At 46.6% G+C, this 70,391-nt stretch overlaps 4 protein-coding genes across 5 annotated transcripts in view; 1 reads left to right on the forward strand and 3 right to left on the reverse strand.

Moving 5' to 3' along the window:
* The window catches only part of mylk5 (myosin, light chain kinase 5), a 9,257-nt gene extending 1,277 nt beyond the window's left edge, over nt 1-7,980 (reverse strand). The window contains exons 1-13 of the mRNA XM_084678068.1: nt 7,552-7,980; nt 5,410-5,559; nt 5,155-5,307; nt 4,487-4,660; nt 4,239-4,274; nt 2,753-2,880; nt 2,196-2,349; nt 1,784-2,095; nt 1,559-1,658; nt 880-1,083; nt 510-727; nt 286-409; nt 1-147 (exon numbers count right to left, since the gene is read on the reverse strand). The exon at nt 1-147 is cut by the window's left edge and continues 6 nt beyond it. Of these exons, the coding sequence (XP_084534194.1) occupies nt 1-147; nt 286-409; nt 510-727; nt 880-1,083; nt 1,559-1,658; nt 1,784-2,095; nt 2,196-2,349; nt 2,753-2,880; nt 4,239-4,274; nt 4,487-4,660; nt 5,155-5,307; nt 5,410-5,559; nt 7,552-7,696 (2,045 nt within the window). The 5' untranslated portion in view covers nt 7,697-7,980. The remainder of the gene's footprint in view (nt 148-285; nt 410-509; nt 728-879; nt 1,084-1,558; nt 1,659-1,783; nt 2,096-2,195; nt 2,350-2,752; nt 2,881-4,238; nt 4,275-4,486; nt 4,661-5,154; nt 5,308-5,409; nt 5,560-7,551) is intronic.
* Nucleotides 7,981-19,121: 11,141 nt separating this feature from the next.
* fzd2 (frizzled class receptor 2) lies at nt 19,122-21,985 on the reverse strand. The gene has a single exon (XM_084678168.1). It carries the CDS (start codon nt 21,811-21,813, stop codon nt 20,170-20,172), a length of 1,644 nt encoding a protein of 547 aa, XP_084534294.1. The 5' UTR covers nt 21,814-21,985; the 3' UTR covers nt 19,122-20,169.
* Nucleotides 21,986-22,795: 810 nt separating this feature from the next.
* meioc (meiosis specific with coiled-coil domain) lies at nt 22,796-28,065 on the forward strand. 2 transcript variants are annotated; one of them, XM_084678584.1, is made up of 8 exons: nt 22,796-22,945; nt 23,417-23,536; nt 23,945-24,099; nt 24,364-24,468; nt 24,671-26,441; nt 26,539-26,673; nt 26,846-27,026; nt 27,167-28,064. In XM_084678584.1, exons 1-8 carry the CDS (start codon nt 22,940-22,942, stop codon nt 27,343-27,345), a joined length of 2,652 nt encoding a protein of 883 aa, XP_084534710.1. In that variant the 5' UTR covers nt 22,796-22,939; the 3' UTR covers nt 27,346-28,064. The 2 variants fall into 2 exon arrangements, with proteins under 2 accessions (XP_084534710.1, XP_084534711.1); XM_084678585.1 differs by lacking the exon at nt 23,417-23,536 and having other exon boundaries at nt 27,167-28,065.
* A 657-nt stretch (nt 28,066-28,722) lies between these two features.
* ccdc43 (coiled-coil domain containing 43) lies at nt 28,723-30,604 on the reverse strand. The gene is made up of 5 exons (XM_084678586.1): nt 30,398-30,604; nt 29,906-29,996; nt 29,595-29,730; nt 29,372-29,427; nt 28,723-29,172 (listed from the first exon to the last, which is right to left on the reverse strand). The coding sequence occupies exons 1-5, from the start codon at nt 30,569-30,571 to the stop codon at nt 28,985-28,987; spliced, it is 645 nt and encodes a 214-aa protein (XP_084534712.1). The 5' UTR covers nt 30,572-30,604; the 3' UTR covers nt 28,723-28,984.
* Nucleotides 30,605-70,391: the final 39,787 nt, after the last annotated feature.

Consider the following 70,391-nt stretch of genomic DNA (forward strand, 5'->3'; position numbering starts at 1 on the left):
TCTTTATTCAGCAGGGAACTGATGAAGTTTTTGGCCTGGTCGGTGATCTCCTCAAAGCTCTCCTCGTCAAACTCCCACTGTGCAGCTGTCACCAGGGCTAGAGTCTCTGCGTCACTGTTGCCTTGGAACGGAGACTCACCACTCAGTCTGAAAAAACATGACCACACACCATCAGCCATGCGCATTCATTAGCAGCAATAGCAATGTATAACCACTAGGTGGTGTGAGAGTTCTCTCCTGTACAGAGCACTGTTTCACACTGTGAGAGTGAGCTTCAGTCCTCACAATATGTAGCAGATGACGCCGATGCTCCACATGTCCGTGGCCAAGCCCACTGTCTCATAGCTGATCACCTCCGGAGCCACAAACTCTGGAGTCCCATGCATCACCTTCAGAGGAGTGGTGGGATCTGCCACACACACACACACACACACACACACACACAATAACATGCTCAAACGTTCATCCAGGGAGGACTTCCTGCATTTACAATCCTTTCTGACACGCACCCAGTTTGCTGGCCAGACCAAAGTCTATGATCTTGATGAGTGTGCAGTTGTGGTTCACACACACGATGTTCTCAGGTTTGAGGTCCAGGTGGACGATGTCCTGTTTGTGCATGTAGCCGATCCCCTCGCAGATCTGCTGCATGTAGAGAACACTGGCCGCCTCCGTGTGCTCAAAGTTGTCATCCACGATTCGCTCAAACAGCTCACCGCCCGCAATACTGCAGACACACATCCACCACGACATCTTTGAAGCCTTTTAACTTCTCTAAAGCCTCATGTTAGATTGCATCACGACACAAGGTTCTCTTCCCTAAGCTCATGCAGTAATAAATAAATGTCACGGTGTCTGTATGATGGAGCCAATACCCACAATTCCATGACCATGACCATCTCTGGCTTGTTGTCGTAGGCTCCCAGGCACTGGACCAGTTTGGGGTGATGCAGGTAGTTCATCAGCTCGATCTCTTTACGTGCTGCCTCCCTTTCCTTGGCCCTCCGGCCCTTGTAGAACTTCCCGGCGTACACTCGACCCGTCTCCTTGTGGCTCAGCTTGAACACCTGGCCAAACTTTCCCCTGAAGGAGGAAGGACAAGGTCAGCAAGAGAGGATAAGCACTTAAAATGTCCATAACAGCATGCAACCCTCACAAAACACAGATGATAAAGATGTTGTCCTTTAGCAGTTAGAGAGTGGATGCATATTTTGTTGGACATAGTGTGCATCTGGACTGTTCGACATTCAAGAGAGGAATGGTTAAACAGGAGTGTAATCCTGGTCTCTGGTCTGAACCAAAGGAAGGACTGAGGCTCTTTATAATTTGAATCTGAACATTGCAGCCCCTGGCCTCTCAGCAGAGAAACAGGCAACTGCTGAGCAGATATTAGGTGGTTTCTATCCCCACATGTTTTACAAGCTTGGACAACTCTCCTTACTTAGTCTCACTAAGCAAACAAAAGGGCTTGGTTTTAGTCTTATTCCAAGATCTACAGTAACATATAAACAAGGGGGTACGTATACATTTGTGTCAGCACATGTCCTTCTGTACTCACACGCCCAGTTTCTCCATTACAGTGTAGTGTTCGCTGACTTTGTGGGTGGAGTCAATGGTGACGTCTTGATAGGTCACAGTAGGCTCCTCCTCCTGTTCAGCTGAAAACAGCACACACAAGCTGTACACGTCTGACTACAAACATTTTCTGTAATATACCACACAAGTGCGTGTTGGCTGACTAATCATCATCACATCAGAGATCATAATGAATCTTTGAGGTCACCTTTCAGCTCCATGTCGACCTCTTTAGACTCCGGGCTGGGCTCGCTCACTCCTACCCTGTTATAGGCTCTCACACGGAAGCAGTACTGCTTCTGGGGCTGCAGGCCGGAGCGTACCCTGTACGAGGTGCTCTTGCACTGGGCTGTAAGTTCACTCCAATCCCCAGGCTCTGTCGGGCCTTTGGTCCTCACTTCCACCACGTAGCCCAGGACAGCGCTGCCTCCGTCGTAGCAGGGCCCAGACCAGGACAGAACCAGGCTGCTGGAAGAGAGGAGGGAGACCACTGGGCTGGAGGATGGGGGCTGCGGCCGATCTGGAGGGCAGAGCAACAAACACACACTTTCATAGTTTTATACGTTTGTAAGACAGCAGTTCACAGAGAGCAGTGAGGAGAGAAAGGATGAGGTTCTCACCAACAACAGAGATAGTGACGGTGTGCTGTGCAGAGCTTCTGCGGTCCTTGACCACAACAGTATAACGTCCTGCGTAATCTGGCTGAGCCTGGGCAATCACTAGCGTGGTGCTATGATCACTGCTCTCCACCCACAACTCAGTTCCATCCACCACCTGGCGTGAGAAAGAGAGAGGAGCCCTCATAAGAATACTAAAGGTGTATGACATCAGTAAGTAAGTAAAGTTTATTTGTATAGCACCTCTTGCAGATAAAATCACAAAGTGCTTCACAACTAAATGCAATATAATACTACAAATAAAGAACACAGGAACGATTTAAATAGAAAAACATGACAGACAACCATAAAAACCCCTCAACTAACTAAAAGCCTGCTTGTATAGCAAAGTCTTGAGTTGCTTTTGAAAAGCTTCGACAGAAGTCGCACACCGTAGAAAGGGGGACAAGGCATTCCACAACCTAGGGGCCACTGCTCGGAATGATCGATCCCCTGTAGTTTTAAAAGAGGTAAAGGTTCTCTTACAGACCTGTGATTGGGGGCGGGGCCTGTGTGTTTACCTGGTCTTTGTTTCTGATCCAGCAGGACACTACAGGAGAGCTGCCGCTGAACGCACACGTCACACGGACGGATTCTCCAACCAGCGCCTCCACCTGGTTTGGAGGGTCTTCGAACTGCACTGCAGGAACTGTGGGGGGGAATGCAGGGCACACCTCAGGGATCTGATGGGGTTTAACGTTGTGTAGGTACCTGCGTTTGCAAGGAAAGATATGCGCGTGTATATTTTCTCCTCTCTCCTGTTGGACAACCCTCATTCATGGGGCTAGTGTATTAACTGTAAATACAAGCAGGATTTCTTTACAGAACACACATGAACTACAGTACAGCAAGAGGATTCAGCTGTTTGAACTTTCCACTGCAAATGCCTACACAACACGGGGAGTCAGTGGGAGTCAGGTGGCTGAGCGGTGAGGGAGTCGGGCTAGTAATCAGAAGGTTGCCGGAGTGATTCTCGCCGTGCTAAATGACGTTGTGACTTACTTACTGTAAGTCGCTCTGGAGAAGAGCGTCTAGTAAATGACTAAATGTAAATGTAACACGATGCAGCTCACTTCCTGCTCCAGCTGCACACCAGCTGATAGACTGTAAGTTACCAAACGCATATGGACTACTGCGAATATAAAGAGATCCTTTGACATGCAGTTTCAAAGATGGTCAACAAATATCAGCTTACCCAACATGTCCCTTTCAACACAAAGAAACATGCAAACACACGCACACACAAACCAGACAAGCCACATCCTCTTAACTATGAAATTCAATTACAGAATTAGATAACCCGGTTTATGAGCACAAGTCAGAGGCACAGGTCCATATTCAAATGGCTACAGAAGGGTGCATTTGACTTTGGCAAGATAAGAGTGCACTTTAAATTGGTCTCACAAAGGACTCCTCTTTGGAGAAGGAGAGCTGTCATCATAATCTTTGATCTGATGCTGCATGCCATCAATTTATTTTAATGCACATTACATTCCAACCAATTCAATTTCATTTGCCACTTCACGCAAACAACTATAGCTTGACTATAGTCTTTCTCTTTAGCAACCATGATATTTCCATTCAACCAACTCAAGCAAAACAAGTAGCTGAAGAGAAATAACAGATATTTTAAAACGTACCTGTTTACTTTGAAATAACCATTAAGTGAACTATTCAACTTGTAACCTGTTTAGCTGGTAACACCCACTTCAGTGCACAATTGGTCCTGGCCTTGGACAAAGTCAGTTAGCGAGCTGCCACACAATGCTAAGGTACAAAGGCAACAATTATATCAATAGTACAAAGGCAAGGCAATGGCATATAGCTGCAGGGCACCTATAGACAGTATTGTGGTTAGACAGATACAAGAAGACAATGCAGAACTGGAAAACAGCACTTTGACTTCTAACAGGGATGAAAACAGAAAATCTGTGAGACTGTGGTTGTGGAAGGTGCAGGGCGAGAGGAGAGGGGAGAGGAGAGAAGAGAGGTGAATCTGAGTCTTACCTGTCGCTGAGTTGGCTCTTTTCTTTGGAATGACTTCTGTGGAATGTTTGGACACAGGTTAGCAAGCTGGCAGGTTAATTGCATGGGTGTCTCCTTTTGGTGTGAGAGGGAGGGGCTAAGCTTTGACTGTGACTATCAGAGATCAGTGGGCAGAGCTGAGGCAGAGTACCATAGCTTACCTTACAAGGTGACAAAGCAGCCTGTTCAAAGAGCTCTTTCACCGTTTGAATATAATAGAAGTATATTACCTCTGTGAGGTACCCCTGGGCTCTGGGTGGGAGAGCTTGTGGAGGGGCTGAACACCCGGGTGGCATCATCAGGTGACATAGGTGGTTTTGAGTCCCCGTTCTTAGTAATAATCCTGGAGGGCGGAGGGGGGAGCTGAGGAGAGCCGTTCCACACTTCACAGATAGTCTCGAGGTCTGGTTCGTATTAGGAGACAGCATGCAAAAGAGGGGGCAGGCCATTGAAAAAAACGAAACCGAACTTTCTGTGGTAAAAACTAGACGTGAAAACAACAACTTCCTGTTAAGTTCATGTCAGCTTTCGGTGGGGAGGACAGAGAGGACGTTTTCATCTCACTGTATATGCTATGCTATCCATCTTTTGAAACTCCTTTTTACAATACTATGAAGTGCAGCATTCAGTGTGAACAGTTGAGGTCTTCTCTGGGACCAGTACACTCAGACAAAATCTGCGGTTACATTTAGTCATTTAGCAAACACTCTTATCCAGAGCGACTTGCAGTAAGTACAGGGACATTTCCACTGAGGCAAATAGGGTGAAGTGCCTTGCCCAAGGAAACAACGTCATTTGGCACAGCCGAGAATCGAACCGGCAACCTTCCGATTGCTGGCCCGATTCCTTAACCACCCAGCCACATGACTCCCCAGGTTGCATGTGAGTGTCAGCTCACCTTTTACACACACAGCTGCACTGCTGGACGTCTTGCCTGCGGGGTTCTCTGCTAGGCAGGTATAGGCACCAGCGTCCTCTGGGAGGCAATCCCTCACCACCAGTTTGGCCAAACGGCCATCAAAAACGGCCTCCCCAAAACATACCACCTCACCTGCCCACAAGAGCACACACATCAAACACACACACACACACATCAAACACACTCTCTCGCCCAGAAATGTATTGTACGACAAAGCAACCGGCTCCAGCTCACCATTGTGTAGCCAGGACACATTTATGGGCGGACTTCCTGTAACATGACCACGCAGAATGATGTCATCCCCTTCGTCCACTGAGCAGTCTTCTAATGGCTCTGTGAAGACAGGTGGATCCACAGTTCTGAGGCGGGAGGAGCAGCCAGACCCTGGAGGAGGGGAAAGGTCAGGGGTCACGGGTCAGGTAAAGAGACATTAAAGGAAAAGAGTTTGAAGAAGTGGGCATGACAGAATTCATCAAGCTCCAAGTGTCCTTTCAGACAAACTACTGGCAGCTACGGGAAAGGTTGAAGTTAGCCCCTGAGACACAATGATAGACAGATGGTTCATCCAATCAATACTGCCGAGTATTATTTTTTCATGTATGCAATTTTCCAATCAGTTTCAAGAAGGACAACTTCCCAGATGTGTCACAAACCAACTGACGAGTCAGGTTAGACAAACAGCACAGTGAAACACGTCCCTCGAGGGGCTTTTAGAAGAACCTGTTCTTCCATATACTGTATTCTACATTATAACCACCCACGCTGTAGACTTGGTGAACTTCAACAACCCAGATCAACAGTAGCCTCAGAGCCTCAGGGTTTTCATTAACCGCTAAGAGAAGAAAACAACACACTCTGTTGGGCCCTATTTCCTTAATGACTCCACGACTCGATCCTCCATTTCTGTCTCGACTCTGAGCTCAAGTGGCACAGCAGTTGGTGTGTGTAGAGGGCTGTGTCTGACAGGTCCTCCACGCTCTCTGCCGCACACACACACTGCAGCAGCACGTGCAGAGCTCTCAGGTAAACGTGGACACAACAACCAACAACTAGACCTGTTCAGTTGAATAATATCGAGATCACAAACTCCCATTCTGGCATTCCTCCACTGGGCTCCACAGTATAATCCTGACTGCTCCTTCACTGTTGGAATTTAAGGCATGGCATGGTTCCATGACCCACAACAACCAGCATCGCCCACGCAAGCCTCCCATTTCTGGTAATAGAAGGACAACTTCAAGGAAATACAGTATGTTCATACCAGAAAGATGAAACAGTTCAGTAAGTTACACACAGAGCCGGGCTGTGTTCAGGACCACAGCAGAAGCACTGGCCCTGTTAGGAAGGGTCCGGACGAGGGGGGCCGGAGCAGGGGGCCCTGTTCCCAGAGCTATCTCAGGTCTATCTGCTCCACATGTCTGACCTCAGGTAGAATCCCCTTGTACTGTAAAAACGTTAACCTTTTCTTGGCAGATGATGAAACAGGGGCAGAAGACATGGTGAGTGTAAGGCAACAACTCACTGGATCCCAACTGTTTTTGAGCACAACAATTTTCCCCTGAGGCATTTTCTGCTAGCCTGTAATTCCCTCTATGCTTGCAACCATAGTTTCTACAAGAAAAACAGCAATGGGTAGTGAAATGTTTATTTTACTTAACAACACGTGGTAAACAAGCTTGGATGATAGATCCAAAGCTAACTGTAGGTTCAAACTAATGTTGATTTTCATTGACATTCTAAACAGTATTTAATCATTTGGTGTTTTCACATGTTTGGTGCTGGGCTGTTGTTGTGTGGTTTCTCACTAATCTTAAAAACATGCTACAACAGAGGAAAGACTTGTTTTTTCTTATTTGGTCTCCCCCAAACTACTCTGCTCGTCTGCACACAAACAAACAGGAGTGGATTCTCATACCACCCTCCTTGTTTTTCTCATCTTTTACACCTTTACAGAACAAGGAACCAGGAATCAAATCTTAAGAAACATGCATTGAGAAAACTAAGATAATTTATATCTGAACATTCAAGAATTGCCTGTCATGATTAATACGTAAAAAAAAAAAAAAAACATCGGTTGAATTTCCCTGTTCCTTGTTGCAATACCAAAGATAGAAACAATCAGACCTGGAAATCAGCAGCTCCAATTCATTATTAAGTCCCCTTCAGTTAACAAGCTAATTAACACTAGCATTCATACACCGTTTAGTATTGAAAGCAAATACGCTGTCATGGTGCACTTGGTTTGTCAATAACACTGTTGAGCTGAACAAGCATCATCACCTAAAACATATTTTTCCACTCACACACACATAGTCACCACAAATAAACACACACACATTCACACACACACACACACACACACACACTCAGCCTTACCTGAGCCTGAGAGTTTCCCTGTCCCATTCTTAGAAACAGTGTTTCTGGTAGCCAGGACATTCCCTTGTGCTGTGGAAGCAGTGGGGGGTTTGAGGTATATCCTGAAGGTCGATACATAGCGTGTCTTTTCGCTGTCATTGCTCATGGCGAAGGATATTCAAGACTGCAAAAACAATAAAATAACTTAAACAGTCATTTCCTCGGTTGCTTATCAAACTTCCTCTCCTCTCTTGTCTCTGTCACTGCATGAGCCTTTCACGCTTCGCTTTCTTTCTCTCGCACGCTTACACGCTGTCTTACTCCCCCTTCTCTGGAACTCACTGCCAAGTCATATTCTCTGTCCCCTAAGCAGCTCCTAGCAGCCTACACAGGCTTTTCTGTCTGCATGCCCACCTGTCAGTCTATCTGTCTCCCTCTCTCTTTCTTGCTCAAACACATTCTGTCCCTTATCTAACTCCACCTCCAGAGATCTTTCCCTTTCACTTAGCTCCTATCCCCTAACAGCACACACACACACACACACAGACACACACACACACACACACACACTTATCAATCAGCCAGCCCTGCCCTGAGAGAGACAGAGAAACACGCAGAAAGGGACAGAGAGAAACTGAGACCTTTCTATCTACACAGCCAAAGGTCACATTTTACCCTGTTTGTTTTACCTGCTCTCACTGAACAGCTGTACTGTTAGACAGTCCTGTTGTCAATATATTGACTGAGCCTTGGATATGTGTGAAATAACTTGAGGCACAGGTCATTTCCCAACTGTGATTGAAAACGACATACAGGTGAAACCCACTGTGAAGTGAGGACACGAGAAAGCTATGGTAAATCCCTGCACACCGGTGTCCAAGGCAACGAGGGCACGCCAACAAATTCAACTGCTGCTACGGTAACTCCCTTGAAATGCTTCTCTCAGATGGCTGGTGCAGCCCTGTGCTCACACTAGGAGTGTGTAGCGCTCACTGCTAACAGCTATCACCTGTGAATGAATTAGCTTGTGCTAACTACTACAGTGATGTCATGGATGGTGCTAGATGTCAGAGTGGTTTCATTTAGTCTCATAGTCTCACGGCTGGCTGGTTAAGTTTGAGTAATGCACTTGGTTTGAATGTTGTGCCTTTGATGTACTAATTGCTTTGTAATTAATGTCATTTTTATAACATTTTCTTAACGTTCAAATATGGAACTATTTGTGAAAACCTTGGGATCCTCAGTGTCTTGTGGACCTCAGTCTTGGTTTTTCCTAAGCTTGTGTTCCTTGAACAATCTTCCCTAATCAAGGTCTCATTCATTTGGGACATGTCATTCATGTACAGTAACCAATCATCTTGCATCTTCTTCACACATGAATACCCTATCATGTAGCATCCCTTCCACACACAATTGTTCCGAATTCCACTGTCACTAACATTGAATACTGTTCCACTCAGAAACTGTAAATCATTAAATCAATCTCACTCCACTTCCCTTCCACAACCCCCCTTTTCCCTGCCTTCCTAAATTCCACATCACTGATCACACAGAATACAATGTTCAAGGTCTCCAAACACTTGTTTTGGTATCTGTTGGACAAGGGATAAGAGTTCCAAAAGCAAACAGATTTAATTCCACGCTGCACCGACAGAGAGACAGTTTTTTCGCGATCTATTGTGTTGTCATGAATGTTGTGTTGTAAACACATTCCTGACAAATTACACTCTGACCCAGCACAATAAAACTTGCACAAGAGTTTGGGTTGTTACCACACATTGTAGAGCAGTTCAGTTGGTGGACTAAAGTCTGTTAACTGCCACATTATCCTGATCCTTGTTTCTCTGATCTATCTTGATTCTTGTTTCTCACTGGCCTAGCTCGTGAAGCACTTTGAATTGCCTTGTTGTTGAAATGTGCTATACAAATAAACTTGCCTTGCCTTGCCTTGCATCCCTGGGAATTAGCAGCCCTGGAGATTGGCACAGGCAGGATAGAATCCTGATGGACTGACAGGATTTTCACTTAAAAGGCACGACAGAGAGAAAAACAAACAAGGGCTATTACTTACCACTCATACGAGCCAGAGGTAAGGAGAGAAAATCCTTTTTTTCACAGGGAAATAGCATGAGAGGATGTAGAGAAGAGAGAGGCCAGCCCCTCATGCCTCCTCTTCACCGGCAGAGCGGGGGATGACCTGGAGCCGTCTGAACAAGTACACACCCGGGGTAGACAAGAAAAAGATTGTGATCTAACATGCTTTACCGGGCAATACACTTGTACAATTCCGAATGTGGAATTTCAAATGGCGAAGGTCCAAGAAAGAGAAGGAAAGAGAGTATAAAGATATGACGCCATGGCTGTGATTTTGTGACCGACAAAGGCCTACGCAGACAGCCTATGTCAGGGCATGCGTCATGAGTATAAGAGGCTAGGGACTATGGGACAGCCAGTACTGTCCCATCTGAACATGGGGAGGGAGTCGGGGGGGGGGGGGAGCTGTCTGACCTGTCTGTCTGAGAGGGAGGCAGGATGATAATGCTCCATTCACCCTGGGAGCCTCTGCGTAATCGAGGGGTGGAGCCCAGGCGAGCCATGCAGAGCCCGGCCACTTTCAGCAGACAAAGGGGAGAAATAAGCAGACACACTGACCTGCACCCTGTGCTGCACACGGTCTCCATGGCTTGAATCACAGCCAACCGGCTAGGCAGTGGTCTGTCTGTCCATGGTCACGCTGATAAACTGTCTGGTTTAAAGAATGTTATCTTTGATGTTGTTTCTTCGTGTCTTCTCAGTCTCGACATGACCTAGATGGAGATCAACATACACACAGCTGGGAAAGAACTGCCGCATTAGTCACTCATTAGTTTGAAATGCTGGTAAAGGAGCACGTCTCACGTCTCATTTGGAAAGTGTGACTGAATGGTATATTGAGAACTGAGAAAGCGAAATGAAACTAACACAAGAGGTGATTGCCGGACATCATGCCTTGGGCTTGACAAGGGCCACCACTTGAAACTAGAACATCAAATGGGAAAAAATATCGGTCAGGAAATGGACAAACAGAAGCTAAACATAGGAAGCCAAAAACAATGGTTTGGCTTCTTCTCAGATCACTGCCTGATTGGTGAGAAACAAATCAACACAAGCTTCTTCCTCTTGGGGAATACCCCACTAGACTGCTTCAGATTCCAGATACTAGGCTGTATAGTGCATGCATAACCACGACTACCGAATTATCAGATATATTAAATAGGCCGCTATGACAGGAACTGTTTGAAGAAGGGCTCAAGACTGCTTATTGTTACCAACTTACAAGGAAATTAACACCCAAGACAACGCTAGAACAAATTGGATTTTGTATTAATAGTCAGACTTCTTAATGAAAACGACTTTACTTTAGAGGACGTTAATGTGTTGAACGTGAAGCATAATATGCTTAATATATTATATTGCAAATAGAAAACACACTGGCTCCACCTAGAGGAAAAGCCTTGGGACAGCATGGGCATTCATGGCTCCTGCAGACCTACACTAGGGGGCACACTTGACACAGTGTGAAAGCACCCTTCCAGTATTAAAAAAAGAGTAAAAGAAAGAAAAAAATAAGAGCTCTATTCTGAACATCTGGTTTTGAAGAAGAACAGGCCCCTCGGGCCAATCATGTAGTTTGAGTAATGCAGATTTCTAATAGTAACGAGTAGACATAGGTGTACATGCACGCACTCAGAACCATTTTCCAAAGAGTTCACTGATACATCTACTGATCTTCTAAATGAAAGCCAGACCAGAGAAAGCTAACGCCCCCTCAGTCAGTGTTTGTGTGTGTTTGTGTGTGTGTGTGTGTGTTTGTATGTGTGTTTGTGCATGCTCGCGGGTAAACATGACTCAGAGGCTGTTTCAAACAGGAGTCGGTGGACCAGGACTGATCCTTATCTGTCTAGCTTGGTACTGTCCCCCAAACTTTTGAACCCTACTCCAGAAACCGGTGTTGTCCGTGAGCGAATCCCTGAAGTGTGAGCAAGCCCAGCTGGAGAGGGCCATTCGGAGGAGCGGCTTGGCTCTGAGGCCAGAGTCCTCAGAGACTCAGACCAAGCCTGACCAAGACGTGGGGGGTCTTGATATGTCTTGTCATGAGACACTGGAAATAAAGCCTTGCATGCAAACATAAGAAGACATCTGGACATCATCACACTCAGGACATGAGGGGAAACTAAGGGGAATACAACTTTTCCCTGACCCCGCAATACATTCGTCATTGTCTTACTATTCTGTCCAGAGTCAAGCCTTCTGGCTGAACAATAGTTGGAAGATTAGACCATTATACTGTAGTATATCTTGTCCATACTTCACAAATACTCATAAAACGGAAGTGTCTCTACAGTTGTCTTGCCTATAGGGCCCTTTTAAACTAGAGTTTAGGAAAAATACCTACTGAATTTACTAGACAAAGGTTAAAGTTCAACAAGTGTTTGATTTACTGCAGAACTACACTCCCCTGATGTTTATCAGCTGGTTCCAGGGCTGACCGCAGACTCTGTGGCCCATGAAAGGCAGACATTAGCAGTTCATGAGACACAGGGCATAGACAGGAGACAGATGCCTCTGTGAAGTGTTGGTGCCACTGTGCTGGAGCTCATGTTGTCCCTGTCCCCTAGGGATGTGTGCTGGTCATCAAAGAGTACCTGATAAGGAAAGCGGTGGCCCTGGGGGCCGCCTGCATGGTGGCTGCAGTTCTCCGCACTGTCGAGGCCACTTGCTATGTCTTATTTCACACGCAACTGAACATGTGACTAAAAAGAAAAATGCACTTAGTACAGATGCGTTGTAGTGGTAACAGGAGGAAACGTGACTGTCATTGGGATGGTTTCTTGGTTAGTGTTAGGATCATTTATGAGCAACTTCTTTAAAACATTTAGAGAAGAAGTGCTTCTGAGAAAAAGCAGTTCTTTTTTAAAGTTATTAAAATCCTGAAATGTCATACTTCTGTAATTTAGCAGGGAAGGCAACGGAATTCAAGCATTATAGCATTTCAAACTCACACAGTGTACTGTTTTTATTAGTCATGTTTAAAACAACTGCATTGTTTTAGTCGGCTATTTTCCCAGAAAGGAGGGCTTGGCACCTACCACACAGTCCTTCATGTTCTGCAGGAAAGATTTGAAGTGGATGCGCCTGTTGCTTCTGGGTGGCTTCATCAGTTAGTGTGAACATTTGCTTCACTGACCACCAGGGAACTCAGAGGAAGGGTTTAAGTCAGAGGATATTCAGACAGCTGGGATACGCTAGGCAGACCTCTGCTATCCCCCCTCCATCTCCTCCACTTCCTACAGAGCTATGGTCTAAGGACAGCCTGACAGTTTATTCTACATGTACATGGTTTCTCATACAGCACCTCGCTCTCTCGGTTAGTACATCCTGCTGTATTGAAGATAAGCCCCCCCAAAATATTATGTTGCTATAATAACGACCTCTGACCTCTCCTCTCTCTGGGTTGCAGGGGAAGCTGGCCCGTACACAACTTCTGCATGTAGTGGAGACATGGACACATGCAGGAGAGGGGCCCTATGTGCTCTTACGCCTGGTCAGGAAATTGGAAAGTGTCCCAGAATGTCCTTGTTTATGAAGTATGCTACCTGTTTGTGAATTACACTGCCTGTTTATGAAATATTCTGCCTGGGTATGATGGTTATCAGCTAAAATTGGCCTCACACATGCAACTACGGCGGAAACCCATTAAAATAAACAAATTGGCTCTAACTTAATGTCTCTGGACTGCTGGTTACTCTGTGATTCTGAATCCTGCAGCGCATGGTACATTCTGTATGTTTATATAGTTAGTGTCAAGCTAGGCAGAGAACAGTGGGGGGGGGGGGGCAGGCTCACTCACCACACGAACGGCTAAGTAAACTCAGTAACATTGTAATGTTGGTCAAGGGGCAGGGGGTCCCTTAAGATACTTGCTGCTATTCGCTAATCGCTATCATCGTGAAATATTCAGGGAAAATGTTTATTCCAAATGTTAGATATTTAACAATGTTGTTGGATAGAATCTCCAACTTTTTTTTTCCTTTAGTCTTCTCTTTTGGCCCCACAGACCCTGCTTTCACAAAGGGATGTGACCTCACGACATGAGGAGGATGCGTGCGTTACAGCTTGGACTGATCCTCTTAGCTGATGGGTGGGGGAGTATGTTGCTTTTGTGGTCTATTAGTTCCACACGTTGACCATGACCGTCTGGAGTGTTTGTCCCCAAGGACTTCCTAGACACAACTAAACATGTGCAGCTCAAGCAGCCACCCGGGGAAAAACACAGCATCAGGACTGGAGGAAGGAAATAAGAAAATGTGGTTGTATGCCATTGCCATAACCACACAGCTAAGATTTGTTCAGTTAATTTAACAGTTGTTACTCAGATTCAGAAAAGTGATTTTTTTCCTTTATGATCTCTCGGAGAACAGTATAAGAGAGAAATGAAGAAAGATTGGGAGAGAGGGAGATGTCGGCCAGTACTGTTTTCTAGGTATTTCAAAGAAATGCAATCACAAGCATGAGCATGATAAAGTGAGTGGGATATTTGTGGTGTATTCACTTGTATTCACTTGTAACTGTGCTGTTGTCTCGGTTACTGTCATCATATTATTTGTGTTACCGTGTAACACAGATATTTGTGCCTGTTTAACTCTCCCCTCCAATGTCTCTGTCTGGGCAGGGCCCACATGGAAGTGATTATCCTGTGCGGGGAGGGAGAAATTACAGAGCAAACCTACAGGCTCCAGCCCTTTTATGATCACTCACTCATTCACTCACACACACACACCACACACACACGCACACACACACGCGCAGCAAACTCACAGGAGCACTGCCGTCACCTTGCCTTCAGTGGTACATTTCCACTCCTGGCTGTGTCAGGACAATCCGCCAGTGTGCCTTCCTCCTGGTGGAGTGAGTGGTGCAGGACCAGGGTTGTAAATTCCTCTGAAAGAGTTGTTAAGAGTTAAGAAGGCCCCCATTAAAACACGGGTCTTGGTGCTCGCCAGAGAGGAGCCAGCGTGATAAGTCATCACCTGGAGCCTGAAGGGGAGTGGAGGCTCATGGGAGGGGAAAGGTAGAATATAATGGATGGAACCTCTATCAGAGACATCTGAAATGTACACCATATGTGCCTCAAAATCCCATTATAACAACCAGCCTCGAGGGGGGGAAACAAGGTTGAGACTAAAACATTTACTATAGAGCTAATTCGAGTATTTAGGTACGTCTAATAAAGTGCGACTCCTAAATGGACGTCCCAGGTCAGTCTCTCACCCAGCTCTCGCCCTGTTAAGCCGAGCCCCAGTGGATGTATTTTCCTCAGTAGCCACAGAGACGAACAGCTACTAACCACAGGCACATCAGCCAGGAGTTTCTAGGTACTGAGGTGGAACAGTAAGTGCTTTCACCCCACTCTTTAACTTCCTAAGTGGCCGCTGCTGTTTGTGTTTGTCTTAGGCTTCTGAATGTCCTCTGTGCTAGACACCAACCATTCAACTTGGCTTCCACAACCGCGGACACAGACAGGCGGTTCTGACAGTGTGCAGGAGGCGGGCTCAGCCGGAGAGATACTTTGATTGTCCAATAATTCCTATAAAATGTGAAGACGTTGAAATGCCGTCAAAGTTGCCCTTTTGCACTGTTTGCATTGTCATCACCACTTATGCCATCATCATCCCAATAGTTTATAAGAGTGGCATAGCTGTGTACACAATGTGGCGCCCCCCCCCCCTCGCTCCTCCAAATGAAGACCATCATTATCCCCAGCTTGCTTCAGGCTCCCGAAATATCCTTAAAGCAGCTGTCGGCACCTTTCTGTGTAGCAGCTGGAGCAGATCTGGGCACACCCACTCTCTGTCTCCGTCTCTCTCTCTCTCTGTCTTTCTCTCTTTCTCTCTCTCTCTCTCTCTCTCTCTCTCTCTCTCTGTCTCTCTCTCTCTCTCTCTCTCTCTCTCTCTCTCTCTCTCTCTCTTTCTCTCTTTCTCTCTCTCTCTCTTTCTCTCTCTCTCTCTCTCTCTCTCTCTCTCTCTCTCTCTCTCTCTCTCTCTGTCTCTCTCTCTCTGTCTCTCTCTCTTTGTTTCACCATACACATCCAAGGGGTTAGAACCAGGCTGGCATACTCCAACTGCATTACGGCAGAGGAAGATTCCAATTTTGAATTATTATTATTATTACGAACGTGTGTCTGTGTGTGTTTGCTTTCTCCGAGCCTCATCCACCCATCTTGCCGAAACCAGCCTTGAGTGGCCTGTGTGCGCAGCAGGCAATAAAAGCCAAGACAAATGGTGTCTGTGAGGCGTGAGACTGAACCATGGAGGGGGAAGAGGAGTAGGTGGACTCAGGCCACTCCACAGCTGTTTGCTTCTGTTCTCCTCCTGTTGCTGTTACCAAACCCCCCTCTGATCGATGCAAATGGTTCAAAAGGGGGACAGCGGTGGAAGGATAGCTCGGCAGAAATGTGAATGGAAAAATGTGTCAATGGAGAACGGTCCATTTGTACATTTGATACATGCTTGTCCCACCCGAATGTCTCAAACAAACCGTTTCAGTGAAGTCAGCTTTAGAGAGTGGATAAAAAAAAAAAAATGTTTTGTCTCATGTCCTTCACTGGTGTCCATCCAATGAATCCGTAATCTTTGATCTTGATTTGTTATGGCAATCTGGCCGGGGGGTGGGCCTCTGTATCAAAGGATATGGACATGTGGATGTTAGCCTCCTCTCTCCTGCCAACTCTTCCTATTCATGAGGCAGGTATGAGGAAAGGGAACACATGGGATGTCTGTTGCTGTAAGATTTCAAGGATGGTGAGATTCAGAGGTGGTGTGTGCTCTGGACAAACTCAACTGCCTTTCATTTCGTAAAACGAATATGTGTACTTGAGCAGAAGCGCTCAAAGCATGATCTGATCTTGTCTTTGAGACTCTCCCGGGGCATGATCACTAACAGATTCAGGTAGATTTTTCTTTCTTCCACCATCTGTTCCTTTGATCCAGTACTTTTCTTATCCGCAAAACATTTTTGCAGCCCTTGTTTTCCATAGAGACATTGGGCAACAATGTTTTCAACTAAAATCCACATTTTGTTTGAAACTTTGGACCTCACAGCCTCTCCATAGGTATGAACAATAGGTCCTCACAAACAGCCTGGAACAGTAACACCTCCAGAAAAAAAAACACCAGCCATCTTCCTGACACTCTCCGAGGGCCTGTTACCATCAAGGTGAGATTACATTGTCAACATGCTGAAGAGCATTCTTCCTGCCCCCTTCTCTGCCTGTCCCTTCATGCCCTCGAGGAGAAAACGAGGGTGCATGTTACACTTAAACCTGAGATCAGCATAGAGAAGGGAATCAAACCTGCTTTCGTTCTGTGTTTCGGCTGTGTTGGAAAACTCAGTCAGTGGTGTTGACAAGCCGTAAGTGTCTGACCCACATAGATAGTCCTCCTGTTGGTCATGTAATCTGCTCAGTGTGATACCTTTGTTGTCTCGGGTTGATAGGTTGTAAAAGAGTGTGGCATGGTGAATTGAAGGCTTTTGACATTCCTCTACATATTAAGCCTGTCAGGGGTAAATCCATTGTAAAGCTTATGCAGTTTTCCTGCTGGGTCACACAAGTCAGACTTCAACTTCCTGACCAGAGGATATCAAGTGAAAACGGCTTTGCTGGTTACATTTAAAACACTGAAAAGTGAATCTGAGCATCTGGGACAATTTAGTTTTCAGGGTCTGAAAGCCAAGGGTTTTGTCTCAGGATTCAAAGTATGGCAGCAACATCTTTCCTCATCCTGATTCTCCTTTTCTTTTCTTCTTTTTGTTTTTCTTGGAGAAAGAACGAAGCACACCAATTAAACAGAATTTTCCAAAATACCTCCCAAACCCCTTCCTACCTCTATAACAATCTCCCTACCATGAGCACCCCACCCACATCCCCCTTCCTTTCCCTCTCCTTGCTCATTCGTCTCCCCGTGCTTCGGTGAAAAACCAAACAAGTCAGCCATTAAGTTGAGTGAAGCGCAGGAAGCGGGCCTTCAGGGCAGGCGGCCCTGTTTATAAGGAGCTAGTCAGGTTTCAGCGGCCCTTTGAAGGGAGCAGCACATAGGAGACTGTCTGTCACTGGGCCAAAGCCGGGCGCTGCTCCACTGACTCACTGCATTCCCCCCATTCATTTGAGCGGAGAGGGGAAGAGAGGTGGATCAGGGTGGAGAAAGAGAGATGGGGGTGTGTGGGGGGTAAAGACACAGGAGGTACAGAGGGGCAGACTAGAAGAAGGGCAGGTTAATGTATGCCCTTTTACTCCAACGAGGCAAAGTTTCTTTATGAAATCCTAAATCTGAATTGTCTCTTGTTGCAACCTATCTCCTTAGCTAGCCCCCCCATCAACACACAAATAAAAACGTAACTATCTTTTCTCTTCGGGCAATAGATTTGTGGTTCACCTTCTGCACCAAGGTAAAGTCAAGCCTCTCCTAAGAATATGTTCTATGAGCAATTTCTTGCACAGTTTAAACCAGTTGTAGTGGAGCACCAGTGCATTACTGTGTGTTTGTGAAGTATGACCTGCAGAGCTGGAGGTGTTAAAGACCTGGGGAGTATCACATTCTCCAACACCACATTTATTTCATTACATCATCTTAGAGGTGGTTCACTTTCAGTCATTCTGTCACTGGGGGGCATCCAGTGTCATACAGTGCAGTCTTTACTTTGGAAAGATAAAATACTAACTTTGTGTGTTTTACCTCACTGTTTATGTAGGGATGAATAACCTCCCATAAGAACTCGGAGACACAAAAAACCAAGTCTCATCATTTCTTTCATCGTGGCTTGAAAGTTAATATGCCTTCTAAGGGTCTATCATTCCTGCTATCCATGTTAGCTCATGCCCAGAGCTATGGGTAACACATTTCCATGGCAGTCGCCTCCCAGTCTGAAAGCTAACAGATGTTAAGGTATGACTCAAATGTCAACACATTGGCATGGTTAACAGGACTGTGAACCGGACCATCAGACAGGAAAGATACAGGCTGATAGGGCCAGATTGAGAAAGTGCATGGGCAGAACCAAGTTAGACATAGATAACCAGCCAGGGCAAACGACAAAACATTTCGGGTACAGCCTAAGCATTGTGAAACAAGGCCCTTTTGCAGCACCGGATCATAACTGAATTACTTGAGACTAAAGAGGATATTATATTGTAGCAAGACCGAGAATCAACATGCCTTTAGGATGTATTTTGGGGAAATATGATACCTCCCTTAGCAGAGCCAGCATTATGCTTATAAGGCAGACTATTTGGTTTATGTTTCTAAAGGAGCCATTGTTAGTCTCAACCACAAAAAGCACATTTTATCAGCCTTCCATTTAAGCACATGAGATTTTACATCCTACAGCCATTAACAGTACAATGTACTACAGAAAAGCATTCCTACATGCCTTTAGAACTCCAAAGGTGTGTTTTTGAAGAACTTGAGGGTTCAACTTGATTACAAAACTATGAAAAAATGACTGCTAAAGCAAGACAGCAAAGAAATGAGTCAAAGGAAACACGGTAAAAAAAATTAAATCATAAGGAGTTTATTGTTTCATCGCCCATCTGTCCTCTCTTTCCATAATGTGAAATGTGTTTGATCATTAAATGACTGCAAGACTCAACATTTGCATGCAGTATTCAACCAATTCAGTTCTTGAATACATTTGGCTTTCTAATGTTCCAGTCATGGGGTGCCTTCTCTAGTAAAATTAAGAAAACATACGTTTCCCACTACCTAGAAAGGACATATAGTACAAATGTTGAAGCCCCTCATCCAAGAACCGGCACTTTCCATGTCTCTTTAAGGCACTTTGTGTGGGGTGACAGAGAAAGAGAGAGAGTAGGATAGAGGCAGAGTAGAGAAAGTGTACATCCTACGAGTCTCCGATTTGATACATCAGAGGGTAAATGAGTACAGCTCTGTTACAGGAACAACTTCAAAAGCTTTAGGCTATGCCACAGTGTCAGACGGGACAATGTGTGCAATGCTCCATTCATTAGGTAACAGAATGACAAACAGAGCACAGCTGACAGTAAACCAAAAGCATTTCATTCATTAAATACAAATATATACTTTCATATATTTACAAATACTATATACACAGTTGCATTTAATTACGTCTGACATGTTCACAGAGAAAAAGATTATGTCCTAGAATGGCTGTTTTTTCAGGCTCCTTCCCCCTCTCCCTGTATTCCCAGCTGGTTGCTCACTCTCACGGGAGAGTTTTATGACTGGTAACTTTAAAAAAAGACTGGTTGACACATACAGTGGGGGAGGAGAGCCTGTCAGCACATGGCACTCGGTAACCATGCTTGTTGTTTGCTCAGGAACTCATGTTCAGTCATTTAAAGATCAACAGTACGTTCTTGTGTCAAGCTCACCACACTTTTCAATGATTTGGTGATTTTATTCATAACTGTACAAAATCTGTGGAAATGTCTTAGAAAAATACTGGTGGCATCTGATTACTGTATAAAAGTAGCACTCTGACAGAAAGTAGAAAAGTGGAAGAAAAAAAAAAGTATTATTGAATGCATTAGAACTAATAAAAAAATAGTCCTACATGCTTCTTCTACACAGTGGTCTCTCCGTGCTTACTGTTAGTGAGCCTGGTGTAGAACTTGCGCCATGACTGGAGGGTCTTGCCTGACCAGATCCAGAAGCCAGACGTGATTCCCACAATGAGGGTCATCAGGTACTTGATCATGTAGACGGTAAAGTCTGGAGTCATGCGGGGGCGGTTCTGCATGGGGCAAGGGATGGCCAGGCCCTTGCAATTATGGCTGACCCAGCTCAGCTCCCAGTGGTGACGGAAGGCCTGCTCGTAGAAGAAGCAGGCGATGACGATGGTGGCAGGCACCGTGTAGAGCACGCTGAACACGCCGATCCTCACCATGAGGCGCTCCAGCTTCTCCGTCTTGGTGCCGTCGTGTTTCATGATGGTGCGGATGCGGAACAGGGACACAAAGCCGGCCAGCAGGAAAGAGGTTCCGATGAAAAGGTAGATGAATAGGGGGGCCAGGACAAACCCTCTCAGTGGGTCTAGACTGTTGAGGCCCACAAAGCAGACCCCGCTGAGAACATCCCCCTCGATCTGCCCCATGGCCAGGATGCTAATGGTCTTCACTGCAGGGACTGCCCATGCTGCCAGGTGGAAGTACTGGGAGTTGGCCTCAATGGCCTCATGGCCCCATTTCATACCAGCTGCTAGGAACCAGGTGAGCGACAGGATGACCCACCAGATGGAGCTGGCCATACTGAAGAAATACAACATCATAAAGAGAATGGTACAGCCCTCTTTTTTGGTGCCTTGTACAATGGTCTTATAACCCTCAGGGCTGAAACTGTCATTGCACACCACCTTGTCTCCCAGGAAGTAGCCCGCTATGTATGCTATAGAGACCATGGTATAGCAGCCAGACAGGAAAATGATAGGCCTCTCTGGGTATTTGAAACGCTGCATGTCCACCAAGTATGTGGTCACCGTGAATAGGGTGGATGCGCAGCAGAGGGAAGACCAGATGAGGATCCAAATACGAGCAAACTGTATTTCTTTATCATTGAAAAACATGTAGCCCCCACTGCTTCTAGAATGTTCACATGGTGCAGCACAATCCAGCTCATCCATAAATTTATAATTAAGATAGGATGGAACTTTGAGCACGGCTGGACAGCGGAAAGGCCTATCAGGTGTGGAGTAGACATGGACGCCTGGAGTTCCAGGGACTGGCATGAGAACGGGTGGAACAGTGGCAGTTGATTCATTCTGACCAACACAAATGTGACCGTCACCAAGCACGGGGAAATTCTCGCACCGTAGACGCTCAGGCCACTGGAAACCGAACTTGTTCATGAGCGCCTCACAGCCATGCTTGGCTCTCTCGCAGATAGAGCGGCATGGTGGAATGGCTTTCTCCAGTACTGTACATACGGGAGCATACATTGAGCAAAGAAAAAATTTGAGCTCCGGTGAACACTGTACCTTAACTAAGGGATAAAACTGATGCACTTCCAGACCAGCGTCCTCTTGATTGTAATGTCCAAGAAGGTTTGGCATAATGGTTTGATTGTAGGCTATGTCCGTACATAGTGGTATGGAAATAGGCTGACAAAATCCGTGGTCAGGAACTGCTATTCCATTATCTCCTTGATACTGTCCTGAGATCAAAGAGGGCAGTAGAAATGCGAGAGTAACGAAACTCCTATGGATAATCATTTTTGTTTTAACTCAACTCCTGTTTGGGTTATTGGTTCCAGATAAGCTCATGCAATGTAAATCTATTTGTATTCCGCAGCATTAGGAAGTTTGTGATACTTTTAGGTAGCTAAATATCGCAGTTACAAAAGAGAAAAGTGAGCTCGCTTTTTATCCCTTCGCCTCGCTTGCAGTCAGTGGGCTGCCTGCAGCTGCTTGACTTTTCCTTTGTGCGACTCGCATGGTCCAATCAGACCGTTTCAAGTTTCCCCTGCAACTTTGTGTAATTGGGAGTAGGGGAGGAGGGATCTGGGGGCCTTGAAACCGATTTTCACCCGGGTTATGTTCGCCCCATGTATGCTTTATAGGCCTATTTGTTTATTTGTACGTTTGGTCTATCCAGTAAAAATATTTATCATGATTTTTTGTGTCCATGTAAGTCGCATAGTGATTTCTTGTGAAGCTGTGATCAAATCAACAAACAACATGATGTTTCTGAAGTTATTTGTTAGTAGTGAGGGGCAAAGCTAACGATGAGCATTCTATTGAGATTGAGGTGTTTATAAAATCCATTCTCTTAAAACTATTGTTGCTATGCCTTTTGGATGTTCCCATCCCCCATTGATCATTTATTGGCTGAATGATCTAACGGGCCAATAACATGGTAGACAGCAGTAACATTGTCACTGGAGGACGTTGATTTGATGATAGTGACCATACAGTGATAGTGATGAGTGAACACGGTAGCAACCAACAAGTAGGCCACTAGACGTCATTTATAAAAAGCTAGCTGGCAGCGACAAAAAATCGTATCTAGTGACCAGCAACACATCCAGTGACTTTCCGCTACTTTTTCCGTTTTTGTTGTTGACCCATAGAATTGTATTCAGTTGAGCAGCATGAAAAACTGCTAATTGTGCTTCCGTGTTGTCATAGCCGCCAGTCATGTTAACTACACCCCCCCCCCCCCCCCCAACACTGCTTGCTCGAGCTGAACGCTCGAGATCGCATACCCTAGTCTTACCTCACGTCATCTCAATAAATCGGTTTTAGTCAGCTCCTCTAGTGAGAAGTCAATAATGAAATGGTGAATATTTACCTGTACAAATCAATTATTTAATAGTTCATTAACCTGGACCGGTCAATTATGGAGGTAAGCAGGCATAAGTGTTAATATATAACCTTAATCTTAATCTAACTATTAGGGAGTGAAGCATTCCGTAACATTATATGGTCGTGCTAGCCAATTACTATAGTAGCTAGCACTAGCTAACGCTAGCTGGAAAAGTTTGTTAAACTTTTGGTTTCCCACTACAAATTGTGAATGGTTCTATGGATATACATGTTACTAGCTACATATTTGTGTTATAGAGAAATGAGGCAGGAGATGGGGAGTACGGCTTTACTTTGAGTGAAAACACGCTTTTCTTTTACAACATCTCTTCTCTTACGCACCTGCACGTCCTATTGGATGGCACAACTGCCATAGTATATTACTGCTTAGTAACAGCATATTAACTATTATCTAGTTAAATACTAAGTAAATTATCAATGCTTGATTCGGTAATCTTAATGATCATTTTCCTATTCAACCCGATTAATTCTGATTAAATGGTCTCCTTAGGCCAGTGATAGTGTGAAAGGTAGAATCGTTGGAAGTACAAGAGGAGTCAGACTGGCATTTGATCGATTTCAAGGCACTTCTTTCGGATCAGACTCTCTCTTTTCAACCAACAAACAACAGGTCGGCCATCTTAATACTCCCTCTTTGATTTGTCCCCAGGTATACATCTCTATGCATGAGCTGAATTAAGAATAAATTACAGGACCCCCAGTTCTGTCTTTGCTGTAGCCATAAGTACACATTTCAGTGGCCATCAGGTCCACTCTAGTCTTTGCAGTCTTTGCAAATGCAGCCTTTCTACACTGTGAAGAGGGGAAGCAAAGATTGTGTTGAATGACAGGTTGTTTCATTCTAAATAGATTTGGGGTTTAAAATGAGATCAAGCTTTTATTTGAGGGTTTAGTGAAGTTGGGTCCTTTTTGACTCTTATGAAAAGAGGAAGATACAGGATGTTAAGACTGCATAAGGGTTAACTGGTCTATAGTTGAGCTTTATATTTATATTAAGTATAATTGTTTTGTATTACAGGCTTGTGGAACTGGAGACAATGGGAGTCTGTTTCCACCATTCCTACCTTTATCCAATTTCTCTCTGCCAGAGGAACCTGGGATGTCCTATACTCCATGGTCTGTTCATGATGATCCATACCAACTCATTGAATGTGCGCAGAACAATAAAAGCAGGTAAAATCATGGACTAAAAGTTTCACACAATATAAATCCTATTTTTTAATTAATCATTAGTTAATGAGAGGGCTATAGTTATGAAAATCAAATAATTTAACACAATACATTTAATGTAGTCATTATTATAGATTTAAATTATTAAATGAATACCCAGAATCTAGAATAGGCTAAAACAAACAAAGGTATTTCATTGAGTGATATTTTAATATCAGGCAGTTTGAACTGAGATGTATCGAGTAATCTTACGTTTCTTCCTTCAAGAAATCTTACTGATGGAAATGACCGTGGAAGTGAAGCTGATCTGTATGGGTTGGTGTCAGATATATTGGGAGAAGCTGATAAAATGGACAGTTATTACAGTGAAGAGTAAGTATCTTGTGTCCAGTGGAGGGGTGGGGTTGGGAATAGGATTTTATTGCTGTTGTCAAGGTAGCCCTGGAAATGTATCTTAATAAAAGCATTGTCTGAAGGTAACTGTGTTTGCATAAAGTAAACATTTATCACAGTGTACAATTAATTAGCTACGCTATCTCAAATCTAACTTTTAAGAACTTAACTTTTCTTTCAGGACATTACCCAATCCCAACTCTGTCTGGTCTCCAAAGTGCATGAGGGAGGATTACCAGCAATATCTCCAGCCAGAGTCAAAAATCCATCTCACACCACCCTTTCTGCCAAGCCATGCCTACCATGAGCCTTTGAATAAAACACTAGATCAGTCAATAAACAGGGATTCAGAGGAGATGTACCAGCGATTCACCACCTTAGATTCCAGTGAACAGTGGCTTTTCTCTTCCTGCCTCGAAGACATGAACAGCTACGTTCCCCAGAATCAAGAGTTTCATAAACCACCAGGGCTACAGTTGCCTACTGTGGGGAACTCCTGCCTGTCTAAGATGAGACAGAGTAAGCATGAGTACAGTACGTCTGATGTTGAAGGAACATGTGGGTCAGTGCATTCTCTCTCTGATCACATGGAAGCATTTCAACCCCAAAACAAGATAAATAGCCATGGCTTTGATCACTATTATGAAGATTACGCTGGTCTAAACAGCGTCATGCCCAGAAGATTCAAACAGTATGCAATGCAAGATGTCAACAAACTGGCCTGGAATATGCAATCCGTAATGGTTGGCGAGCAAGACAACTCATGTGCCAGGGAAACACAGAGCCGCCAGACAGCACAGATGCAATACGAAGCCAGCATGGCTGAACAGAGGAAATTCACCAGCCCCAGAATGCAGGCACACAATACTCCAACCATGCAGTTTCATAAAGAACTGGGAGGGGACTTTGGGGCAGTGCAGCAGGAGACTGATGGAGGAGGAAGAAAGCTGCCATTGCAGAGTGACTTTATGTCCAAGGATGTATCTGAATTTGGTCCCCAACTTGTTGAGTACTTTCAGAAACCAAAAGCACTGTCCGCAGCTTCCAACCCTGCAAACATGTATCAGAGTAAGATGAACGGCCACAAAGGAAACAGCTCACTCTCCATGAACCCGAATCTTAACCAGTTCTTCTCACATCCCAGCCAGCAGAACCAGCTACAGAATAAGCCCAAGCTAATCAGGAGCAACTGTGTGCCGTCTGGGTCCAACAATATGCTCTCTCACTCTGTGTCCGAGTTTGTGCCTCAACACCTGCAACAAACACAGAGAGGTTCACTTTGCATTCAAGATTTCAGTCAGGGAGATGGGCCAGTGCTCCACAACCGGGAAGCACAGAGCCAACTAGGACTGGCCATGGATGGGCTGAGAAGGGGAGGAGATGCAGACTTTCAGCCGAATAAGAAGAGAATGCCCATGCCTGGCTTGGTGGGTGAGGCCTACCCTGGACAGTGCATGGACGGAAAGACAACCAAGGTTCATACAGGCAGTCACATGGGAGAGGGAGAAAAGAAGGGGCTTCTGCATAACCCCTACCTGGACAACCAGGGAAGCATTTACGGCTCTCAGAGATTTTCAGGGGGACTGAGCAACATCAGTATGGGAAAGACTTCACCCTTTCCGTCTTACATGTACCCTGTGAGCAACCCCAGACAGAGCACCTGCCACATGCCCACCATGACCTCATCCGGTTTCAACTCCAGGTCCTCTCTCCCTTATGGAAGCTGTGTCCCGCTCACTGACTTGTGTGATTTGCTGCCAGACGGTGAGTTTGCAGCTTTCAGCCCCTTTGACCTACTGGGGTCCAGTGTGGAGGGCCTGTATCCTGGGATGTCATTTGACCTGAGGTCCCCAAGGATGATGAGGAACCGTGGTGGACCAATGAGCCAGCTGCACTGCCACCTGGAAGAGAGCTATGAGCAATGGAGGTTCTTGGAGAAGGAAAGAAAAAAGGTGAACATAGACGTGTTATAGACGTGGTGTAGAATAAAATATTAATCTTTCAATTTAGATGTGTTTATTAAAAGCCATGTTCTGTTTTGTGTTTCAGACTGAGGTGATTCTTACCAAGACTTATCCTGGGAGGCAGATTTCAACTGTTAGCAGCAATGCCCTCCCAAAAGTCCCTCCTAATCCCTCCAAAGTCGACCGTCTCATCGTGGATCAGATTCGAGAACTGTCCAGGGTGAGACATCAAAAATAACCCAACAAAAACAAGTCTCACCCATAGCCTGTTTTTAACCATACTCAATAATAGTCTTATTGCTACAGAATTGTTTTGGGACACAATACAGTACGTATATGTGGCTTTTGGAAAGACACATCAAATGTTGTGGTCATCCATTTGAACATTTCAGGTGGTGAGTCTTCTTGGTAAGATGGAACGCCTACGCAGCATCCCACTCCATGCCAATATCAGTTCAACGCTGGACAGACATCAAGAAGCTATTTACATCACCCAGGCCAGACGCAAGGAGGAATTCATCAACACGTCCTGCCGGCAAAGGCAAGGAGGGGGTCATATCAGAGAGGACAGAGGTAATTCCTCCAATAAGCTTTATACAGAATTCATGGCCCCTATCTGCGTTGTCCTTTCTAAACAAGGAGCCTCAAAATGGGAAATCTTCCCTCTTGAATAAGCTGCTTGATTACATCTGAGGTCCTCTCATTCATCCCAGACATCCTGCTGCTGGCCACAGCACTGAGGGACCTCTGCGTCACCACCAGAAAGGCCCGCACTGCCCTGTGGTGTGCTCTCCAGATGACCCTGCCCAAGACCTCCACTGACAAGCTGGAGGAGGAGGGCGACGGCCAGGAGAGCAGCCCAGGGACGAGGCTGAGACCTGGGCTGTTCTGAAGCCTCCACCACAATGTGGCCTCCACACATCACATCACACAATGTCACAGACCTCTGAGGATGACATTGGTGTGCATGGATGAAATGTTTATAGCACCACTATATATTACGAGTTCACTTGTCGTACATAAAGCTCAGTTTGGGCAAATTTAAGTTATAAATATTCAGTTGGATATTTTCAGTCTTGAAATCAAAATCGAATTTGTGATCTGTGTAAGAACAATGTAAGGCAAGGGTTTGTTTAAATTACTTTGAAATGGGAGTTCAACTCTATTATAACTCTAGGGGTCCATATTCTTATCAGTGGTGTTTTATCAGCCATGTGGTGATCTCTGTAAAATGATATACAGTACCATATTCACTAATGTTATAATGAAGGAAATTATCCTTGTACTTGTTACAAAGATAATGGGTTTCATATAGCTTTGTTAGGGATCACTAGTTTTGATAAAACATAATTAATAGTTGTTCTTGCAGATAGGAGTCAGTAGTATGAAATGTAATTAATCCTGTATAATGTAATTGGAGACATGAATTAGTGTCATAGCTGAGATTAATGGATATAATCTTGAAAATCTAAATTTTTGTTATTTATTCAAATGTCATTTGGCACCCAGTTCATAGGATGCTTTTACATATTTTAAAAACATTTGTCAATCACTAGTGAAAATTAAACTTGTTAAGTGAGCTTGGTAATGGAATACACTTTTCCATATATGTTCCATGTTCACATACTAATCAGTAGACAACTTTTGAAACTTTGTGTTTCCTGATAACCTGAAATAGTTGGTGCATTTTTTAATTTACCCTCAAACAATAAAGTATGAGAACAAGCTAAATGTTTACATCCCTTAAATTGCTGTTCAAGTTCAAAATGAATGTTTCACAAAGATTTTCTGTATGAAGTTATTTCATCACAAACTAATAAAAAACAGACAAAAACATATCTTTCAATAAATTTGAACTTTTGTTAAAAGGTTGTTTGCAGATCTTTGCTTGTTCAGTGAATATAATATAAGTATTGAGGTAAAGAAGAAACGATTTGTTAAAACCTCCCTAAATGAGTGTAACTAAATTGAATAAATCCCTTGGTGTTACACCAAAATAATAGTTATGTGTTAGCCTCTTTACTTAAAAGTAGAGACATAAGGCATTTTCAATAGTGGCACATTGCACACAACAGCATCTTAGGCATGAGCAAGAAACAAACAAGTGGTGTATTCACTCAACGTAAAAAGTTGCTAGATATTTCTTATAGAAGGTGTACTCATTCTTCATAAGCAGGAACTTAAACCTTTAAAAGAAAAATCTGCATCAAGTTAGCTCATTTTAAGAGAGACAGGTAACATGTTTGTGCAGTCCATGATTAAACATCAGTTGTTTCTTCAACTAAAGAGTTGAGTTCTTTTATTGACCCAGTTCATGTGGAAAACGAGCTGCAAATTATCTGCATTCTAAACACTTTAAATATCTCTAAATACTTTAGAGAATATTTGGTAGAATCTTAGACGTATAGCAGTGTATGAAAATGTTAAAGAACAAAAAGTTAAATCACCGAAGCTCAACAGGAAGTCACGTTCAGATGCGTTAACGATGGGCTAGACACAGTCCGCTCACTGTCCACTGTCACCCTCAAGATTTATCTTTTTCGTTCCCCTTTCTGCGTTCGTTTCTTTTCCTTGTCTTTCCTTTCCTGCTTGGACAGCTTTTCCTTCTCTCGCTGCATCTTGTCCTGTTCCTTCTTCTTCTGGGAGTCGTCTCTTGCCTGGTCGCGCTGCTGCTTCTTTCGGTTCAGGACCTCCTCCACGTTGGTGTTCTTGAACAGGGCTGAGGTTCTCGGTCAAGGAGACTTGCGCCTAAACCCCGCCACACGTCTGACAACGAACGGGAACCATGACACACTTTTTCTATCCAGCTACGTTCAGCCATATTCTAGTTTCCAAGTAGGATACGCAATTACGAAGGACATGAGTCGGATCTCACATTCTGATGAGTCCGAGTACAAAGAAGGAATGGGAAAGGATACATTTTTCACCACTTGGTACACAAGCTCTACCGGCTGTTTCCTCTTCTTCAGCTTCAGTGATCTTGTTAAGAAAATTGACGCTGGTTCTCAGGAAGATTACACAACAAGATGTTGAGTTAACTGTTTAAAACAAAAGCCTTTGATTGATAGGCTGGCACAGCATTGTCTGTGTGACACAAATGTAATGTTATCAATTAAAACAGATTAACCTAACAAAGGATATTCTTCGTTGTCTGTAATATTGGCATATTGAGCCAACAGGGCCTCCTTCCTCTTCTTGGACTCCTCAGACACCTCCTTCTGTTTCACAACAATCTGGGCCTGTTTCTCTATCATGCTGGCGATGGCCTGTACCTCAACTACAAATTCAGATACAGCGTTAGTGGTGGGGAAGGGCAGATTAAGAGCTGAAATGTATGTATGTACTTTGTGTATTTATCTTCTTGATTACATTTAATATAGCTAATAAGTGTTGCATTCCAAAAAGGTGTTCGTTACAAACAATGAAACAGTTTCTTTTATACAGCATCATACCATCTACATTGCTTTTGGAGGTAGATCGGGCACAGCTCTCGGTCCACTGTCTAATGATCTCTCCACAGACGTTATCAAGTGAGTCCTCGTCCTGTGGATGAGAGACAACCAACCTTATTTGAACCTTTTTTCAGACAACAGGAATTATATTCACAAGAGACAACAGATACTAGTTTGCGTGTCTGTAATGACTGAGCAGAAACATCAGTCTAGTACTGACAACTGTCTAAAATTAGATAGCGTACTAGTAGCTCGCAGACTATAGACTAGGGAAGCTAGCCGTCAGCTTCCCAGAGGAGCGCTAAGTTTGGTTTTATACGGTTTCAAAAACATGAACAGATTGTAGTAGCTACAAAGATGCTGTATAACAAAGTTATTTAGATAACTTTACACGTGTTCGTAACAGTAAGTTACTGGCTAACTCAATTTAGCAAACATGTTATGGTGGTGAGAGATCGAGTGAGCATGCTGCCATGCCGATAGCGTATTCACCAAAAACGCAGATAGGATTCCTTGTAATGCATCTCCCTTCTCCTCATCAGTTTCATCTTCTTGCAAGACCCCTAAAATATACGCTCCATACACCTCGCGATCCACCTCCAACGAATCTAGTCGATCATTTAGCCAGCTTTCAAACTCCCCGGCGTCTGTCACGGGCGCAGCCATGATGGCCCTATTGGGTCCTAAACACCATGAGACTGTCCAGAACATTGCCTGCTACACTTCCTAGTTATCGTCACTTTTTTTGTGCCAGCTGGTTGCAAATTTTCTTTATGTACCCGAATGCTCTTTAAGACTTCTCAATTAACGCAAAAATAATGTTAGTAGTAAGAAATAAAACAAACTTTGTATGTGTTGCATGATTTACGTGGCGGGCCGTTGCATGTCCACATTATCGACAATTCAATGACAGTTGCTTGCCGCACGAGGGAGCCAGACTTCCAGGACTCAGACATTTATGAAAACATTGGTCTTTTACTGGAATTGTTCTGTAAGTTGTGTCTTTGCATCAGAATATATGCAGTATATATTTATACTATGAATTGTAAACAAAAATAAAGCCCACGTGAAGTCTTTTGATAGTGGTAAAGCTCGGATTTCTTTATGAAGAAATTAGCAACAGTAAAAGTGTTGTAATTTATGTTCTGTATATTCCAGCATATAGGATACAAAAATCATATTTCAAATTTTAAAAGGTAAATTCAAAACCATCAAATTCGGTGGTGTTTAAATGTCAATTTTAAGTTTTTATCATATTTTAAAATCATGCCACAAAACATTATGTCACTGATTTGCTTCCATACCAGAGTAGGTTTCATGCAAGTATTGATTCTTGCATGATTCTTACTTGAGGGGACTAGTATGAGTAACCAGAGTAAGTTTCATGCATATGGCACTTTCCTAGTCAAAGTTAGCAAGGGGTGCATTTCCTGGGGTCAAAGTTCTTCGGGTCGAATTTTTGGGGATCTGAATTCATGCGGAATACAAACCTCCACTTAATGATCATCTTTCAGGGCAGACGTCGTATCCTATATTAAATCCCACTCTGTATCACTGTGTGGGGTCAAAAGACACAACTTTAACTTTAATAAGCACACTGAGTTTATAACTGGAACCACAGTCTTACTAACTTTGTTCTCGTAACAAATACTTTGATTTGTTTATTTCACGAGTCTGAATGCTGAAATAAGCCTTTAAATGTGGTAGATATGCTCCTTTTCTCAGCTGGTTGAATAATAAAGGAGCTGGATTTCCGATTGACTGACCTCCTGCAACGAGAGAGCACTCAGTATGTTTGGGGTATCACTTCTCCTCTCTCTACCTGCTCCTGTGTAATGGCTTCACACATCGCTGGCACCGCAGTAATGAAGTGTGAAGCCCCTCTGATGCCACAGGGAAGTTGCCGTGTGTAACTGGTAAGCTATATTTTGGTGTACTGCTCCGTCTCCGACAAGTCCAGAGCCCATATGTTATTACACTGAGATAAATCATATTGTATTATTTGAAATATTTGAAAAGCCAATAAAATACTAAGTCATATTGAGATCCTAAGTCATTATTTTGAGGTACGCCATGATACTGAGTCATAATATTGAGGTCCTAAGTCTGAATATTGAGTTATCTGTTGCTATAGATAGAGATACATTTATTATCTCAAAATGTATTTAATAAATTATATGATAATGACCGAATTAATATATATGTAATTCATAGATATGATTAATTTTATTGTGATAATAAGTCATTAAATTGAGATAACAAGTCATTAATTTGAGATAAGTCTTTGGATTTATATTATTCAATATATTGAGATAAGTAATTAGATTGACATAAGATGTTATTTTGAAATAAACCCTGACACATAGAGCTAGCTGAGGTACAACATGCAAGAACCGTGTATCATGTTTAACAACAAATTGCAGTGTTTTTACAGGTAGGTAAAAACACAGTTGTAACACCAAAAAACTCAGTTTTTAACTGTGTACACTGTGTTTCCTTATGTGGCTTTACCGTTGTTGTACAGTTGCGTGTGTCCCTGGCCTCTGAAGAGCAGGAGGACAGGGAAGGTTTAGTAGGACAGGACAGAGACACAGAGGGGGGAAGAGCACTGGGTGTCAGTGTCAGGCTAGCATGACGATAGACTGCCACAGCTTCAGTCATGTCTCAAGTAAAGAAGTCCAGACCCAGGGGAGCCCCAGAACGCTGCCTCCTCTCTCAGTGCTGCGTATTGCTGTAGGACGGCTGTCCTATTTTTATCGCCGAGGCTGCGGATTGATGCAAAGTGACGAGAGGGCCGCGAGGCCACTGAGGGGGTGGGTGCCCACATGCTCTGCTCCACAGGCATCCCTCCACACACACACACGCATGTGAGCACACACACACACACACACACATGTAATCACACACACACACTCCTGTTTTCGGCTTAAAAAGAGGCCCTACGGTCACAATGTGCAATGTCCTCTCTGTCAACATCTCCAGTGCTCCAGCGTCAATGTGACAGCACACACCAACCCCTAGAAGAACAAACAGTCAATTTACAATATTTAAAACAACCCAAAAAATAGGCAAGCCCCCCCGCACACACACACACACACGCGCACACTCTTGCACTGCTTAATGTGACATGCAAAAAACACAAGACATTGGAATAGGCGTTGGACAGGACAAAGCAAGGAGCCATCTGTGACGGTCCTCAGACCCCGGGGTGTTGGGAGCTGGGTGTCGTCCCTCCTGTGGCTCTGTGGCGTTCAGGTTGCTCCGGTGACTGTTAGACGGAGAACAGTTCACCGGAACTGAGCTGAGGGTGGATTGGTGACGAGGGCCGGTCTTGGATGTTGGCACGGAGGATGTGAGGTTCAAACTGGTGGCGGAGTCCCCCCCCCCAGAGAGACATGGCTGTGGCTCCCTCCTGCCAGCTCTTTAGACAGAACCACAAAAACACCACCACATGAGCATGGAAAGAGGTAATGAATATGCAGTGAAACCTAGCGTCGTCCGGGGAGACCACTCTCAGAGTTCTGAGGTTTCCTTTCTCGAAATCACCGGGAAGCACAAAGACCAGTTGACAGCGTTTTTTTTTTTCTTTCTCCCGTTTGGTGCTTTTGACTCCCCTAACTGTGGCCCAGAGGTTTTCAAAATGCAAAAGCTATTCTTTCCAGGTTAGTGAACTTTCATGACCTCCCACTGTGAGGAGAAACTTTTTGGGCATTGGTCTGGCAGCCTGCCTGGCTCTCTGTGCCAGCTCCTGCCCATCTTGGTGGACGAGGTGGCTGAACACGTCTAGACAGCCAAGTGGAGGAGGGCAAATATTTAGCTCTACCACTTTAGGAGGGAATCCAGAACTGGTCCCAGTGCCAGGCCGTGCTTCCAGGCCAGGGATCAGGCCAGGTCCCTGTGCCTCTCTTCCGGCTGTTTCCTCACTCTGTATTCAGGGTCACGGATCTCATTTCTGGGATAATATTTCAAGCGGGCCACAGATGGGGAATTAAATTGAAGACCTGGCTTGGTGTGGGGCATCGGAGAAGGGGGGGAAGGTGTTGGCTTTGAAAGAAAGAGGGGAAGAAAAGCTAAAAAGGTCGTTGTGATTCTCTGAGGTTTAAGGGGTTGTTTTGTCGGGATTTGTGAAAATGTCTCTGTCTCCAGTGCTCAGCAAAGTGTTTTCCTCATGAAAAGACCCTATCTGATTGACAGGGTCCTGCTGACTCCTCACAGCCAACGTGGATGTTTACATGCAAGCTCAAATATTTACCCAAATGGGTTGCAAATGAGTGCTCGCCTCAGGGACTGCCTTTGCCAAAAGGTCTTATGCCTCATGTCATTTAAGAAAGAGAGATTGCGAACAAGATAACCTATCCGAAAAAGGGTTAGACAAATCAGTAGTCAACATTATTTGACTTCAAACCCAGCTCTCAGCAGATGACCACGGTGGTTCTGCATTTAAATTCAGCACAAGTCCGTAACTTCTGGTCCATACCCCCTACCTTCCTTCGGTCTGACAGCATCGGAGGAACAAGGTCGGAGAGGGAGGCGCGTCTGGGATTTTCCCATGGTTCCTCAGTGTGAGAGTTGGCGCGGGCGCAGGTTTTGGGGTCTGCGTTGTCACGTCTGCTCCTGGGCTCAGCCAGCCCCGCTCGACTGGTGGCCGTCACTCACGCGCTCACTGACAGCGCAGCGCGGTCTCATGCCACCTGTGCTCTCCTCGTGTTTGATTGGAGCTGATTTATGTGGACGGCGTCCACCACTGTGCCTGACCTCTCTTTAGAGAGCCAAATAGTTTTACCCGCCAGGCTGTGGAGGTACCACTGTTTTGAACTTCAGTGGCTGCATTATCTCCAGGTGGAATTTTCCTAGCAGTAACAAATCGGCCTTTTGTCCTTTTTTTGGGGGGGTTGGATTTGTTTGGTCGGAGAGGGAATGTGTGTGTATGAGTGTGTGTTTTCACCTTAATGAAGAGGGACATTGATGTCTCTCTTATTCAATCTGTGAGGGGTTCGAATTCTGTTTAGCAGTAGCTAGTTTGAGAGTGCCATTATTGACTGGGATGACACAGTCTTCTCAATTACAGCTTATTAGTTCCAAAAGCAGCCATGACAACATTTATCAGGGGAAGCATCTTACATTTACTCTCCCACCTCATCCTAATTGTCCCCCTCAGGACATGCGTAGCGGGTGTCAGTGGGACCGCTATCGACAGCTCAGCAGTCATTAGAACTTCACACTCGAGCCGAGAAGCGGAGAGTTCAGGTCACATGTCCACACGGATTGACTCATTTGATCTGAGCTGAGCGACATGGCGGTCTGAGACGCAGTGGTATTTATAGTGAGGGTGAGGATGTTCAGAATGGACCGGTAGGTTTGGTGGAGCACATTCAGAGCCGGGGGAGGGTAGGGGTGGCTGAAGAAGGCTTGGCAGTTGGGGATAGTAGGAGGAGTGACAGGGGTGAGGTGTGTGTGTGTGTGTGGGGGGGGGAGGGGGTAGTTATAGCCTCTTTGCATCCCAGCGTGAGGGGGAGATATGCTTCTGTGCATCTCAGCCTGGCCTTTGAGTGAATGACAGAGTCACAGGTCACTACTGGATGTCTGGAGATGTTGTCTATCCACAATGGACTCTCGTCACATAGAGATATACGCTGCCTGTCTGTCACTTTTACTCCCTGATATTTCCCCTCCTTTGTCTGCATGTCCGATACTGTGTATGGCCCAGTTTCTCACTCGACCGTGTGTGAGAGAGTCCAGTAAGTGTGTGTCTGGGAGTGTTTCCAGTGTGTATGTGTGTGTGTGTGTGTGTGTGAGTGAGAGTGAATGTGCTGCGAGATAGTAATCTCCTGACGGAGCCGGCTGTTGGCCCTCCATCTCCATGAGACCTCCCCTGCCTCCTGCCTGCCCCCCCAGAGACAGACAGATTCAGATCTGAGCCCTCCCTCCACTCACCCCCCCCCCCCACCCGCTGCTCCAAGCGGCGCTCTTTTAAAAGGGCTTTGCCTCTAAACTCCCTCCCACCTCTCTGCCTATCTCACTGCTACGACTGCGCACCCTAGCAATTTGCCTGAAGTGTCCACAGCTTTGTTCTTCTCATCCCCACACAGGAGCCTCCCGGCCTTTCATTTTTCACATAGCGTCAGCCATCACAACACATATTAATCATGCTCTTTCCAATCGCTTCGGCCGCACAAACCCAACTTTTCTTCCCAGCCAATTAAATCCTATGATGAATCTCCGTGGAGTGCTCCGCCCCCAAACTCCAGCTGCAGCGAGGATGAGTCACGTCAATTGGCTGAAGAAAATCAGCTGCACTCACACAAATAAGAGAGAGAGAGAAAAAAAAGGGTTACAAAAAAAATGAAAAAAAGGGCGAGAGGAGGATTAGCATCCATCCCGCCTGTTGGGCAACCGGGGAAGGCGGGGGAATTATCTTGGCGTCGACACTAATGTGGTGACGGTTGTTGTTTCCTAAACTGATTTCCTTAATCCGCCGCTTGCTCCACGCCCTGTAAACACAGGGCCTTGTTTTAGTAATGTGGGAGGTCTGTTCTGCCTCTCTCCCCCCCTCCCCGCCCCCACCACCACCACCACTTCCAATCAACCACATGCACACCCACACAACCACACAACCACACACCCATGCATCCGGTTAACACCTCATCCCTCTAACCCTCTCCCAGTCAGCCAGCGTCCTAATTAGTCTGAATTAAGACGAATGCCTGGGCCTCCCACGATCAATTGGTATCGAACGGACCTTCGCCCGCCTCTGCCCAGGGGGTTCTCTTAGCCGGCAGATCATTTATATCAATCGCTTTTGTTTTTCTTTTCCTCCACCCTTCTCAAGCCTCCATCCTTTATTCCACCCTTGCAAACAAGGGAGAGGTTGTGGGGAAGGTTGGCAGGAGAGAACCTGGCAGAACTGTAGCTTCTGGTGTGATATTGATGTTACCGGGCCCCAAGTCGTTGGGGTCTGGAACATTCTGAGAGCAATGCATGCACATCTGATGAGTGTGTGTGTGTGTGTGATGCTGCGTGCTTGTGTGAGTGTTTATGCAGTCTGTGTGTGTGCCGGGTCACTTTTCGATATAGTCTCCGCTGAACTAACAAGCTCACCCTTTACAAACTGCCCTTTCATCCTCCCCGAGACCTTCACTGAAACATTGCCCTCTTGATCTCTCTCTCTCTCTCTCTCTCTCTCTCTCTCTCTCTCTCTCTCTCTCTCTCTCTCTCTCTCTCTCTCTCTCTCTCTCTCTCTCTCTCTCTCTCTCTCTCTCTCTCTCTCTCTCTCTCTCTCTGATCTCTCCCTCTCTCTCTCTCTCTCTCTCTCTCTCTCTCTCTCTCTCTCTCTCTCTCTCTCTCTCTCTCTCTCTCTCTCTCTCTCTCTCTCTCTCTCTCTCTCTCTCTCTCTCTCTATCTGTTCCTCTCTCTCTCTCTCTCTCTCTCTCCCCTCTATCTCTCTTTATTTTAACCTTTATTAACCTCTCTCTCTACCTCTTTGTTTGTGTGTGTGAGACGAGGCTTTATGAGTTCTATGTGTTTTATTGATTCAGCCCTTCTGGATGGATCTGATATTGACGTTATGGCGTTCTCTCTCCTGAGCCCTCCTCTTCGTCTCTTCATCTGTGACTCAAAAACCCCACAACACATGGCGCGAGATGATCCAGAATAGGTTTTACGGTTATTTTAAATTTGAGTAAAAAAATAAATACATTTTAAAAAATGGCGTCACGTAATTACAATGTAACAGAAAAGGATGAAGTGATGAAGTGTTTTTGGGGTTGTGCTAGTGTGTCCTCTCTGTGCCTTTGTCCTGCGTGGTGTGCAGTGGTGTGGGAGCTCTGCTAGCCTGGAGGCAAGCTTAGGGATCGCTAGGTCGCTGCCTCATCATGCCACACTTCATGCACAGCTGAGGAGGATTTACCACGTTGGCGCCAGCTTGAGACTCCAGAGAGACTGAGAATGCTACGCCAAACGCAGCCGTGTTGGCATGATTGTGTTGGATGGGCTGAGTTTGATTGGAGACTGGGACATGGTTATCAAAAAAAGAAGGGAGCAGATTTACACAGGTAGGGCAGACCTGATGCATTAGCCACACTTTGTCAAGCTATGCCACACTGCTAAAGACTGACCCCCAGGCTACCGTTTACACTCATGCTTGTCAACTATGGCAGGACCAGATGGCTTCTCTGTGAATGCAGTTGTGAGTGCATTTGTGTGTGATACCTTATCTGGTCTTGTGTTTGTTTGTGAGCGCTCCCTGCTCTTATCTTTCAGCCTTGTTTGTCCCTCAGGCTCAGTAGTCCTGCTGTTGTGTCCCCCCCCCCCCCTTCCCTTCTCTCGTCTGTCTGTTTCACTGTTTTGGTGTCACCTACTCTTTAGTGGCAAAACTTCCATCCCTGCAACATCCCTAATCGCTCCATTCCTCCTTTTTCCCCTCCTCCATCCTTCTTCTCCTCCCTGCTCAATCCCTTCTCGATCCTACCCTGCTCCCTCCCTCCCTCCCTCCCTCCCTCCCTCCCTCCCTCCCTCCCTCCCTCCCTCCCTCCCTCCCTCCCTCCCTCCCTCCCTCCCTCCCTCCCTCCCTCCCTCCCTCCCTCCCTCCCTCCCTCCCTCCCTCCCTCCCTCCCTCCCTCCCTCCCTCCCTCCCTCCCTCCCTCCTTCCTTCCTCCCTCCCGTCCTCCTTCCCTCCCCTGCTCTATTGCCTAGAATAGATACCGGGGAAGCTATGAGAGCAGTTTTTAAAACAATGCATCATGGATGGGCCCGTTTGACTACTCAAGAGTTCCTTCCTCTCTTACTTTCCTCCAATACGTGTACCGTATTAATGTGACAAAGTGCCAAGCTAATATAAGCCAGTGTGTGTGAAAGATTTTGCCCATTCACTGATTTTTTCCTCATTTTCCACTCTAATGAGTCTCAGAGGAGACACACATGGTCTCCTTGTATACAGAATCCCACAAGCCAGGGTGTGTTTGTGTATGTGGGTATGTGTGTGTGTGTGTGTGTGTGTGTGTATGTGTCAGTGTTTGTGTGTGTGTGTGTGTGTGTGAATACATGCCTTCAAGCGTGCATGTCACACATACATGTTTTACAATGTGTCTGTGTTTGGGACCGTATGATCATACACAGTGCTCGAAGTTTCAACTGGGAATGTGTGAATGGCCTAAATGTTGTTTTGTTTTGCTCTCTGCATCCCTGCTGTGGTGGCAGCAGTGTAACACTCAGCCCATGAGTGGTCAGAGAGGTGTCTGGGGAGGGGGACTGCAGGAGGCTGCCACGCTCAGCTGATGAACACATGGGGGAGCGATGAAGCAGGAGCTGCTGCCTTGTGGAGGGAGACTAATGCCAACGCTGGTCCTCAGAAACAGCTCGGGGGGTCGCGTTAGCCTCAGTCCCTGCCTCAGTCCCAGCCCCAAACCCAGCCCCCACCCCAGTCCCAGTCCCAACCCCTGCCTCAGTCCCAGCCCCAGCCCCAGCCTCAGCCCCAGCCTCAGCCCCTGCCTCAGTCCCAGCCCCTGCCTCAGTCCCAGCCCCAGCCTCAGCCCCTGCCTCAGTCCCAGCCCCAGCCTCAGCCCCAGCCCCAAACCCAGCCCCCACCCCAGTCCCAGCCTCAGCCCCTGCCTCAGTCCCAGCCCCTGCCTCAGTCCCAGCCCCAGCCTCAGCCCCTGCCTCAGTCCCAGCCCCTGCCTCAGCCCCCGCCTCAGCCCCCGCCTCAGCCCCCGCCACAGCCCCAGCCTCAGCCCCTACCCCAGTCCCAGCCTTAGCCCCAGTCCCGGTCTTAGCCCTAGCCCTAGCCCTAGTCCCAAATGTAGCCTCTGTCCCAGCCTCAGCCTGTGTCCCAATCTCATCCCTACTGCCACAGATGGCAGAGAAAGTAACACTAAAACGAGAAAGCAGGGTATGATGGTGGGGTGTAGAGGACGGATAAGATATGAACATACATTTTCAGACATTAAATTCATGGTCATTTGTGTCAATGAGTGGTCACACCATGGAAACGTTATAAGGTAATATTATGACATACTAGTGACCATGTCACTAGGTCATGTGACCCTACTACTCCACAGGCCCCTAAGCCGTGTGGACAGGGTCAGACAGGGACATCACTGGCCATAGTGCAGAGCACAGGGAACACCCTGGGGCACTCCACAGAGGTCACTCACAGACACACAAGCGGTGTTTACGGTTCACTTTTCATTTCAATTCTGCTAATATGCTGTGTAGGCCAGACGGATAAAATAAGATCGAGAAAAAAGTAGCCTTTAAGTCGATCAATCTACATTTTTTGGGGTGGGGTGAACATGTAAAAGCATTTTAATGAGAGCCCTTCAGCTCATGCTCAGAGGAATGTAGTATTGATGATGTGCTCCTGTGTTCGGGTCTGTGCTCTCAATCCGCCCTCTCACAGACGCAGACGGGCTAATTCCTGAATAATCATTTGTTGTCACGACTTTGAGCACGCAGGCAGGGCCAGGGAGAGGTCCCCGGGGGGCCGTGGCTGAAGCCGTGGCTGATGGGTAGGCAGCAGCGGGTGGGTGGTGGCTCTGTGGCATCGTGTCAGGAGATTTGTGTGGCTGGGGGAATAGTGAGTGGGGAGAGTGTCAGGGCAATACCCTTGACGCTGATGTGATTGAGTAGACAAGCGCGACCCTCTCTTCCCTCCACCCCTGCCTCCACCCCCCCCTCAGCCCCGCCTCCACCCCTCTTCACCCCTCTTCAACTCTCATTGCAGAGGCCCGAGTGAGCGATCGTTTAAAAAGGGGGTTGGTTTTTATAGGTAAGCACATCCCCCCCGTAATTTATGCGTGATTGCCTGGCGATTTGAGGGCACTTTATCTTCCTCCTTCCTATCTTTCTTTTTTTAATCTGCTGGTGTTTTGTTCATCTGGAGTTTAATCTATAGGGCTATTAGGAGGAACCGTTTAATAACGGCCCCTGCACAGGTGACAGTGTGACATTACCTTACGAGTCAGACTTGGGCTGGGGCTGGGGCTGGGGCTGTTGTGTTGGTTTGGTACAATAGAAAAGCTTGTGTCAGCTAATTGGAAGCTGTGTGTTTGTGTTTCTGTTTACAAGGTCACTGTGTTCTATTTATGTCATTAGCCATCGTCAGTCAGTGTGTCAGCCTGTTACAAGAACATCCTTATATTTCTAGCCATCACCTTAAATTGGAGTGTACATGTTTGCCTACATGTTTGCCTTGGAGGGTGACCTCCAGTATTTCAGATACTCTCAGGGAAGAGCACTGGAATACAGAAAAAAACATAGCAGAGAAGATTGTTTCAGCAGCAGACTAGAGCAGAACAGACTAGACTAGAACAGACTAGAACATACTAGAAAAGACTAGAACAGACTACAACAGACTAGAACATACTAGAGCAGAGAGAAGCAGACTAGAGCAGACTAGAGCAGAGGTAAGCAGAGGCGGCTGACCAGGTGCTCCCCTGACTGGGAGAGTTATCCATCTGTGACCTGGAGCTATGGCTAATGGATGCACACCGTCCTCCGTGTTCTCTATCTGTTCCATTCAGCACATATCAGCCAAAGAATGCATCTGGATTCACCCAGCGGCCCTCTCCCTCGCCCCACCTCCACAGAGTGCTCTGTGGCCACACGCGTCTCGGTATCCAAGCGAGGATGTCCAGGGGTGAAACAAGGTCCTAGTTACAGAGCCGCATGAGTGACACAGACAGCAGATCCTTCTTTGTAGGTTTTTCTGTTTTCTATAAACAGATACAGTGTCTGTTTTGATGTATATGCAGTATCAATATACACACATGCATATCTATTTTTTTCATTTTTGATTTGAGGTACTGCAGGATATTACATTTTCCCTCATGCCATGCCTACCTCCTCCAGACTATCTTTTTACTGTATCATGATATTTTGCCCTGTTCTTCCATTTCTCTATCGGTGATCCTGTATTGGTCTGGGTTGCTATGAGGGTCATGTTAGCCAGATGTGCAGCTGGTGAGGGGGCCGTGAACAATGAGTCGCAACTTTATAGATGCCACTGTCACATGTTCTGATTTGCCCCTTGGTTGACTAGACTATATGGAGAATAACAAGGCCATAGGAACAGATGCCCTTTTCCAAAACGTTTGAGTCTAGATTCTTTAAGTAATTAGTTCATTCTTTTCATGCTCCTGGTAAAATGTCCTACGGTTCAGAGGAACAAACAATGGCAGTACGTAATGAAGTAATCTGTCTGAACTGCTGTTGTTTGGTTTCTCTTCCAACTTCATTGTGTGTGTGTGTGTCTGTGTGTGTGTGCGTGCATGTGTGAGATAGCTTTTGTGAGTATGAGAGAGTGTGAGTATGTTTGGGATTGCATCCCCTCACATCGCTTGACGTTCACAGCATCAGTCAGTGCATTGATTTCCCATTGGTCGATGTCAGTTGAGGTTATAAAACGCGACGCAGACTTCAAATGTCTTCTTTCTCCGCGTGTGTCAGTAGTGACCGTGCCATTGTCAGCTTTCTCTCTCTCTCTCTCTCTCTCTCTCTCTCTCTCTCTCTCTCTCTCTCTCTCTCTCTCTCTCCCCCCCCTCTCTCTCTCTCTCTCTCAGAGGATGAAGTCAAAGCTACGTGGTGGTATCTAAAAAGATTTAGGCCACGCTGGCCACTGTCACTAAAAGACAGCCAAGACAAGACGACAAAATGTCTGGTTGTCAGGTTCTGGGATGCAGTGTCCAGCTAGGCTGGTCCAAGGGGGCCAAGGGAGTCCAGAGGGCCGGAGGCTTGCATGGTGTTGTAGGATATGGTCGTGCGGACTGCCCCAAGCCAGGGCTCATCTACGGGGGCCGTTGTTGTTGTTTTTCCTCCATCTTCTCCCATAGTGCAAGGGGCTTGCTGGCCATGCATGCATGCCTGGGAGATAGTCCCCTGACAGCCTGATATGACACTCTCTTTCATCTTTCCCTTTCTTCTCTGGTCTTTCATCACACTCTCTCTCCCCTGAACCCAGCGGTCACCACTTGGGGGCCTCAAACTTAAGACAAGACAGATCGAGAAAAAGACAGAGAGACAGAGAGAGCGGCCGACAGACAGAAACCACGTGGAATACCGCAGTCCAGAACTGTAGAAGAATGTGGGATTTTTATACTTTCTGCCCGGAGCCCTGAGTTTTGAGGTTGCTGTCGCTGACGCACTTCTCGAGAATTTACGCCATCTCTCAGCCCCTCGTGACATGGAGATCCCATCCCTCCTCTACACAGCCTCTCCCTCTCTTCTCGAAGAGGTGAAAGAAGAGGCCAGCGCCTGACAGCTGTGTTTAGGCTTTGATAGAAGACAGATAGTGGCTGGGCTGGCAGGGAGACATGCTGTAATCAGGCAGAGGAAGGGATGATGTCAGTCACGGCGAGGTTTGTCTCCTTAGCAGAGGGAGGGCTGAGGGAGGCCAGGGCAGAGGGAACCAACATGTCTGACCAGCAGAATCAATCTGTCGTCCGTAACCGCCCTACCTGTCTTCCTCCCTCTCTTCCTCCCTCTTGCCCTGCTGATGTCATCAGTCACTCAGGTTTATCTTCCTGTCTGTCCACTTTGACCTCTTCCTCGCTTCATCATTGTCACAGCCTTGTCTGGAAAGTGGGCAACAATAACTAGAAAGTTACCAAAGAGATCAGATGTAATGGGTGTTTAATGCCACTCTGAAAATGTCAGTAGTGAAAAGAATGAAAAAGAAATCACACAATGTATTTAACCAAAACTTATACCAGCGACTCAACGCAATATAGCAAGGTTGTTTAAATAGGTCTGGAATTATTACTTGATGAGTTCAGTGTGACAAGATGGCTGCTATCAATGGTGTGACGCTCACTTTACACCGAGCTCAGTGCCTCTGCCTTGTGTTTGTGGCAGGTGATGACGCCCCTCATCAGTGTCTGCTTCTGAAAGGGAGTGTGGTTTCAGACAGGTGTTTTACTCGTGGGCCTTACAGGGGCCTCTACTGACACTGCCACTTCAAGGCCCCCAGTGAAGAGAGACGGAGTGTGGATCATCAGTGCCTCACATCACACGAGGTGGGGCTGTCAGCTTCTACTCCCTGCTGATATGTCAACCAGCTTCAAGCTCTTAACTGTTTACTTATTGATCCATATCTGTTTGTTTGCATATTTCATATTGCCTACTTTTCTTCGTTTTGGGTTTCTGACAACAGTCAGAGCATTCGTTTTTTTCTCTAGACTTGGAAAGGGGTATTGACTGAAATGAAGATTTTTTTTTTCTTTCTCCACGGACGACCTTAAAGGTTGTGCATATTTTTTTTGTCCTACTTCTTTGCATAATTACAGTTTGGATTTGTGGGTTGAGTGGACGTGTCTCTGGTGTTAAAGAGTTCTGGTTTAGCTCGCCCTTGTTGACTTTGCGGCACAGTTAATCATTGGAACCCTTCCCAAAGGATAACGATAAAAACTCAGGCGTTCATTTATTTCTGTCCAGAAAATGGCGACAATCGTGAGAGACAATTTATCAGTTCAAGGTGCGTCCTGTTCACATCTGTCAATACTTTCACTCCTACTTTCCAAGAACAATATACAAACGGAGGCTTGACAGATTTGTTCTTTTTCTACCTCTCACCTACTTTTCAAACTCCCCGCATTCCCTCTCTTTCACTTTCTCTCCTTTCCCCTTTCCACACATCAAAAGAGCTTGACGGTCTGACAGGAGGGGCTTCGGAAACTTCCCGCCTCCCACCAGACCCTCCCAAGCCTCGGCTCCCTCATTGAACTGTTATCTGCCCCATTTCTGGGCTTTTCCATGGCAACAAGCGAGTCTGTAAACTTGTACGAGTCAGTGTGCAAATGTAGGGAGCAGGGTCTCCTGTGGAACCAGCTTCTCGTCTCAGACAGCTGTCTGCTAGAAGACAGATGGGGGGGGGGGAATGAATCTAAAAAGTTTGGTGGAGTTGTTCTTCTGTGTTTGTAAGCTGAGCATTTATACACAGTTGATGCATTTTGTTGTGTATCGATCCAGAGTACGATCAAAGAGAACCTTGACCGTGCGGGTAGCAGGGACTTGACTGCTAAAACAAGAACCGTGCACCCCAAGGTCTCTCCGAATCAGAGAAGAGAAACACCGTGTTGGACCTGAGAGGCGTGCTATCGGATTTTCTCTGGAGCTGCAACCCAACCTGCTAGCTGGGAGCTGAAGCACTGAGTGACAGACTGCCAAGTCCTATCCGTCCACATTTGAGAGGACCCCTCAGTGGAAGTAACCCAAATCTCAGTCTATTTTAAGGTTAATGTCATACATACGGCCGTGGGGAGACACTCCTCTCGGTATCCTCTCAGTCTCCTCGACATGTATCGAGCCTTCCTAGCCCTAGACCCACGAAAAGCCAAGAAGCACCATTATATTCCTCCCGGTTGCAATGTCTTCATACTCCTTAGTGTTCCATTTACAGGTTCCTCACTTGGCTGCAGAGTGACAAGGGGACTTTAAAGTTGGGTTACATTTGTGTTTTCAGCTGGATTACTCTAGAATCCCTATGGTTTAAACCAGTCACACTCTACGACACCGAGCAAGACACTTTCGTTTGCGACGTTTATTAAAGGAGCTCTGGAGACTGTGGTGACAAGTCAAGCGTTTTGAAGAAACAGAACGAGGGAGAGAGAGAGGAGAAGAGAGGAGCAATTGGGGTTCTCTTTTTAAAAGTTTCAATCCGAGGGCTTTCAGAGAGTCTTTGTCAGTCCGTTTATAAAGAAGTTGCAAACATGGCCCTGGGACATATGGGGCTCCAAGGAATGAGATGGAAGTCAGAGGCAGACAGTAAGAGACAATCTGCAAGTTGCGATAACCATTACTGTCACATATGGCTTCTGAAGTACCAAGGTTCCGATTCAGATCCTCTTCCCCCTCAAACTACCAGCCCCCTCGCCTCCTCCACGCCACACCCCCAACTCCCCCTCTGCCCCACCGCCCCGCCCAGCAGCACACTGTTGTCCTCCCATCCCTATGCTCAGAGTGGCTGAGAGCCCAGGAATTCCAGACCATTCTTTAGAGATATCCACACGCTTTCTTCCTGATCCCAGTCCCTGGTGCTGCTATTTTGGTGAGCCTGTCTGTTTGAAGCGAGTGCCAGGGTGCTCCTGGCCCAACCATTGACAGACCAGGCCTGACTCTTTCCACGGTGGGGGGTGGGGGGGTGGGGGGGGGGGGGAGGGTTAAGGATGCGGGATCTGGAGCTACCTCTGAGAGCTACCCTGCCTCAGACTGTTGGCTGACATCAAGTAAACAGCCAACTAAAGCTCTACTCAGTCCTAAATCTCCCTCTACTCTTGCCCTGAGCGAGAGGTGGATATGGGCACACGGATGGGAATGGTGTGGGGATGGTGTGGCGAAGCCCGCCTCAGGGGCCGACCCCCTGGGGGCCAGACTGAGAGATCCGGTTTCCATGAAGCGCTTGGGTTGGCATGGCACCGTAACCGTGACAGCATCTTTTAGCTTGGAGTCTGTCAGTCAGTCATGGTCTGCAGCTCAAGTGGTCATGCAAGGGCTACCTCTGTCTCAACTCTCCACAGACTGCCAGACCAGTCTGTCGACTCCCACACCACCACACCCTCAACTGGATCTCTCTCTCTCTCTCTCTCTCTCTCTCTCTCTCTCTCTCTCTCTCTCTCTCTCTCGCTCTCTCTCTCTCTCTCTCGCTCTCTCTCTCTCTCTCTCTCTCTCTCTCTCTCTCTCTCTCTCTCTCTCTCTCTCTCTCTCTCTCTCTCTCTCTCTCTCTCTCTCTCTCTCTCTCTCTCTCTCTCTCTCTCTGTCTGTCTCTCCTGTGATCCAGGGCTGGCATGGCTAGGCTGGAGACAGCACTGGCATGGCAGTGACTGTTGCCTGTAGGTAAGGCCTGCTGGTTGGGTGATAATGCTGCTCACTGCTGCATCCCCACAGGCTGAAGCTGGCCCACAGATCAAGTTGACCAAAAGGCCTTCAACGGAACACGACACTCCTTAACTCTAAACCCTCGCTGGACCCAAATCGATTCCAACATCAATTTTGACCAGAGAATAATCAAATGGCAAAAAATAGTTAAGAATCGCTGTGTGGCTTATGCACTGTGTGGTGTTCATTTCTGGACAGAAGGTCAGAGGAGACCCACCTGTAGCCTCGGCAGGATGCCGTACTGGTTCTAACACAGAGCTCTCTTTCTAGGCAGTCGAACGCACTTTCTTGTTCCCACGGTAATCCAGAGGACTGTGTCTGCTGTACTCTCAGTCTCTGGTGGCATCAGACATCTTCGAGGTGTGGTTAACTCAGCTCTGTCCTGGAGTCTCTGCAGTCTGTGGGACTGCGGATGTGTTGTGACAGGGCTGAAATGTGAGGAAGAGAAGCCCTCGTCACCTGTCACCTCTACCAGATGAAAAGACCCTGAAAGCAGCCATCCTGACGCCGGCGTCCCCGCCTGTGACAGGAAGGGTTTGACAGGAGTGGCAGGTAGTTGACCTCCCTCTAGCCGTCTCTTTTACACTCTCTCTCTTTCTCTCTCTCTCTCTCTCTCTCTCTCTCTCTGTCTCTCTCTCTGTCTCTCTCTCTGTCTTTCTCTGTCTCTCACTCTCGTTCTGTCTGTCTCTCTGTCACACACACACACACACACACTCTCCCTCCTTCACACACTTTCTCTCACAGTCTCTCTCACTGTCTGCATCTCGCCCCCTCTCGTCCACTTTATTTCACTGCTTCTCCCTTTCTCACTTTCTGAGCTCTTCTGTCCCACAAGGGGCTGTCATTGACCTGATACCCTCTGGTCCAGCCTGATGGTTTACTGCCACATAGGCCATTGTTTGTTTATTCACTTTGCTGTTTTCTTTGACCTTTTGCTCAGTGGGTTGGAAACCAGTCCGAGGACAATTGTGTTTTGAACTCTGGGGCCATAGAGTGCAGTCTAGCATGCAGGTTCATGTGTGTACTTGTTACTGTAGAGGTCAGAGCCCCAAGTCACAGAACAGGGTTGACAGTGGGTTAGGAGTCAGTTATTGGAGGCGTCAGGTGGCTGAGCGGCTAGGGAATCGGGCTAGTAATCTGAAGGTTGCCAGTTTGATTCCTGGCCAAGCCAAATGATGTTGTGTCCTTGGGCAAGGCACTTAACCCTACTTGCCTCGACTTACTTACTGGATAAGAGTGTCTGCTAAATGTAAATGTTATTGCCAATGTCAGGGTAACATTAAGGTAGGACTTTTTATGGATTACTGTAAAAATCTTCATCAAGGATGAAGGATTTTTTTTAAATCTAGGTACTAGTTCAAGGTGTCTGAGTTAGTCCAGGGTTACTGTAATACAAACAAGGGTTATAGGACCCGAGTCATGGTGAAGCAAGGAGCGAGTAGCTGCTTTTCTGAACAAGAACTTGGTGACTGCAGCAGTTGAATCTTTAACAACTTTGATGCACATTTCCATTTTTACAGCAGACAGTGTCCCATGTATTCATCTCCTTGAACAATGGTGAAATGTCAGTAGCTCTGAATTAAACATCCCTCTTCTCTGACTGGAGCACTTTTCCTGATTTTCCCTCTGTCATTCCTCGTTTATTAGTGTTGATCAAACCTTTCCCTCTGTATGGGCCTGTCGATGGACAGAACACAGAACCGCGCTGTCTGAGTTCGCAGATGTACCACATGACTATTCTACCTGTCTCTTTTATGATTGCCCGTCCCAATCTCCCAGTGCTGGCTATGCAAGATGGTCAAAAACTTGAAGACGGGGCATTTAGATAGGGGGTGGGGGGATCTTTTATTAATGGGGAGCTATTAATATTCGAACGCAGTGGGACCACGGTGAGTTTCTTTTTACAGAGGCATAATGAATAACTGAGCACCTCCACGGAACCCGATTCCTCCACATGAATATTCAAACCTAGATGGAGCTGAGGGCGCCAATGGGGGCCTCGTCTCTGAGCCGAGGAAGGACAAACCTACCCCTTCTCTCTCTCTCTTTTTCTCTCTCTCTCCCTCTCTCTTTCTCTCTCTCTCTTTCTCACACTCTTTTTCCTTCTTTTCCACTTTCTTTCTTCTATTCTTTTATTATTTTTCTCTCCCTCTCCCTCTCCCTCTCCCTCTCCCTCTCCCTCTCCCTCTCCCTCTCCCTCTCCCTCTCCCTCTCCCTCTCCCTCTCCCTCTCCCTCTCCCTCTCTCACACACACACACACACGCACACGTATACTCTTTCTCTTACCTTTCTCCTTCCTTTCCTCTCTCCACGTGACAAAAGGCTACACTCACTGTCCAGGGGGCCAGGGCTTATAGATCTGATAGTGGGCTCTCTGGATGAATCTCTGTGGAGGCCGGTTTGATTGATTACAGCATTGTAGGTTTGTGTGGGTTTTTTAATTGATTGATTAATTGTGGGCCTTTGCTGGGTTGTGATTGATTATCAGTTGCTTGAAGCTCGGGGTCTGTCTCTGAGGCACACAGGGTGAGAGGTAAGCTCTTCTGTTCTCCGAATAGCAGTTTTTTATTTGTAAAATAATTTTCCTCCTCTCTCTTCCACCACAGTTGCTCATTGTCCTTGCCGTGGCAAGCTCTGTGTTTCTGTATGTGTGTGTGTGTGTGTGTGTGCGTGTATCCATCTGGGTACTTCACCACCGAAATAGGCCCGTGGCATTCAGCGGATTTGACAAAGAGGTCTTTACAGACGTACTGTAGTAATCTCAAACAGTGGTGCTGAATGAAGAGAGAGATGAGAGGCAGTTCACCCAGAGAGAGCTGAGCAACAAAGAGCGGCTGCAGATGAAGGAACAGAGGTGATAGATATGAGGAAAGGAACACAAGCAAACAGAGCGGCTGGCACATCCAACACATACAGACAAGAGAGGTATTCATAAAGGGGTGCCAGAAAGGGCTAGAAAAGAAAGGATGTAAGGAAGAGATAAACAAATGAAGGAAGAAAAAGAAACAAAGAAAAGAAAAGAAAGAGAACGAGAGAAAGAACAAAAGAGAAAGACAGAAAACTAAACCGTGTAGAGTTTGTGTTTTCCTGGTGGTCTCTAGTAGAAGACCAGTGGGTAGCGCTCCCTCCCCTCCATGCCTCTATTAAAGCCAGAAGCCAGAGGATTACTGCCAGGGCCAAGGCTAATGACTGTCACGGCCACAGAAATCCGATTTACTGAAGCCGATGCAGAGAGGCGTGAAGCCAGGGTCTCACACAAAAGAAGCATTCGGAGAAGATCCTTATTAAACCACAGATCCTTTTGTGTTCTCAGCACTGTTGTACTGTAAGGAAGGCACAAGATGGATGAGATCCAAATAATGTATATCTTCTCTTTTTGGTGCTTACTCCAGTTTTAAGTCTGTCGTTCTTTGAAGTTTAAGGGAAAGCTTGGACATGTTTGAAAAAAGCTTTCAAATATAGACGGTAAGGGGAATACGCAGGAATTGAGCTGGTTCTTAATATATTAATAAACATATTGAAAGATGTAAATTGCAAAAATGAGATTTAATTCGATCCTCCTTCTACCACGTGATGATGTTATGGAGGATCAGGGCTTTTCCATATAAACTAGTTCTGATGTCTCTGGTGAGATTTGTGATGCGGTCTTTCTCATGTTATACTTGGTTACTGGCTGGTCCACTAATATCAGGGCACCATGCAGTACTGACTGGTGTACTCACACTTTCACTGTATTCTTAGTCACAGTGAATCACAAAATTGAATCACAAAAATACTCAGTAACTGACATGTCACCCCTTGACAAACAAAACACAATATAGAGTTAAGCTATAGTGTAATACTGTACAATTAGGCACAAGTCTTTGTCCACAAGGTCAAGTATTTTAACTGTGACATCATAGGAAGTATGAGTTCACTGACCCGCCGGAGCTGCGGAGCAACACTCAGCAACGCTGTGACAGAACCACTCAAGTGCACCTGCAAACGAGCGGCAAGAAAGGCACCGAACAGCCTTCCGGTCCACGCGGAGCCTCCACATCCACTGCAGTCTGCTGACGTCCAGGTACAGGTACCTGACTCTTCATTCTTAACGACTGAGGGCCAGGGCTCTCTCTGTGCCTACCCTCATCCTTCATCCTACTGCACTGCAGCAGTAGTCCCTGCCTTGTCCCTTCCCCCCTGACACCCCCTACCCCAAATCACTCACAAGTCATTTGATCACTAGCTTTCACACTCGTTTATGAATGAAGATGTTACTTTGAGCGTTCATAGATCCCGGTATTTATTTCTCCCTGTGTCCTGTGGTATGTAACTGCATACTGAAGTGTCTTGCAGAAAATGTATTGAATTGAATTGTGGCCAAGATTGTTAAAAGTGGATGGTAAAATCTTTTTTTCTTCACATGATTGTAAAAATAAATGTTTTTTTTTTTTTTTTTTATAAAAAGGTAATGTTATTGTTAAACTAAATAAATAATACTGACTTGAAAAAAAGGTCTTCTCTTTTTCATTTCCCAGCAGATGTTTGCGATTAGGTTTTATGATTGTTCACAGATACTGAAGGTGGAGAACAAACAGTAAGCAAGGAAAAGGCAAGACCCAGATGAAAAGTGTCTTTGTATCATGGTCCGACCAGTATGCAGAGGGGGTCTGTCTCTCTATCCGTTTCTCTTTATATTCCTGAAGACGAGCAACAAGAGACACTCCAGGATGGTGACATTTAATAATATCTGATTGGAGGAATTTCTTATCTGTCTGTTCCCACCTCAGTCCCTTTCTTTTCATCCGGCACTCCCCCTCCCCCCCATTTTAGTCAGCCTCCTTTGCTCTCTCATGTCTCTGTAACACACACACAACCACACACACAACCACACACACAACCACACACACAACCACACACACAATAACACACACACAACCACACACACAATAACACACACACAACCACACGCACAACCACACACACAACCACACGCACAACCACACGCACAACCACACGCACAACCACACGCACAACCACACACACAATAACACACACACACACACACACCTGGGCATCGATTCGGCTGGCTCAGAGCATACAGGACGAGGGAGAGCACTCATGGAGAAGTTTGTACAATTGATCTCTGGGGGGAATGAGATGCAGGACCAGCTCTCATCCTTCTCTGTCTCTATCCCTCTCTCTCTCCCTCTCTCTCTATCCCTCTCTCTCTACCTCTCTCTCTGTCTCTCTCTCTCTCTCTGTCTCTATCCCTCTCTCTCTACCTCTCTCTCTGTCTCTCTCTCTCTCTCTCTCTCTCTCTCTCTCTCTCTGTCTCTCTCTCTCCTCCGGGTGAATACACATTTTCTGCATCCAAGTGGAAAGCTAGAAGAGGAAGGAGAAGTCAGGGCTTTGCTGTTCTGTGTCCCCGGGTATGGCACCTCAAGTGAGGAATCTTGAGAAAAAAACAAAAAGTCTTTAATCCCGGGAGGAAGTGACTTGGTTGACTTGGCAATGGACTTAAGGATGTCAGACAATGTGTCGGCTTGTAGATGTGTGCAACACAGCCTCCTTTAAGGGAATAGTTTAGAACAGAACCAGGGAAGAAAAACTGGGAATAGAAGTTTTCGCTTCTCATGTGTCCCTTGCTTCTGAACTGACTGTGTGAATGAATAACTGCTAGGACCCTCAAGTCCACAGGCACTTCTTTCCCAATAACCATTCTCAGTTATTCATAACTAACACATGAACGTGATCATGTGCTCTTTCTGAGATATTTATTGTCTTTTATTTAATTAAGTAGATATGGCTAGCTGCAAGACGATAATCATCTATTCCCTTTGAAATCTTTCTTCTCCAATGGCAGGCGGGGTGGAAAGTCTGGCAAAGAATTAAGGGGGAACACCAAACTGCCAAAATCTGCACAGCCTGTCAGCATTGAGAAAGGAAAACAGGAGGGAGGAAATAACGTCGGCAAGGAGACTGCAAATGAGGCTTGTTTCAATAAGTGGATCAATGAAGATGCAGGAAAAGATGTTGTGTGTGTCAATGATAGGCGTGTCTGGGCAAACACAGGGAGGAGGGGAGAGGTGAGGAGGAGAAGGGGAGAAGGGGAGAAGGGGAGAGGGGGAGAGGGGGAGAGGGGGAGAGGGGGAGAGGGGGAGAGGGGAGAGGGGAGAGGGGGAGAGGGGGAGAGGGGAGAGGGGAGAGGGGAGAGGGGAGAGGGGAGAGGGGAGAGGGGAGAGGGGAGAGGGGAGAGGGGAGAGGGAAAAGGGGGAGAAAGGAGGGAGCAAAGCTTCAGAGGAACAGGCAGGGAGAGAGTTTTTTTTCCATGGAAAGCAGAATAATATCCAAATCCTGAAACAAGGAGCACGTTAGGCAGGCCATTAGAACACAGGGTGCCGTCAAATTACTAATTTAAATAAACTCTCACCTACCATTGGATTTTTGATGATTTCAATAAATCATGATTGTGTTTTGTGACTGATCAGTCCTGCTTCCCAATCCCTGAGCAGTGCATGTTTTTATGACTTGTTTTCCCCACATCCATTTTCCTTTTTCACGGCCCAGCCCTCTTGTTGTGACACACATTAACAGATTGTGATGTCTTAGGCTACTGCCCTTTCTGGAAGTCACTTTCCTCTCGCCAGTCCCACAGTGGGATGTAATCTTGTGAGACGGGCCTTCAGCAGTCGTCCATATCAGACGGACTCGTGGGAGATGCACTTTTCACCATTCTTCACGGCAAGCCCCTTTATTGCACACCATGTCAACATGTAAAACTGGACAGAACCGGTTTCATGGCTGCTGGAAGGCTGTTACCTGTCCTGCACATCATCTTTTTACTCGAAATGTTCTACTTCACACATCAACAAAGTAACTTAACGTTCTGTAGTCGGCGGTACTGTGTAATTATAACTCTCCTCCATATTGTTTCTATTCTTTCATGAATAGAAAGAGACCCTTTAATTCATACTCTCATAAATTACATTTTCATGAAAATATACACACATTCCTCCCCCATCTCCTGAATTTATTCAGTTCAACACTGTACCGCCACTGTTGCAGGGTGGCTTGTTAGGGGTTAGAGGTCACCGCCTGTCATTGACAGTCCTCCGACCTGGCTTACCCATCCCAATTCTGCTTGAATTAGCCACCGCTAGTCTTTCAAACGGGATCTGCTGCCGGCTTACTGTAGACACGGGGAAATGCCAGAGGCTTTAAGACCAAAGGATTCCTGTCACCTGTTTTAGCACCCATTTTGTCTGGTACTATGGAGGTTGAGGCGGGCTGAGACAACATGTTGGGGGAATGATAATGACCCCCCCCCCCCCCCCCTCCCATAAGAAAATCAGCAAACTGAAAACATCCAGACAGCTATTTCTTGATAGCTGTCACAGCACATTTCTCAGAGGCTCCCGTTGTGACATGTTAACACTGACAATAAGACAGATTAGTTGCCACTGAGGCGTTTTTTTGACCCCCTGTGGCAGGGGGGGAGGGGCGCGGGCGGCTGGATCGGTTCAGTGTTTCTTGTTTCGCATTGTCCTGCGTAAAAAATAGTCCCCCTTCGAAAGCTGACATGGTGCTATCATGGCATGTCATCTGAGAGATCAGCTCTCCAGTGAGAGATGACTTCAGCCTTCCCTCCTCCCTCCGAACAATAGACAAGGGGGTTTGTCCCATTACTGCCTCACTGTCTCTCGCCCTCTTCTCCCTCATTGTGCATGCACAGCTGTCTGCGAGACGCCACAAAGTAACGCGGATGGTTACGATCATGTGTTGTTATGCTACGCTACTGGCTTCGCTATGCTACGCTACTGGCTTTGCTATGCTACGCTACATAAGATATGTCTTGAGCCCGTTTTTAGTCTGGTATTTTACTCCTAGCATTCTCTGTACGCGTACACGTTAGTGAAACTGTAAATAAAGAAATGGAGGTGTTTGTACACGTGGGTGTTTTGAGAACTGCTTGAGCGGCAGGAGGCAGCAAAAGTTTGTAGCGTGTGCCCACTTTCTGCCGCCCCCCCCATCCACTTCCTCCCAGGGTGCACTTGAACAGGTCACGCAAGCTCATCCATCTTCTTTTAATCCCCAATTACTCTGTCTCTGTGTTTTTGCGTCTGTGTGTAAATGGAGGGGGTGCAAGGGGGAGGGGGGGGGCTGAGGCTTGATGGATCTTATTAGAGGTGTTGCATTGATAATCGGTAAAGACTCGGGGCGAGAGCAATAGACGTTGAGTGGAGAGGGGGAGGGAGAGAGAGAGAGAGAGAGAGAGAGAGAGAGAGAGAGAGAGAGAGAGAGAGAGAGAGAGAGAGAGAGAGAGAGAGAGAGAAAAATAAAGAGATGTCTATTCACTTACGACAAGGTGCCCTTGAGAGAAAGGGGGAGAGAGATAGATAGAGTAAAAAGAGAGCCGTTGAGAGAGCAAGAAGAGAACCTGGACGCCTCACAAGAGCAGCAGCCATGTCGCTTTAGCTTATCCCGGCCAGTGCGTCCGACTGACCGCAGTGGTCGTTCCACATCTCAGGACTGAGTGAATCTCCGTGTTTACCAGGGATAAACGTTTGCTACCCTTCCTTCTCCTCTCCTCTCCCCGGCCCCTCACCCAGACCCAGGGCTGAGAAGTGCAGGAAGCGGTTCATAATTCATGGATCCTGTCTGTACCTTCCACTTGGCCTATCTGGGTACAGTGACCATACAAGGCGTGTGCCTTTCCCCCCATTTTCTGACAGAGAGTGAGGGATGTGTATGTCTGGGACGTGTAACCAATTTTGAAGACCTGCATTTCATACTATGAGAACCACGTGAATTCAGCTGAGACCATTTTTTAAATATGGTGACGTCCCTCTGTCTGCCCCCCTCACCTACCTGTCCCCTCCTAGTCTCGGGCCCTCTGTCACCCTGGCCTAATCAGGACTGGGGACAGAGGGGGGCCTGGTTGGCTGGCTGGGTAAGCTGAGGGCTGCTGGCCTGCTGGGCCAGTCTCCACAGAGCTGTCACTGCCCTGGCTTATGCCTCATTAGGTGCAATGAGGAGAGGCCACTTTGACAGGGGAAGGGCTGCCGGCATGGAGGTGAGAGAATGTCTGTCCTCATCCCTAATTGGATCATCCACGCACTCCTGGGTGTTTGCCTCTTTTGAGCAGGCAGGGAAGAAGAGGTGTGTAGTGGGGTGGGAGAGGTGACAGAGACAGAGGTAGAGAGAGAGAGGTAGAGAGAGAGAGAGGTAGAGAGAGAGAGAAAGAGAGAGAGAGAGGGAGAGAGGGAGAGGGAGAGAGAGAGGGAGAGAGGGAGAGGGAGAGAGAGAGAGAGAGAGGTAGAGAGAGAGAGAGAGAGAGAGAGACAGAGAGAGAGAGAGAGAGAGAGAGAGAAAAAAGAGAGAGAGAGTGATAGATAGATAGATAGATAGATAGACAGACAGATAAAGAGTGAAAGAGAGAAAGAGAGAGAGGTAGAGAAGAGAGGTGAGAGACAGAGGTGAAGGGGGGGTGACAAACAGAGAGAAGAGAGAGATAAAGACAGGTAAGGAAAGTGAGAGAACAGTTCCAACTCCTCGAGGCGAACAGATGTTGTGTGGATCAGATGGGCGGGCTGCAGGGATGTCAGTGACCCCCAGTTTGCACAAAGCACGGGGCCTTGAAAGAAGGTAGGGGCATGCTGCAGTCATGGGGTTTAGGGACCATCTGACCTCCCTGCCCCTTTCAACACTTCCTTTCCAATATGTAGAAGCTGCTCTACGAGGGCCTACCAGAGTTGCCTGCTAGGTCGAGCTGTGGAGATACAGGGGGGGGGGGGGGTAGTCAGGCTGGAGGTATTATTCACGCTTTGGTGCCCTGCACGGCAGAGGAGGCAGGCAGGCCAGGAGCAGGGTTGTGTTGGATCAGGGGAGTCGTTGCAATGAAGGTGACAGAGGAGGAATGGAATGTTGGGTGCAGAACAGCTTGTGCTTTTTCAGTGTGCCACTGTCAGCTGGCACGCTGATGGAACACAATCAGAGAGACAACCGTGCAGAGGCACGATCTGGGAGCGATGTTTGTGTGGGTGTTTGTGTGAAACGTTGAAACCCACCAATTAATGAAAATGGTTTAACCAGTATGAACTGAAAAAAGGCATAGCAATTAAGATTTCTTTTTTCATGATAAATATTTCAAAGGGAAATGTTCATAAAAAAGGCATGCCATGTTAAATGTCAACGTAGGATAAAATGTCATTCACATGACCTTATTGTCAAAGGTCTCCATTAGGAATCATATAGGTTCATCAGGACACTATAACTAAAGGGGAAATGTATCTGTTTTGATCCTTGTTGTACCCATCCCAGACATCACCGAGAAACTGTGACATCACATATCGGAAGATCCAGCAGTTTTAAATCATCCAGATGATGTACCTCAGGCTGAGTGGGGGTTCTCTCTATGCTCACTCACTTTCACATCACCTCCAGCCCCCATGCAGAAGTGCCAGACAGGGGTCTGTGTTCTGTTTTAAGGGCTTGATGGCATCTGGCAGAAACTGATGTCTTCTCCCCCCCCATCCCCACCCCACCCCACCCGCTATTCCCCTCCCCCTTCACATCAAAGCTTTAGGGAACTCTGCATCTTTAAATAATGGAGTGTCATCCTGCTAAATAGTGCAGGATTCCATGACAAGAGAAGAGCCATTCCATTAGAATAACTGGGACACAAAGAGGAGTCATTAGGCAAAGTGTTTTTTTCCCCCCTCAAAGCATCACTCTCGTCTTTGATACAATGATTCCAATTAGAGAATGATAAAGGAGACAGAGGCAGGGACACTTCAATATCTATTTAAGTCAATTAATGGGCCTTGTGACATTTGTGTGAAGTTGATAGGGGCTTAGGGGTGGCTGCAAATGCGGGCAGATGAAAAAGCGTGGGAGTACCAGACGATTGATCCCTTTCATTGATTATGATCTGGTGGGCCCTTTAGATGCTTTTACAAGTTGCCCGTTAATTTGAAACGTGTTAGTGTGTGTGTGTGTGTGTGTGTTAGCCTGCCTGTCGCTAGGCTGTGTGCGTGCAGGTATCTTGTGTGTGTAGGTGATTGCGTGGGTCTGTGTGGGCACGTGTGTGTGTGTGTGTGTGTGTGTGGGGGGGGGGAATGTGTGCTTGTTTTTTACGGTCGAGGCGCCTCCTCAGTCAGAGTACCGTGATGTGACTGGAAGGGAGGCGAGACGCGCCTCTGCTCTGACACAAACGCTGCGACACCCTGCTCCGCAAATGTCACTCCCATCCAATTAGATGGTCCAATGATGGCGTTGCCCACAAGGGAATCCCTCCAATAAAGTTTGTGTTTATTGGATTTGTTTGCTCTCTTTTCCCTCACAGGAAACTGTTGATAGACCAGAATGGGATACAGTACATCACATATATCAAGTGACAGATGGAACCTGCAAGCCATGGCCATATTGCCTGTTGCACCAGTAGTTTCCATACTTTTGTTTGGTTCTCTGAGGTTATGTCTGTGCATATTACTCATATTTTAGCCCTCTTACCCACCTACACACACTCTATATATACTCTAATGTCAGTCTGCTCTCAACGCTGCTCATCATTCAGATTATCTGTTGCTCCTCTAGGGATGTGTTGTGGTTTGCACAAACAATGTTGTCAAATTGTGAATTTTATCATGAAATCTAACTCGACACACTGTAACCAGATAAGCAGCTAGTATGTTTGGAAAAATGGAAACTCTGAACTTAAGTGAGCTTAGTTGAGCGCATTTGTATCATTGAAATCAAAATCTGTTTTGATTTCCATAACCTGCTACATTCCTTTACTAGAAAACGCATGTCAGTAATTGGGTTGAAACCAACTAACTAAAATTAGGCCAATACAATGTTAGTTCCAACCACAATAAACTGCATGTATCTGGATGCTATATATGAGTGCGGGGGCATGTGTGTCTAGCAGATGTTCTAGGTTTGATTGACAGGTCCTCTCCCAGGATAATAAAAGCTCCTTTCTTATCTGGCTGGTGTTGACTACATGGACTTATTCTATTGATTCTTTCCTGCACATGTTTAATATATTCTTTCCACATCAGCTAGATCAGCATGAGCTGAAAACTGCCTTTGCTTTAGTGCTATTTATAATAACAATATTTAATGTATATTAATTATATTTAAATAGCATATAGGATTTATTATTTGAAGCATGTGCTCATTTAAGTTTGTATTTGCCATGTCTCCCACTAACTGTCTAAGAGAGCTAAAGTTAGCTGAAAGTAAGATTGCCTGTGGTCTGTGTTTGTTGCTAGGGGAACAGGTGTTGCTGTGTTGCTCCTCTGACTTCTAACAGAGATTCTCCACTTGTCTTACTTCCTCTGGGTCTTCAGCCTCACTTGGCTTTTCCCATGTTCAACTTAGGCTTGTCTGACTTCTCGTACCTGACCACTACTGTACCTACAAAGACAACTTCGACCCGCTAGAACCCCATTAAAATTAGCTTGATGCCATTGGTGGCTAATATCAGTGGAGTTAAACCAATAGAATAATGCCTTGTTTTAATCTGCTCAAAAGATGGAGTAAGCAGTTGTTTTCTTATGTTTACTATTGAGTCATTTATTTAAAATACCAAAGAACAAAGAAAGATCTTCGTCTGTGCAAACACTTGAGATCAAGTACTTGAGATCTGAGTATCTGAAATCAGCTACTATAACTCCAAAAAATGCATGTTTGCCAACACTTCTGTTGTGGCAGAAATGGGATCATTAATATCTTCATCATTAATAAACAGTGGATATTTTACCAGGTCATGTTTAGTTAATTACACTCTGCCTCCAGCATCTGCTATCCCTTTGCTAAGCCTTGTCAGGTTTTGTATCAGCCTGACTGGTTGTCAGATAAAAGGAAGAGATGCAGCAGGTTCCTGGGAAATCACAAGCGTGTCCACCCTACATTTTGAAATATTAATTAAGACAAACTCACAAAGCTGTTACTGAGATTTATTACGCCAATCTGACACCTCAAGAATGGAGGAGTTGAGAGAAATATACTCCCTCCATCACAGTTATCAAACAAGACTGTCTCTTAATTAGCCATCACACAAAGAATAATATGAGTCATTGCTTTGAATGCAGTTTGAACAGCTCACGCCATATATTTCCTCAAATTATCATGCCCTTTTTCAGTGACAGAAGAATGTATATTTCACCCACACACTTATTAGCAAGTGTCTTCATCACTTTGGGTTGAAATGCACAGGAATAAAACTCTCTATGTCTGGAAGGTAATATCCTGACAGTTTATTTACAAAGTGGGAACTGCAAGAGTAGAGAGAAGAGCAGTTCTGCAACACCTAGAAACACTTTTACCCACAAAAGTCACTGCATCATGTGTATGTTATTACAAGTAGTTTAACTGAGCTTTTTTTGTATTTCTTTTTTGTCCGCTGAGTCCATTGTCTGGAAATAAAACTAGTACAATTTTGGGAGAAAGAATTGAGAAAAAAAATGCAATGACAATATTTCAGGTGCCAGCCTGAGGTATTCCAATACAACACTTCAGTACTAAAGTGCAAAATAGACAAACATCTGTAATATTTACATTTTCAGACAAGGAGCACACTGCTATAATGCTACGCAGTACACAAACAACTAGAGATTGCTAGTTCAGTCCTTACAGCTCACTGTCATCCCACACAATTCTGTTGTTTTACAACATCTGCAAAATGATTGTGGTTGAGGAGAGAAGTAGTGTTGAACTGTACCTCTAATGGTCAGCCATTATAAACTGTCATTAACTTTTAACTATTAGCACAACACACACACACACACACACACATCTACCACAGACCAAAGAGGTCTTCTAAATGTGAGGCTGGCTGACATCTAACCAGAATGACTATATAAAGAATCTCTAAATTATACTATAATACTAACAGGGTCCTGTGAGGATATTGGATTCTGATTGGACGTTGGATAACACAAATAAGCCACTGGCAGCTAGAACCTTCAATTTGTTTAATTGTTGTCAGTTTTTAGATTTGTTTTTAGTTTTAGCGGTAATTGATTGGATGAAAAAATATCCTTGACAAACTAAGGTAATTTACAGTACCAGAAAGTTCTTAATGTTTTACACACTTGATTGGCATAGAATTTTATTCAAACTGATAATTTTGAAGGTGTCAATATTTCAGTATTACGTGTTTAAATACATACTGTGAATTTACGTAATTTGAGTATTTACTGCAGATTCTGAGAGGGACAGATGTTTCAGAGGATGTGACAGAGAGAGAATCAAAGAGAGAGAGAGAGAGAGTAGAGAGAGAGAGTAGAGAGAGAGAGAGAGAGAGAGAGAGAGAGACTGGAAAGATGTGTTAACCGTTCTACGCCATTAAACCCTTCTACAGAAGGAACAAAGCATGGAAAGGGTATGACATCATTGTATTGTGATGCACTCTAAAGCAGTCCTATGTCCAGTCAATGATACTGTAACAGTGGTAGGGTGCAGTGATTCAGGTTAAAAGAGCACTCTGTCAGTCATAAGTGAATCTGTCATTTGTCATGTTTCTCTCAGGAAGGGCTCAAGCATGATAAACTTACTATTCATCCCTGCATTGGTGGATGCCAGAGAGAAAGAGAGAAAGAGAGAGAGAGAGAGAGAGAGAGAGAGAGAGAGAGAGAGAGAGAGAGAGAGAGAGAGAGAGAGAGAGAGAGAGAGAGAGAGAGAGAGAGAGAGAGAGAGAGAGAGAGAGAGAGAGAGAGAGAGAGAGAGAGAGAGAGACTGACAGACAGACAGACAGAGTAGGCAGGTGGAATGGGCAGGGGGAAGTGAACAGCGAGAATCTCAAAGGAGGGGAGAGAGACAGGAACAATGTGAAGAGAGAAAGCTGAGAGAAATTAAAGAGGAAAGAGAGAGAGAGACAGGGAGAGTGCAGAGGGGTAGAGAGAGAGATAGCGAGCGAGAGTGTGAGAGATAGAGTGAGAGAGGGGCCCAGTCTAATGGGAAACCCTTCAAGTGAGACAGTAATCTGGGTATCCGTCAGACTGGCGCCCTTTCAGCCAGGGATCCTGACGTTTTCCCAATTAAGCGTGTGAGAAAAGGCAGCCTTTCCCTAATTGTTTAACATGGCCCTCAGTGAACAGTCTCTGAGCACACACAGATTACAGTGTGCGAGACTGACACTGATGTCTCTGGATACCACACACCTCTAACAGCCTCAACCAATGGCTTAATCACAACACATGTGGAGAGAGCTCGGGGCCCACCCTCCAGAATGAGGCATGGAGAGAGAGGGCTGCCTGAGGAAATCATCTGAGGTAGTTATCAGACCCGGATAGTTTTACTGACTTGATTCATCTTCATTATCACTCAGAACATGCGCCGGCAGAATGAGTCGTTTTAATGGCAATTTTGCGCAATTCAAACAGGCAGTGAGATCATTACCATAATTGAAACTGATTTCAGTCGGTGTGACGTGTCGCTCTTCCTGACATGGAGGCTGTTGGTTCAGCAGAGCAGAAGAGGACTGACTGATATGAGAGGTCTGAGGCCCATCTGGACTTGCACACTATGACACGTTACCATCCCGGTTCTCGGGCCAATTATCCACATCCTATTAGGGGCCCCATCCTCTGACGCGAGTCTTTCTCGATTCCGTGTCTGTCTCTCCCTCCGTCTCTCGACCTGGCTTCTTGTCCTAGCCAGTGCCAGGAGCTGCCATTTGGGTTTGTTTGCAGACGGCTCTAGGCCAACTGAACCAACAAGCTGCCTGATAACAGTGGAAAAAGCAGCCAGAGTTCTGTTTGCTCTGTGACTGGCTCAGGACCCAGAGTGTACGACTCATTCTCCTTCAGAGAAAAGTTGCCGGGGAAGAAATTCACCGTCTAAGTTTGCGAGCATGTCGAGGGACACTGAATGCTTACTGCGGCTCATCTTCCGTTGTTTGAGTAGACCTGTGAGCAAGCTGAGGAACACAATTCCAAAGGTGTCTGGGTAGGTTTTAGGGGGGTGTAAATGAGCGCTCTCTGTTGTAAAGCCCCCCCCCCCCCCCCCTGTCTCACAGCTGAACCCTGTGTTGCAGACAGAACGCGTCGGCAGACCTGGGACACACACACACCTCTGTGTGACTCGGCAGAACGCTGGTGCTCACATCCTGCTAATCTGCACCTGCTGTAGGTGGCGAGGCAGGTGTCCCATCGCCCGCTGCGTCACGGGGCGTGGGACAGGCGAGGGAGATGTGAGGTGGTGCTAGGTGACACAGAGAGAAAGGGATTGGGAGAGAGGTGAGGAAGAGAGGGCAGGAGGGGCGGGGTTTAAAGGAGGAGAGGAAGACATGCAGGGTCTCACAGAGGGAGTCTGTGTTTGGTGTAAAGACCTAATGATGAAGACAGGGGGAGATGGTGATCAGTGAGATTAGCCCCCCAGATGTGCGTGAAGGTGTGAAGCCTCCTCTTGGCAAGCTGTCACGACACCTGCCTGAGTGTGCACGCGTGTGTGCGCACGTGTGTCACTGATTGTCAACTTATTAATGTCAGCCCATTATGTTTATTCAGCACCTGCTCTGGAACCGAAATGGTGATTTAACCACATAGATATCTGTAGAACGTGACTCACAAAACAGTCGGTTGGAAGACCACTAATGAATCACCCACAATCATGGATTTTTCATACAGTCTTCAATTCAGACTAGGCTTCCTTCAACAAAGTTCCTTGTTTGTCTGTTCTGGCAGGTGTTCAGCCTCTAAACCCTGCTCGACTGCCAACTGTGCCGCCCCAGTATGGGACTGTTTGAAAGGACTTGAGTCTTTGTCAGTATGAAGTCCTATGTAAGTATGTATAGCTCGGTGAAGAATGTTCAAAGGAAGTTTTGTGTGGTAACACACTTTCTCTCCCCCCTGTCTTTTTTATATTTCATTCTCTTGCCCCTTCTCTCTCTGTTTCCTTCCCTCACACAGACATACACACACCCACATACACACCCACAAACACACACACACACCCACAGACACACACACACCCACAGACACACGCATATAGACACACACACACTCACAGACACACACATGTAGACAGCCACACATTGTGCCCTTGAGCCTTCGAAGAGCTTGTCTGCGAGAGAAAAATAGCTGTTTGAATCTACCATTTATTAAGATCTCAACAAAGTGAAAAGGGTTTTTGGTGTGTGTGTGAATAAAATATTGGAGACTGAATTTGCACTCCCCATCGCCGAGCAACCTTCTTTGAAAAGGTCCTCGTTTACAGTAATGTGCGTTACTGTAGTATGTTTAACTGTAGGACTCCAGGCTGGACTGTGCATGTTGACGATACTTCAAACCCAGCAGTGTTTTGTAGTACCATTTGCTTATCTGCTATTCCTCACTTTGTTGTTTCAACATTTTCATGCATAAATCATTTGTTTACTTCCAGAGTGAGACACTTATTACAATCCAAACTGGCCTACAGTCTCCTGCTCTTCATGTTCCCAGAACCTCAGCTGGTTGCTGGAAATGTGGAGCCGAGCTGCAAGTACTTCTACTAACTGAAACAAGACGAGGGGAAATAAACAAACATCAACATTTATACGCTGTTGTCACCTGACGGCTGACTTACAGGGCAGCACATATTTTATCACTCATCAAGCTATTAGGTTGCTTGTGAGTCATCGTTAACCGGAGGTGTTGTTCTGGATTTGATTGGAAGGGGGGTGAGCGGGGGGGAGGGGGGGTGTGGGCAGGGGGGAGAGTGAAGGGGGGAAGGGGAGCAGCAACACAAGAGAAGAGGCAGTGTCACCTTGTCACTCTCAGGCATGCTGCCAGCTCTCATGCAGGGGCTGGAGAGCGAGCGGGCACGAGGGGGGCAGGGATCTGGGGTAATGAATCACGGTGTAGCCCTCCCATCCCCTCTCTCCTGCCACACCTCTCTTCCCCCCTGTCGCTAACTCTCTAATTATCGCCCTCGGCGAGGGTGGGGACATCTGCATCAACACTAGACAAACAATGACGGGTGCGTGTGGTAAAGAGAGGTGTGACTCATCTACCTCGGAGAGGAGGGGAGAAGAACAGAGTTATTTAGCTACGGGTGGTAAACTGTGGTTCCTGTGAGACTCTTCAGACTCAGACAGGGGTCTGGTTCACCCCCATGAACTTAGCTGATGGATGGTGATCCAAACAAATAACAACATGACTTGCGTTTTAGATCATCCCCGCATTCAGCTTCTCTTTCCCTGAACTCTCCCTGACCGAGTCTTACCCCTCCTCCCCCCCTCGCTCTCTTCATAAAACAATCGTGTGTCCCTCACCCCGATCCTTGTCTCGCTCAGACCCCCTGGGCCAGTCACAGTGACTAATGTGTGGGAAATGTGATGAGAGACCTGAGGTAGAACACGACAGTCATGAAGGATCAAGGTTTTTTTTTTTCTTCCACGGAAGCGTTAGCCCATGGCAGCATGGCTGTCACTGCAGCAGCATGCTACACCACACGCCCCACTCCTTGGCTAGGGCCAGGTGGGTGGGTGGCTGCTGACGACCGACCCGGGAGGGTCTGGAAAACACACACATGCCTCATCCATGGCGTCCTCACTTGGCCTGTGTCCATGACGATAGGGATGGTTGTTGATGCAGATTCTCTCCACCATCCAGCAGCCATAATCTGCATAATCACGTCTTTCTCCACAGGTTGTAGACGGATGTAGACTAAGAAAATATGTCCGGTGGTTGTGATGTGAAGGCCAGGACTTGGAGGAAACCAAAGATGTACTGAGTCAGGGAAGTGCCTCTCTCCTCCCCGCCAGGCCCTCGCAAGGTCACCAAACTCCAGAGCTAATGATCACCTTGGGGGTGCCACGCATCCTTCTGTGGGTACAAGGGGGTTTATGTGTGTGTGGTGTGTGTGACCTCTACCCTCTCCCTGGCCCACTGCCCTTGAGGCTGATCAAGGTTCAGGATCCTGTGAAATGTGCCCTGTTCCAGTTATGTAGCTCACATTGTCAAAGCATCTCTCTCCTCCTCCCCCCTTCCCCCCCGACTAGAAGGGTTCCCCACTGAATCCCCTCAAATGTAATTTGATTACAAACCAGCAAACATCTAATTTGAAGACTAATGAAATGATTCAGGAAGAGAAGGGGTGGCATGGATGGTAATGCGATTTATATTGGAAGAAGATTGAGCTAAATATTGCACTTCAAGGCTGAGTGGTTGCAGTCATGAGACATCTTTATGGGTTTGGTGAATGTGTTACCAGGGCCTCTGTGCAGGGACCTCTCTGGTGAACGCTCCCCTTCGTACAGTGGAGAGGTTTCTGGAACATCCAAACTGAATCCTCTAAGATGAAGAGGAGCAAAAGGCTGTGTACCGAGCGAGTGGAGCAGAAAAAAAATGCCTTGAAGGGGTGGAGGGTGGGGGTGGGGGATGCTGGGTCGGGGACTGGGCCGGGGAAGGGGTGGGGGGGGGGACAGAGAGGGAGAGGGAGGGAGATGCGCACACATTAGGGCCTTCACACAAACACAGCCGCAGACACGCTCAGACATGAAGGGCTGACAAGGTTAAGAGAAGGTGATAAATATGAATGGGCTGCGATGTGACGGCTGATTTGAATTTGCAGTGAAGCCGCGCGTGCGTCCCGTCTAATGTGTGTGTGGAGCTAATTGAGCGGCCGCGTGCGAGGAAAGAAGCAGCGCTGGGTGTCGCACTCTGTGTCATCCTCCATGTCATCCAGACAGCCTGATGCTCTTCCAGCTGTCATCTTCGGAAAATGTGCGGGAGACTCCTGGAGCAGGGCTGGGGAGCAGGGCTGGGGAGCAGGGCTGGGGAGCAGGGCTGGGGAGCAGGGCTGGGGAGCAGGGCTGGGGAGCAGGGCTGGGGAGCAGGGCTGGGGAGCAGGGCTGGGGAGGAGGGCTGGGGAGCAGGGCTGGGGAGCAGGGCTGGGGAGCAGGGCTGGGGAGCAGGGCTGGGGAGCAGGGCTGGGGAGGAGGGCTGGGGAGCAGGGCTGGGGAGCAGGGCTGGGGAGCAGGGCTGGGGAGCAGGGCTGGGGAGCAGGGCTGGGGAGGAGGGCTGGGGAGCAGGGCAGGGGAGCAGGGCTGGGGAGCAGGGCTGGGGAGCAGGGCTGGGGAGCAGGGCTGGGGAGCAGGGCTGGGGAGCAGGGCTGGGGAGCAGGGCTGGGGAGGAGGGCTGGGGAGGAGGGCAGGGGAGGAGGGCTGGGGAGCAGGGCTGGGGAGGAGGGCTGGGGAGGAGGGCTGGGGAGCAGGGCTGGGGAGCAGGGCTGGGGAGCAGGGCTGGGGAGCAGGGCTGGGGAGCAGGGCTGGGGAGGAGGGCTGGGGAGGAGGGCTGGGGAGGAGGGCAGGGGAGGAGGGCAGGGGAGCAGGGCAGGGGAGGAGGGCTGGGGAGCAGGGCTGGGGAGGAGGGCTGGGGAGCAGGGCTGGGGAGGAGGGCAGGGGAGGAGGGCTGGGGAGGAGGGCTGGGGAGGAGGGCAGGGGAGGAGGGCAGGGGAGGAGGGCTGGGGAGGAGGGCAAATTGTAAATGGTTATGCATTACTGGTCAATATAGTTCAAGCACCAGTCTGCATTATGAGGTAAAGAGGGAAAAGAGAGCAAAACTATTTTATTTATAAAAATACACTACAATACAATACATATACTTGAAACTCATGGCTTTTGTAATAAAAGAGTCTTAGAAGCTTCTCTGTGAAACCAGCAGCTATCTAACTCATAATTAGCACACAAGGCAAAAGCTGGGAGAGCGATACTTTCAATTGGTCCCTGGGAGAGTTTGGCCACAGCCTGCAAATAAGATATTGCCTCTTAGACATTATTTGTCCTCAGAAGAGAGAATGGATTTGTCTACTGGCAGGCAAAGCATATATATTTCATCGAGGCTACGCCTGGGGCAGAGATGCATGTAAGTATTAGGCCATCTAAAAGTTGTTGGTAGAACACAGGCCACAAGGGAATACTATTAATTGCCACACACACACACACACACACGTACGGATACAGCAATACACCTACAGTACATGAAAAAACAGGAAGCAACACCAGGGAATAGAAAAAAAGTCGTTGGCGGCAATTAAGCAAATGATATGGCAACCACCTCTTGTTTCTCTAATTGGCTAAATCTGTACTAATTCTAAGGTATTAAGGTGGAAAATGAGTTTGATTCTGTAGTGAGCCCTCCTCTTCCTCTCCCCCTCTCCCCTCAGGGGCCACTACTAAAAACAGATTCCTTCCCTCCCATCCCCCACGGACTACCCCAAAGACTTTAGCCGAGCCTGGTGCAATGATTGAGTAACTAACCACAAATCAGCCCTTGGTCGATTCCAGCTCCAGGAATGGACAGAGATGCTTGGGTGGAGCAGCCTTGCTGGTGTGGGGGACAGTGGGGGGCACAGCCAGGAGGGAGGGCGGTCTGGAAGCAGCTGGGCTGGATGTCTGGCTGGGAGCGTCAAGATTTACATGTTCACTGAAGGATGGAAGGACTTGCAGCAGTCCATCCACACCCGTTCACCACAAAACTGTGAGACTTTTTGTACCTTTTATAAGTTGACGAATCAAACAAGTAAAGGAAAGAACGAAACAAAAGGCTGCTTGTTTACATCAGAAGGTTTCTTAAAGTCTGCAGGATGTTGCCCTCCTCAGTCATATCCTCCTGCCCCTGAACCCAAAACGACAGACAGTCACCGACATTTTAGTGGAAGGGTTTACTTATTAATGACACTTAGTCTCTCCTCATGGATGTAGATATTCAGGCCTGTATGGCATGTGACAGACCAGGGCCCCGTTTAAAACACTGGCCTGAATAATAGAACAGCCTGACAAACAAATGAACCGACACACCAATGCAATCCACCTGAAGCCACAGGTATGGGAGGAAAAATGGCTGGGTTCCATAACCTTCCCCACTTCAGGTGTGCTTGGGACTGTCTGAACTGGAAGGCTTGTCTTTTAGCGAGCTCTTGTTCCTCTCATCTCGTGAAGTTGGTGTGTGGGTGAACAGGCTGGATCTGGGTAGAAATAGGAAATAACATAAATAAATATATAAGAGCAGGAACATCCCTCAGAGTGGAAATGGAGCTCTAATGCAGCAAAAGGAGGAGGTGGACAGGAAAGCCATTACGTGCTACTGAGGGCCTGGGGCCCACTCAAGGTTTACACTCTCACTACCCACAGCCCCTCTACACACACACACACACACACACACACATAAACGCACACCTCCAGCCCCCTCCTCGGAGCATGTTCTGGCTCAGTTCATCTGTCCTCTATCTCTCTCACTGTTTCTGACTACCTCTTTGATTTCCTCTCTCTCTCTCTCTCTCTCTCTCTCTCTCTCTCTCTCTCTCTCTCTCTCTCTCTCTCTCTCTCTCTCTCTCTCTCTCCTCTCCCTCTCCCTCTCCCTCTCCCTCTCCCTCTCTCTCTCTCTCTCTCTCCCTCTCTCTCTCTCTGTCTCTCTCTCCCTCTCTCTGAGCAGACTCAAGGAAACGGTTCATTTAAATGTACATAACTTTCTCTTGGCGGCCAGCGCTGTGTCTCACTGTTCCCCTGTGGCGCAGCAGAGAACTAGCCTGAGGAGGAAGAGCCAGACAGGATCCCATGCAGGAGGAGGCCTGTGTTCTGGACACCCCGACAACCAGCATGACTGAGGGGGCCCCAGGGGGCCTGGAAGTACACTGAACACGCTTCTCCCGTGAGAATATGACACCAGGAACCATTTTTGCCTGACTTGCCACACTATGGAGTTGTTGAACGAAGCACGTAACAGTCCATATGTTTATTGTTTATTGTTTAACTTTGCAGAGTCAAATGGGCATTGTGATGGAGAGGGGAGATTGTCGCATAGGGACAGGGAGAGAAGCAAAAAGGGTAGAGAACACGAGGGAGACAGAAAAAAAGAGTGAGAAAGAGAGATGGCCTTTGTCAAAGTCAGCCCCTGGCCTTTTCTGACCAGGAGATTGACTACATTGAGATTTTTGTGTGTGTGTCCATGTATGTGTGTGTCCATGTGTGTGTGTCCATGTGTGTGTGTGTGTGTGTGCGTTGGTGTGTGTGCACGTGTTGTGTCGTCGGAGCGTGCCGCCTGTGAGCCGTGTCAGAACATCACTCACGGTGCCTTGCTAGAGTGTGTGAGGAGTTTATAATACCAGGTTTTATGATAGCTGTTCTCCACACTGACAATGACCCCCATTAACGTGCTAGCACAGGGCTAACCCAATCTGCAGCTGTCAGCATTTGTATTCCCCTGCAGAGGGAAATCACAGTAAACAAGTACTTATGATTGCTTGCATTTGGGCTCAGTCAACTGGCATCAAGTAATGTAAGCAAACACTCAAGTTGGGCCACCGTCTTTGACCTTGAATTTGACTGTCAAAGTCGCTGTGGATATCGTAGAAAGTGAACGGACATCCTTGCTTGCAGTCCAGCTTTAAGGCAGAAGACGGATATTTCTCTGCTGGTTGTTCAGCTATCAATGTATGTTTACCCTATTAGGTAATTTAGCCAGTCCCTGTTGTGTGAACAGTATCTGTAATGTATGGGGCTTGTGTCTCTGAGTGGTTAGCGAATTGGGCTACCAATCAGAAGGTTGCCGGTTTGATTCCCAGCCGTGCCAAATGATGTTGTGTCTCTGGGCAAGGCACTTCACCCTACTTGCCTGGGGGAATGTCCCTGTACTTACTGTGAGTCGCTCTGGAG

This window comes from Hypomesus nipponensis, chromosome 17, assembly GCF_054491055.1.
Source record: "Hypomesus nipponensis isolate SF chromosome 17, ASM5449105v1, whole genome shotgun sequence".
In the NCBI taxonomy this organism is placed as follows: Eukaryota; Metazoa; Chordata; class Actinopteri; order Osmeriformes; family Osmeridae; genus Hypomesus; species Hypomesus nipponensis.

Excerpts from the sequence above, each read along its gene's own strand:
- fzd2 (XM_084678168.1), bottom strand. The coding sequence starts at position 21,813 with ATGATTATCCATAGGAGTTTCGTTACTCTCGCATTTCTACTGCCCTCT.
- meioc (XM_084678584.1), top strand. Across the intron at positions 24,469-24,670 it reads GACAGTTATTACAGTGAAGA|GACATTACCCAATCCCAACT; the intron begins GTAAGTATCTTG and ends CTTTTCTTTCAG. Across the intron at positions 26,442-26,538 it reads TGGAGAAGGAAAGAAAAAAG|ACTGAGGTGATTCTTACCAA; the intron begins GTGAACATAGAC and ends TTTGTGTTTCAG.
- ccdc43 (XM_084678586.1), bottom strand. The coding sequence starts at position 30,571 with ATGGCTGCGCCCGTGACAGACGCCGGGGAGTTTGAAAGCTGGCTAAAT. Across the intron at positions 29,731-29,905 it reads CTCCAAAAGCAATGTAGATG|TTGAGGTACAGGCCATCGCC; the intron begins GTATGATGCTGT and ends CTGAATTTGTAG. Across the intron at positions 29,428-29,594 it reads AATATTACAGACAACGAAGA|TGAAGCTGAAGAAGAGGAAA; the intron begins ATATCCTTTGTT and ends TAACAAGATCAC.